The sequence below is a fragment of the Tachyglossus aculeatus genome, unplaced genomic scaffold, assembly GCF_015852505.1.
Source record: "Tachyglossus aculeatus isolate mTacAcu1 unplaced genomic scaffold, mTacAcu1.pri scaffold_87_arrow_ctg1, whole genome shotgun sequence".
NCBI classification, from domain to species: Eukaryota; Metazoa; Chordata; class Mammalia; order Monotremata; family Tachyglossidae; genus Tachyglossus; species Tachyglossus aculeatus.
The window spans coordinates 2,845,023-2,917,111 of record NW_024045095.1 but is presented as its reverse complement, the minus strand read 5'-3'; the positions used below and the strand labels follow the sequence as shown (position 1 = coordinate 2,917,111).

At 42.5% G+C, this 72,089-nt stretch overlaps 1 protein-coding gene and 1 pseudogene across 1 annotated transcript; one reads left to right on the top strand and one right to left on the bottom strand.

Annotated features, from left to right (window-relative positions):
* The first annotated feature begins 16,934 nt into the window (after positions 1-16,934).
* LOC119924201 (olfactory receptor 10A2-like) lies at positions 16,935-39,016 on the top strand. Its single transcript, XM_038743179.1, has 6 exons — positions 16,935-17,831; positions 33,246-33,277; positions 33,575-33,654; positions 33,839-33,993; positions 38,287-38,368; positions 38,673-39,016. The coding sequence occupies exons 1-6, from the start codon at positions 16,935-16,937 to the stop codon at positions 39,014-39,016; spliced, it is 1,590 nt and encodes a 529-aa protein (XP_038599107.1).
* Positions 39,017-41,232: 2,216 nt separating this feature from the next.
* Positions 41,233-49,239, bottom strand: LOC119924200 (annotated as a pseudogene).
* Positions 49,240-72,089: the final 22,850 nt, after the last annotated feature.

The following is a 72,089-nucleotide window of genomic DNA, read 5'->3' as shown; positions in this document are numbered from 1 at the left end:
ATACTGTTATGGTGGCACAGTGAAAGCGTCGCTGTGGTGGGAAAAATTGATGGAGACAGGGAAAATGATTTAATTTGTCAGTGCTGATTGGTTCTCTGCTGGAAATGATTAAGTGGCGTGCCCTAGGTATAAGGTATGTTAGCGCCATCTGGTGGCCTCTTAGACACTACAGTACACTGTCTAATACCTAGAAGGACAACTTAGCAATGGGGATTTATATTAAGAAAAAAACAAGTAACAAGAAACCTCCTACTCTTCTCTACCTTTTGCCAGATTGAGGTTTAATGGCAAGGGATGGAAATCAGTACCTTACCAATCAGTGGTATTTACTGAGTGCTTCTGTGTGCAGAGCACTGTACTAAGTGCTTGGGAGAGTGCAATTCCTTCCATAGAAAATATAATGGTTGAGGAAAAATAATATAAGGTGGAAATCTCTTGGTATTTATGGAACTGCTATTTTATTTACATTTCCCTTATTACAGTGCATTTGCAATATTGATGGTTTAATAGGTCAGTTGATCACAGCTGTCCAAGTCGGGGACCTTTGAAAAGCTCGATATTTTTAGAGTAAACAGGACTGACATTTTGTCTTGATTGTCTACAATTAAGGTAAACCTCTGTCAAATATATTTTTATGGTATTTGGTAAGCTCTCAGTATGACCCGGGCACTGGACTAAGCCCTGGGTTTGATACAAGTTAATCAAGTTGAACATCGTCCCAGTCCCACATGAGGCTCACAGCCTTAATCCCCATTTTACAGATGAGGTAACTGAGCTCTGGAGAATCAATCAATCAATCAATCAATCAATCGTATTTATTGAGTGCTTACTGTGTGCAGAGCACTGTACTAAGCGCTTGGGAAGTACAAGCTGGCAACATATAGAGACAGTCCCTACCCAACAGTGGGCTCACAGTCTAAAAGGGGGAGATGGAGAACAAAACCAAACATACTAACAAAATAAAATAAATAGAATAGATATGTACAAGTAAAATAAATAAATAAACAAATAGAGTAATAAATATGTACAAACATATATACATATATACAGGTGCTGTGGGGAAGGGAAGGAGGTAAGATGGGGGGATGGAGAGGGGGGCGAGGGGGAGAGGAAGGAAGGGGCTCAGTTTGGGAAGGCCTCCTGGAGGAGGTGAGCTCTCAGTAGGACCTTGAAGGGAGGAAGAGAGCTAGCTTGGCGGATGGGCAGAGGGAGGGCATTCCAGGCCCGGGGGATGACGTGGGCTGGGGGTCGATGGCGGGACAGGTGAGCATGAGGCACAATGAGGAGATTAGCGGCAGAGGAGCGGAGGGTGTGGGGTGGGCTGTAGAAGGAGAGAAGGGAGGTGAGGTAGGAGGGGGCGAGGTGATGGAGAGCCTTGAAGCCCAGGGTGAGGAGTTTCTGCCTGATGCGCAGATTGATTGGTAGCCACTGGAGATTTTTGAGGAGGGGAGTAACATGCCCAGAGCATTTCTGGACAAAGACAATCCGGGCAGCAGCATGAAGTATGGATTGAAGTGGGGAGAGACACAAGGATGGGAGATCAGATGGAGAAGTTAAATGACTTGCCCCAGGACACACAGCAGACAAGTAGTGGAGTCAGGATTAGAACCCAGATCCTTCTGACTTCCAGGCCTGTGCTCTTTCCACTAGGCAACCCTGCTTCTTTGTAATCTTTTTATATAATTTTTATATAATTAGAGACACGGACTAGATTGAGATGCTGTGGTAGATAAATGGATTCCCATTATTAGTGTTACACTGAAGCAGGGAGAGAAACGCCCAAAGGCCAGATTTAAGGATAGATTTGTCAGGCTAAGTGGTGGGGCTGAGACCAATGAATCCAGAGGGATTTTTATGGTCTTTTTCTCTAGTGATGTTAAAGGGATTCTGTGGATAATTTTCTAGGGTAGCAATTCAGCACCAGGAGGTAGTTGGTGGGGTTTTTTGAAACAATAAATTCTTTGTTCCTCAAATGGTTAAGAAACAATGCAATGCCAGTGTGGACAGTTAAGCAGATTTTATGCATAGCCTTCTTGAATGGGCAGTCCTAATTGTACAGTTGTAGTATCATGTTAGCTTATTGTGGGCAGGGAACACGTTTACCGACTCTGTTTGCATTGTACTCTCCCAAGTGCTTAGTAATGTAAGCCCTCAGTAAATACTATTGATTGTTATGAGAACTAATGCAGATTCCAATGTTGACTCTAAAAGGGATCAAAAACTCCTCACTCTCGGCTTCAAGGCTCTCCATCACCTCGCCCCCTCCTACCTCACCTCCCTTCTATCCTTCTACAGCCCAGCCTGCACCCTCCACTCCTTGGCCTCTAACCTCCTCACTGTGCCTCGTTCTGGCCTGTCCTGCCGACCACCCCCAGCCCACGTCCTCCCCCTGGCCTGGAATGCCCTCCCTCTGCACATCCACCAAGCTAGCTCTCTTCCTCCCTTCACAGCCCTACTGAGGAGGAGGAGCTCACCTCCTCCAAGAGGCCTTCCTGAACTGAGCCTCTTCCTTCCTCTCCACCTCCATGCCCTCCCCATCCCCCCACCTTACCTCCTTCCCCTCCCCATAGCACCTGTATATATGTATATATGTTTGTACATATTTATTACCCTATTGATTTATTTATTTTACTTGTACATATTTACTATTCTATTAATTTTTTTTGTTAATATGTTTTGTTTTGTTGTCTGTCTCCCCCTTCTGGACTGTGAGCCCGCTGCTGGGTAGGGACTGTCTCTATATGTTGCCAACTTGTACTTCCCAAGCGCTTAGTACAGTGCTCTGCACACAGTAAGCACTCAATAAATACGATTGAATGAATGAATGATATAAGGATGGTATTCACACACCCCTTATTTTCAAAATGATTTTAGTATTTAAGCACTTTAACTTTAATAAAATTTCTTCATTTGTGTGTTTGTGTCCCATTGATTTTATTGCTGAAGTAGCCATGAGCAAAAGATGAACTAGAACTCATTTAAAAGTTTCAATATTTTCTTGCTTCTGTTTAGATGCATGTGCTTGTTGATACTACTGCTATCTAACTTTCAAAAGTCAGACAGACTGAAGAGGTAATAGCAAATCAGTCAATCAATCAGTGCTTACTATGTGCAGAACATTTTACTAAGTATTTGAGAAAGTACAACACAACTGAGTTGGTAGACACATTCCCTGCCCACAGGAGCTGCAAGTGAATACTAAACCAACATAAACAGTGGAAATTAAGGCACAAATTATGTTTATAAGTCCAATATAACCCATTTAAATGAAACAATTAATTGTGAAATTCGTGATTTCAAATTACTAAAACATTATTATCACTCTGTCATTTGGCAGTTTGGAAGATTTAGTAACATAGTCTTATTTAAGTGAAGAGGATTTGAAAAATGAGATGTCAAGAGCTTGGAAGAAGTGGGTGAGACCTGTATATGGAATGAACAGAAATGGAGGAATCCTCAAATATTTCCTAAGGAAAAAATGATTTTCCTTAGTAACAAAGGCAAGGCAGTCTTTCCATTGAGCTAGTAGGAGAAGCCATTTTCAGTACTAAAAGCAACTCATCTCCTTAATCAGTTGGCAAACTGAAATCATGTGTAATGGGTCTTAGTTGCTCCTGAATGTAGCTGTTAGTTTCATTGCAATCAGTTGCAAATTCATTTTGGGTGAGGGAACGTGTATAAAACGTTTGGAAAAATGCCTATAAGCAACATCATACATTGTATAATGAACCTTGGCATTATTTAGAATTAATTATTCTTGGAAGGTTGCCTAAGATTCATTCTCAGTCTCCTTTTTGGGCTCCTCCTCCCCCTCCCATCCCCTTACTGTAGGGTTTCCTCAAGGGTCAGTTCTTGGGCCCCTTCTGTTCTCTATCTACGGTCACTCACTTCCTTGGTGAATTCATTCGCTCCCAGGGCTTCAACTATCATCTCTACGCTGATAACACCCAAATCTACATCTCTGCCCCTGCTCTCTCTCCTTCCCTTCAGGCTCGGGTCTACTCCTGCCTTCAGGACATCTCCATTTGGATGTCTGCCTGCCATCTAAAACTCAGTATGTCCAAGACTGAACTCCTTATCTTCCCTCCCAAACCCTGTCCTCTCCTCGACTTTCCCGTCACTGTAAATGGCACTACCATCCTTTCCGTCTCACAAGCCCGCAACCTTGGTGTCATCCTTGACTCCGCTCTCTCATTCACCCCTCACATCCAATCTGTCAAGAAAACCTGCCAGCCTCTCCTCCGCAATATCACCAAGATGTTTCCTCTCCATCCCAACTGCTAGCTTGCTGGTTCAATCTCTCATCCTATCCTGACTGGATTACTGTATCAGCCTCCTCTCTGATCTCCCATCCTCCTGTCTCTCCCCACTTCAGTCTATATTTCACGCTGCTGCCCGGATCATCTTTGTACAGAAACGCTCTGGGCATTCCGCTCTGGGCACTCCCCTCCTCAAAAATCTCCAGTGGCTGCTAGTCAACCTAGGCATCAAGCAAAAACTCCTCACTCTCGGCTTCAAGGCTTTCCATCACCTCGCCCCCTCCTACCTCACCTCTCTTCTCTCCTTCTACAGCCCAGCCTCCCTCTGCTCCTCTGCTGCTATCCTCCTCACCGTGCCTCGTTCTCGCCCGTCCCGCCATCGACCCCCAGCCCACGTCCTCCCCCTGGCACAGAATGCCCTCCCTCCGCACGTCCACCAAGCTAGCTCTCTTCCTCCCTTCAAAGCCCTACTGAGAGCTCACCTCCACCAGGGGACCCAAACTGAGCGTGCTCTTTCCTCTCCTCCTCCCCATCCCCTCCGTCCTACCTCCTTCCCCTCCCCACAGCACCTGTATATATGTTTGTACAGATTTATTACTCTATTCATTTACTTGTACATATTTACTATTCTATTTATTTTGTTAATGATGTGCATCTAGGTTTATTTCTATTTATTCTGATGACTTGACATCTGTCTGCACGTTTTGTTTTGTTGTCTGTCTCCCCCTTCTAGACTGTGAGCCCGTTGTTGGGTAGGGACCCTCTCTATATGTTGCCAACTTGTACTTCCCAAGCGGTTAGTTCAGTGCTCTGCACACAGTAAGGACTCAATACATACAATTGATTGAATGAATAAGATCATATATAAGTGACAGGTCAGAAAATTGAAGGGCTCTTGCAGAAATATTTTCTAAATCAAAATTCAAAATGAACCTGTCAAGTCATCACAACTAAACTGGCAAACTAATTTTGTAGAGTCAAAAGTAAGACACTTCTAAGATATGTGCTATTTCAAATATGTCCAGTTGCATTTAAAAAAACAACAACAAAAACTACTGGAAGACAGAGAACCTCTCAAAGGCAGGAGCCACGCCTTGAATGCCTTAGTACAGTGCTATGCGCTTAGTACCATGCTAAGCTCTGAGTACAGTGCTCTGCACACAGTAATCGCTCAATAAATACGATTGATTGATTGATTGATTGATTTTGGAATACCACTCTGAATACCTTTAAACCCCTATACCCATTTGTTGTGCAACAGATGCTATTGACAAACTGTAATTGAATCAGTTCCTTAACAGAAACTTTCCAGACATAAAAAAGTGCTATCGGCATGTGGGGCCAAACAAAAGTAGAAAAGCCATAATGAGACTTAAGGCTAATGTTCTGTAATAAATCTGCCACCCCTCTTTCGTGAAAAACAGCTGGATCTTCTTCCATGTTTTTAGGTATTTGTTAAGAGATTACTATATGCCAGCACTGTACTAAGCACTGGGGTAGATACATGTTATCAGATTGGACACAGTCCAGGTCCCAAAATGGGACTCATAATCTTATTCCCCATTTTACAGATAAGGTAAATGAGGCACAGATAAATTAAATTTCTTGCTCAAGGTCACACAGCAGACAGGTGGAGGAGCTGGAATTAGAACCCAGCTCCTTCTGACTCCTGGCACATGCTCCTTCCACTAGGCAACACTGCTTCCTTGGAGGAGAAAGGCAAATGAGCATTGATTTAAAAACCAAATAGCCTTAAGGCTACCTGAATTTCCAAATTTGATCAGAATTGGTAATAGAAATGGAGAAATTATCATGGATCAATGTCAAGAAAAACATAGTGTATAAATTTCTACATTTATACCTCTTTATGTACTTGTTAAGTACTCAGCATGTGTCAAGCACTGTTCTAGGCTCTGGGGTAGATAAAAGCTAATCAGGTCAGACACAGTCCCTGTCCCACATGGAACATTCAGTCTAAGCATTGAATCACCATTTTCCAGTTGAGGAAACAGGGGCACAGAGAAGTTAAGTGACTCACGTAAGGTTGCACAGCAGACAGTGGAAGAGATCGTATTAGAACCCAGTTCCTTTGCTCCTAGGCCTGTGTTCTTTCCACTAATAATAATAATAATAATAATTGCATTTATTAAGTGCTTACTATGTGCAAAGCACTGTTCTAAGGGCTGGAGAGGTTACAAGGTGATCAGGTTGTCCCATAGGGAGCTCACAGTCTTACTCCCCATTTTATAGATGAGGTAAATGAGGCACAGAGAAGTTATGTGACTTACCCAAAGTCACACAGCTGACAAGTGGTGGAGCGGGATTTGAACCCATAACCTCTGACTCCAAACTCCGGGCTCTTTCCACTGAGCCACGCTGCTTCTCTATTTTGCAGTAAAAAGCTAATTTCTAGGGGCTTGCTTGTTTCTGGAAGAAGCAGGGACAGAGACACTAAAATGTAAGCTTGTTATGGGCAAGGAAAGTAACTACCAACTCTTTTGTATTGTACTCTCCCAAGTGCTCAATAGCAAATGCTCAATAATTATTGAATCACTGAATTAGACATGTTATCTTATTATCATTGTTTTATTTATGGAATTTGTTAAGCTCTCACTATGTGCCAGGCACTGCACTAAGCGCTGGAGTAGATACAAACTAATCAGATTGGACATAATCCATGCCCAACATGGGGCTCACAGCCTTAATCCCCATTTTACAGATGAGGTAACTGAGGCAGAGAAGTTAAGTGACTTGCCCAAGGTCACAGAGTAGTCACATTGCAGAGTCAGAATTAGAACCCAGGTCCTCTGTGTGTACTACCCATCCGAATAATTAAACGAGGTTTTGTCATTTATTTTACTTTTTCCTCCTTTCTCACCTTTATAGAATCTCAATTTCTACTAAAATTAATCAATCATTGGTATTTAATGAGACCTTACTGTGAGCAGGCACTGTACTAGGCACTTGGGAGAGTACAACATAACAATAAATACGTTTCCTTTGAGTGGCAAGCTTTTGCTATGTGACCTTGGACAAGTCACTTAACTTCTCTGTGCCCCTGTTTACCTCATCTGTAAAATGGGGATTAAAACTGTGAGCCCCACGTGGGAAAACTTGATTACCCTGTATCTACCCCAGAGCTCAGAACAGTGTTTGGCACATAGTAAGCGCTTAACAAATACTATAATTATTATTATTACCTTTAGTTTTGTTCCAACAGATCGCAGCTTCTGAATGGCTGAGAACAATCCCATAGTTGTGAGGGAATTCATTCTTAAGGGATTCACCGAGTCGTGAGGTTGAGGAAAATGCTTTTCGTGCTATTTTTCAGCATCTACCTCATCACACTAGTGGGCAATCTGTCGATGACAGGGTTAGTCAGGGTAGAACAACCAACTCCACACCCCACTGCACCTCTTCCTCGGTAACTTATCATTTGTGGATGCCTGCTATTCCTCGACCATCTCCCCCAAGATGCTGGTGAACTTCTTAGTGGAAAAGAAAATCATTTCATTCAGTGGATGTGCTACCCATCTGTGCTTCATCATCGTTTTCACCAGCTCCTGGCTGTCATGGCTTATGACCGTTACGTCGCCATCTGCAACCCTCTGCTTTAACCAGCGATGGTGTCGAGAAAGACATGGTTCCGACTGGTGGCAGGTTCCTTTTTATTAAGAGGGAGCATGAGTTCTTTGATCCACACCAGCTTTACCTTCTGGCTATCCTTCTGCCACTCCAACATCATTCGCCATTACTTCTGTGATATCCTTCCTCTGTTAGCCCTTTCCTGCTCTGACACCCATGTCAATAAAATCATGATTTTTGCTCTAGGGAGTTTGGAAGTGGCAGTCTCACTTTCGACCATCTTCTTCTCTTACTTGTTCATTCTCGTAACCATCGTGAGGATCCGCTTGGCCGAGGGCAGATGCAAAGCCTTCTCCACCTGCACCTCCCACCTGACAGCCAACATTCTATTATATGGGGTGCTGATCTTCATGTACTTGTGCCGCAGCTCCAGGTCTGTACTGGATCAGGAGCCGATGGTGTATATGTTCTACATGACAATGACCCCCATGTTGAAACCTCTGATCTATAGCCTTAGGAATCGGGAGGTAAAAAATGCCCTGAGAAGGGTCCTGGAGTGAAAACTGGTGCTGATCTGACTCATCTGTCATGTCCAGATGATGAGTATAGGGAATGTCTTCAAGACATTTTTCATTCTGTAACCTGAGACTTCCTCTCTAAAAGACCCATAAATACAACTAGAAGCACCCTGTTAATGGCAACGGTTTGGGAAAACAGGATGCTTTGCAGAATAGCTGATTGCCTTGTTTATTGATTCAATGTTACTGATGGTATTAGTGTTCTCTGAGACCCTGATCACAAGTAGGTATGAGAAAGAAACACCTCAAGCATTGCAGAATGCCTAATTGTTCCTCTAAACTCACTTTCTTGCATTTGCAAGAGCATTAGAAATATTGCCTTTACTTCTCTGGCTCATGGTACCATTGATTTAATAGGCAAAAGCCTAGTTTTTTTGTGATGCTGTGTTAGCACATAGAGTGGGCAGGAGTGAGCAGATGGCTTTGATGAGGCAGTTTCAAAGGAGACAGCTACGGTGTGCCAACTCTGCTGCCTATAACTGGAAAAATATCATTGTGAAAGGTCTGAACTGGCCAAGGTAATAATGGACTATGTCATCACACAGCAGAATCAATTTGGAGAGTTGGCCCAGTACTGTGGACTGATAATTAGCCTGACGAAAACCAAGGATATGCATCACTGTACACACAGAAAACTTTCTTATGGTCAGTAAAATGAACTATTCCTCTTTTTGTGGTGAAAAACCTGGACTCCGTCATTGTTAGGGACATGAGCACCCAGCCTATGTGAATGTGCGTATGTGTTTGAATGCAGGTGGGTTTATGTATGTGATGTAGATGGGTGTATGTGTGTGCGGTGTGAGGTGGGGAGTTGAGGAGATTTCTATGTGGGAGTTATGCACATAGTCATATGTACTTTGTTTCCTACAAACAGGCAGTGATTAATTCAATTAAATTTAATTATTTCATTAATGAGGGTGATAGGATGTAGTGTGGTGGGAAAAATGTGGGTTCAATAATGATTAACATTAGTAGCAAGTGTTGATAAAATGAAACACTTTCTGATCATTTCTTTGCAGAATTTTCATTACTGGCTAACTTCACCACTTCCCCAGTTTCCTGAACTTGTTTCTAGCCAAAGAGAACCTAGACACCATATATTCCAAAATCACCACCTTGATCAAGGACCAAACTATCCAATTTTATGCTGAGAATTGTTTGGAGGGAAGACTCTGAAAGTGTTGCTACTGGTTTTTTTTCCTGAAGAGAGAAGACACATTTTGGGCCCAGATATTTCTGTACTTACATTGATTACTATTTGAAAGACATGCAAATGAGGGAAGGCAATCAGTCACTTGTAACTGAATTCCTTCTCTTGGATTTTTCCAATTTCCCTGAATTTCAGGTCATTCTTTTTATGACTTTCTGTGAGATATACCTAAAAGCCTTCTTCTTAGTGCTGGTCTCCATGGTGTACTGTGCCCTTCAAACCCCTGTGTACTTTTTCCTCAGGAGTCTGTCCTTTATGGATAATGGTTACACCACTGTTGTCATCTCTAAAATGCTCACCAATTTCTGTCCAAGAATCAAAGTATTTTCTTTGGTGGCTGTGCAGCCCAGATGTATTTTTCCTGTTTTTGGGGGCCCTGGGAGTGTTGAATTCTAACAGTGCTTTACAAAAGACAGGCCATCATCTGTGACCCACTCCACTCTACACTAATTTTGAACCAGAGGCTTTGTCTGCAACTGGCCCTGGCTTTCTGGTTATCAGGCATTCCCGTGGCAACAGTATAGACTACAGTGATATTTATATTGCCCCTCTGAGGGACTAATGTAATTAACCATTTCTTCTTTGATGGTCCTCTTCTTTTAGAGCTGGTGTGCACAGACATCTTCATGATTGAGGTTTACAGTGTAACTGCAACTGTGATCGTCCTGATGCTCCCCTTTGGAGTGATCATTTCATCTTAGCTCCACATCCTCATCACTATCCTGAAGATGTCCTCCGCCGAGGGCCATCACAAAACCTTCTCCATCTGCTTGTCCCACCTCATTGTGATCTCGCTGTTCTTTGGGGCTGTGGGTTCGATCTATTTCCGAGTCAAATCCTCCTTCTCTCCTGAGATCAAGAAGCTGCTTTATCTCCTCTATTCAGTCTTCACTCCCATGCTAAATGTCCCGATCTAAAGTCTGAGGAATCAAGAGGTGAAATGTGACCTGAAGAGAATTCTAGGTTGAAAAGTATTTTATCAGAATCTGGGAGGCTCTGATTTGGGAAGGTGACTTTTTTTGTTGAGGTGTCAAGAAATCAGTGGCTTTTCTTAGACACTGTTGCTAAGTGCAATCCCATCTTTATTATTGGCTGAGGGCTCACTGTGTACAGGGAATATTTTGCACTGTTGAAAAGACTTGTTCTCAGAATTAAAATGGCCAACACCAGTTCCAACTTAGAAGGTAGAAGGCTAGTAAGAGATGAGTCACTGAGACCTGGAAACCCTTAAAATTCGACATTTTCTTAATCAAATAAATGGTATTTATTAAGGGTTTCAGTTGTGCAGAGCATTAGGTCAAAATTCTGACCATTTAAAAATTAATGATATGTGTTAATGTTAAAAATTAATAATATGGATTCATTTAGAAAGTATGGATAAGGGATCAGAAAAATTATGCTGCTAGAGTTCCTGTGAGTTGAAGGTTAGGTTGATTATTCATCCATCAGATAAGTTCTTATGCTCTTGATCCACTCCTCTTACCCATACCACTTGGATCTTCTTTTGGGGAACAGTCCCTCATTTGCATTTAAACAGATGCTGACATGTCTTAAATACCAAGTATCAGGCCTGATTTGTAAAGCAAAACCATAAGTGAAGTGCCATCTAATAATTGTCAGAGCTCAACATACCCCAAAGCATGTACTTGTCTTGTTCCAAAAGAAAAAATAATCTATCCCTTTGAAAAGTAACACCTAGAAATCAAGTGTTTATTCAGTTCCTTTTACCAGAATTTTTAAAAATAGTATTTTTTAAATGTTTACTATGAGCTGGGCATGGTACTAAGCACTGGAATACACACAGGCTAATCGAAGTGCACACAGTCTATGTTCCACATGTGGCTAACAGTCTTAATCGTAATTTCAAAGATGAGGAAACTGAGGCACAGAGAATTGAAGTGACTTGCCCAAGGTATCACAGCAATTGGCAGTATTGGGATTAGAACCCATATACCTCTGACTCCCAGGCTGATGGGCTATCTAGCTTACATTGTTTCTCAATTCAGTTTATTAGATCAAGTTGTTCCTATCATGTTTTGAGTGTGATTATCATATGGTAAATTGAAATGTGGCTGTTCAGTGGAGAGATCCTCAGGCAGGTCTGTTTCCTGGGAGATGGATGATGATCCTCACAGGTTTGTGGCCACTGGGCAGAGAGATTTCAGTATTCCAGCCAAATCTCTGTTCCGGGTGATGGTCGAGGTTCCACACTGGTCTGTGGTCCCATTGCAGAGAAACCTCAGTATCTTCGGGCAGGTATCAGTCTCGGGTGATGTTCAATGGTCTGCATTGGTTTGTGGCAACCCATTGGAGAGATCCCATCACTACTGGGCTGGTCTCTGTCCTGGGAGATGTTAGGTGATCCAAGCTGTTTTGAGATTTCTCTAAGGAAGACCTACTAAGGATTTACTAAGAAAATCCATCAGTTACAAGGTAGACCTAAAGCCTGGTATTCCAGGTTAAAAATATTTTAATTGATATTTAACATCCATTCAAATTAAAACTAATTACTAAAAAAGTGAAACATTCAAAAGCAATTTATGTGTAATGGAACCTAAAACTGACAATTGGTCAGTTAGCAAAATATTAAAAATTAGGCTTGAAGAGAAGGGCACCAAAGTGAGACTAGAGACCAAAGATTCAGGGAAATCATAAATTTAAGAAAGAAGCCACAAGCTAGTTTAGCTGGTCACCAGGTAAAACAATTGTTGGGAAAATGAGTGACATTGATAGGAAATCAATCTTGGACTGTGTTGAACCTATCTTATATTTTCTCCAGCACTTAGTACAGTACCTTGCACACAGGAAGTTCTTAACTGATACCACGAAAGAAATCAGAAAATATCTTTATAACCAAATAATTTAAATAGGGGACAAAATATCCAGTGAATAGTCAATGTTCCAAGGTGGATTGGGTGTAGCAGGTTTTCAAGTCAACTGCAACATGTACATTCCTTTCAACTTTAATCCTATGTTGCAACCTGAGAAATCTGAAGCAGTAACTCCCCATTCTCCATTACTGGGCTGCCTCTCTTCAGTTTCGTATTGTCAATTATTTTGAAGTACCTGTGCTACTACTCAGTCTAAAGTACACCAATCTTTACTTCTTTAATGAAACCTGAAAGTATTATGGGAGAAGCACTATCTGTGTTTGAGTCTGTTCAATTTTGGTAGACACCAGTAATTGACATTGGCATTAAGAAATGTAACTAGTTAATGTAAGCATGATCACAGTATTCATACCTAGATATACTAACGTCTTCATCTCTCAGAATTCAATCTGATGGGAGGGATTTGTGAGACCCTCTGCTGTGAAATAGAATACGTTAGGAGTTACTTTCCCTGACCTAGAGGGAAGAGTTTTCTTTGGTTCAGGTGATCAAAAACCACTGATTTCAGGGCTGGTGTGGAGCATTGTTTAACTTTTGTCTCTTGATAGGAATAATTTTTCGTGCCTAGAGAACCAACACTGTCCATTAGGAAAGCACATTGAAATTTTTGTGATGTTACATGTTTAGCTATAGAGCTCACTCCTCCAGGCATTGTAATCCGAATATTACTGTTGATTTCTATTATTTTTCTGTAAAAATTTGAAGGCCCAAATCACTCAGTGGTTTCTGCTGAGCATGTATTGTGTGCAGAGCACTGTACTAAACATTTGGGAAAGTGCAATTCAGTAGAATTGGGAGACATGTTCCTTTCCTACAAGGATCTTAAAATCTACAGGAAAGTCATTCTGTTCTCAATCAACTAAAGAAAAATTCAGTACTGAACAAACAGCTAATATTAAATATAATAATCAGAAATAAATATTCCACCATCCCAAACAAATTCTCAACATGTTTTTTTTTCACCCAAGCATCTAATGTTTGAAGATAGAGATGAATATAAAGTTTTAAAAACTCCTACCAAGGATTCAGATTTATAATCTATATGGTATTTCTAACGTGAATGCAATGAAGAATTCCAATTGTTTTATACCTGGCTTGAATTCATGCAAAAAATTTAGTTGGAGGAGGGGGTTCGGTTCCCACTCCTGACACCCGCTGATGACACCCAAATCTACATCTCTGCCCCTGCTCTCTCTCCCTCCCTTAAGGCTTGTGTCTCCTCCTGCCTTCAGGACATCTCCAACTGGATGTCGGCCCACCATCAAAAACTCAGTATGTCCAAGACTGAACTCCTTATCTTCCCTCCCAAACCCTGCCCACTCCCTGACTTTTCCATCACTGTAGAAGGCACTAGCATCCTTCCTGTCTCACAAGCCCACAACTTTGGTGTCATCCTCGACTCTGCTCTAACTTGTTCATCTCTCACATCCAACCCGTCACAAATACCGGCCGGTCTCACCTCCACAACATCACTAAGATCCACCCGTTCCTCTCCATCCAAACCGCTACCCTGCTGGTTCAGTCTCTTATCCTATCCCGACTAGATTACTGTATCAGCCTTCTCTATGATCTCCCATCCTCTTGTCTCTCCCCAATTCAGTCTATACTTCATGCTGCTGCCCGGATCATCTTTGTGCAGAAACGCTACGGGTATGTTACTCCCCTCCTCAAAAATCTCCAGTGCCTACCAATCAACCTACACAGTGGGCAAAAATTCCACATTCTTGGCTTTAAGGCTCTCCATCACCTTGCCCCCTCCTACCTCACCTCCCTTCTCTCCTTCTCCAGCCCACCCTGCATCCTCCACTCCACTGCTGCTAACCTCCTCACTGTGCCTCATTCTTGCCAGACCCACCATAGACCCCTGGCCCACGTCCTCCCCCTGGCCTGGAATGCCCTCCCTCTGCACATCCGCCAAACTAGCTCTCTTCCTCCCTTCAAAGTCCTACTGAGAGCTTACCTTCTCCAGGAGGCCTTCCCAGACTGAGCCCCCTCTTTCCTCTCCCCTTCCCCGTCCCCTCCACCCTACCTCCTTCCCCTCCCCACAGCACCTGTATATATGTTTGTACAGATTTATTACTATATTTTCCTTGTACATATTTACTATTCTATTTATTTTGTTAATGATGTGCATCTAGCTTTACTTCTATTTATTCTGATGACTTGACACCCGTCCACTTGTTTTGATTTGTTGTCTGTCTCCCCCTCCTAGACTGTGAGCCCGTTGTTGGGTAGGGACTGTCTCTATATGTTGCCAACTTGTACTTTCCAAGCGCTTAGCACAGTGCTCTGCACACAGTAAGCACTCAATAAACACTATTAAATGAGTGAATGAATGAATGAAATTTTCCTTTTAGATAAGCACACTTTAGAGGCAAGGCTTTTGAAAATCAAAATCCCTAAAAGTGCAGGCAAACACAGTTTACACTTTATCCCCAGTGTGCATCATTAAAAATTCAATGATTTCACAATACTTTTTAAGTGTCAAACAAAGAAGCACCTCATGGGCATGACTTATCCTGAAGGAGCTTTCCATATTATCCCACTGCTTCCTTTGTTGTAAGCAATGGCTTGGGGACTATCTCTCAGGGGTAGCCACAATACTTCATAGAGGCCATATAATCTAGAACATGAGCCTATCTGATCAACCAGGAAAGAACAATTCTCCTTCAAGAAGCAGGTAAATTTCTCAATAAAGTGTTCACCACGTGTTAGTACATAGTGCAGAAGGGACAACCATCTAGGAAATGGCAGATTTGGCTTATAATCCTAGATCTATCATTTTCCCTTTTTCCCCTCTCCCATTTAAAAGAGGAACATACTTCTACTTAAGCTCTTTTGAATCTCACAGTGATGTTGGGAGGATGGATGGGACAATACTAATAAGCGCCTCTAGACTGTAAGCACCTTGTGTGCAGGTGACATCCTACCAAATATGTTATATTGTACTCCCCCAAGTGCTTTGTGCAATATGATTGATTGATTAGCAGCAGTGCTTGGTGAATACCATCTTTGTTCAATGCACTGTTGTAGGCACCGTATGTGGAATAATGAGAGGAGGATAAAATGTGGCTCTTGCCTTCCAGGAGCTTTCAAACTAGTGAGGAAGATAGGTACAGAACAAAAGCATGAACATCTTATAATGCTAGATAAGGTGAGCCAGGTGTTCAAAATAACACTTTAAACTAATACAGCCAAATAAGTAGGTAGTCGAGTGAACAGTGTGGGAAGGGGTAATGTGGGAAGAGCTCATGCAGGAATTGGAATCTGTAGAGCTTGAAGAAGTGGCAGAAATCTGGTCTGGGGGAAAAATGTTGCTCATGGGCAAATGAAGTGGAAAGCCTTGGGACAGTGAACTGGTTTTCTTGAGTTGAGTGGAGAGAATGACTTGGAAGGAAGGCAGTTGGCAGAGAGCTGTGAAGTCCACACTCAAAAGATTTCATCTGATATTAATGGTAATAAGTTTTCCTGCAGACTTCCAAGAAATGGAGTGCCATCTTCCAATGTGTTGAAGATAAATGTCTTGCTGCTCTTAAAATGTATCATTGGATTGGGGAGAGAGAGACATAGGGAACCAGGAGTAAAGTTATTAAAAAGATATAGTCACCGGGTGATAAGGGCTCTTTCTGGGGCAAAGGAATTATGAGAAATGATGAGAGACTTCTGTGTAAGTATGTCTTCCAAATCGATTTTATGGTCTGTAAATCTACTTTATGGTCTACTGTATGGTCACAGGAAGGCTGGAGGAAGATCAGGGGCCAGGGAACAGGGAACCAATTTGGGAATCTTCTATGTTACTAAGAAGCCCATTGTTTTATTTTGTTTGATTTTCTTCTGAAATGTTCACCTTGTCATTATTAGGTACATGAGTACCCAGCCGGTGTGCCTGTGTATAAGTGTGTTTGTATATAAGTGGGTTTATGTGTGCTGTTGTGTGATGGGGATTTGAAGATATTATTATGTATGAATCATGTACTGAGGTGCTTTGTTCCCTGCAGGCACGCTGTGATTATTTAATCCCCTAGTGGGCTTTGCCCTGTCGTATGAAGTTGATAGGACAAAGTGTGGTGGGGAAAATGAGAGTTAAATAATGATAAAAATTATTAGCAAGTGATGATAAAAATGAAACACTTTCTCATCATTCCTTTGCCGAACTTACATTATTGGCTAACTTCAGCACTTTCCCACTCTCCTGAACTTGCTTCTGTCCAAGGAGAACTTAGGCACCATACATTCCACAGTCACCTCTTTGATCCAGGACTAAACAAGTTACCAAATATCGTGCTGACAAATGCTTGTAGGCAAGACCTGGACACTGAAAACATTGCTACTGATTTATTTCCTGAAAGAGAAGACGAATTTTGGCCCCAGATATTTCTGTACTTGTACTGTTAAAAGAAAACCCACACTAATGAAGGAAGGCAATCAGTCACACGTGACTGAATTCATTCTTTTGAGTTTCTCCAATCTTCATGAATTTCAGGTCTACCTGTTTATGATTTCACTTGTGATATACCTAATAGCCTTGATGGGAAACTCCCTCTTAGTGCTGGTCTCCTCGGTTGATCCTGCCCTTCAAACTCCCATGTACTATTTCCTCAGGAGTCTGTCCCTAATGGATATAGGCCGCACTACTGCCATCATCCCCAAAATGCTCACCAATTTCCTGTCCAAGAATCAAAATATTTCCTTTGGTGGCTGTGCAGCCCAGATGTATTTCTCCTGCTTTTTCGGAGCCTCGGAATGTTGGATCCTGACAACGATGGCTTATGATAGACATGCAGCCATCTGTGACCCATTCCGTTATTATCTCATTATTAACCGGGAGCTCTGTCTACAGCTGGCCCTGGCTTCCTGGCTATCAGGGATTCCCGTGGCAACAGTACAGACTACAATGATGTTTACATTGCCCTTCTGTGGGCCTAATGCAATTAACCACTTCTTCTGTGATAGCCCTCCTCTCTTAGAGCTGGTGTGCATAGACACCTTCGCGTTTGAGGTGTATGATGCAATTGAAACTGTTATCATTCTGATGCTCCCCTTTGGATTGATCACTGTAACTTGCATTCTCATCCTCGTCACCATCCTGAAGATGTACTCTGCCAAGTGCCGTTGCAAAGCCTTCTCCACCTGCTTAGCCCACCTCACTGTGGTCTCACTGTTCTTTGAGGCTGCAAGTTTGACCTATTTCCGTGTCAAATCCTCCTGCACTCCTGAGAGCAAGAAGCAGCTTTCTCTCTCCTATACACTCTTCACTCCCATGCTAAATCCCCTGATCAACAGTCTGAAAAATCAAGAGGTGAAAGGTGCCCTGAAGAGAATTCTGTTAAAAAAAGATATTTTCCCAGGATCTGGGAAGCTCTGATTTTGGAAGATGACTTTTTTGCTAATATATCAAAAAGTCAGTGGCTTTGCTTATTCACCGTGCTCTAGTGTATTACCATCTTTATTATTTTCCAAGTGCTTGAAAGACCATGGACGAGTAAATCAGTTCTCAGAGTTAAGATGGCCAACACCTGTACAAGCTCAGAAGGTTAGCAAGAGATGAAATGCTGAGACCAGGACACCTGTAAAATTGGGCATTTTCTAGATCAATTAATGGCATTTATTGAGGGCTTAAGATACAGAACATGTGGCCAAAATTTTGTAGCATTTAAAAAGTAATGAAATATCTCAATACTCTATTGATTCATTTAAAAAAGTATGGAGAAAGGATCAGAAAAGTATGCTTTAGGAGTTCCTGGGATCTGAAGATTGGGTTGACTATTCATCCATCAGACAAGTTCCTCTGCTCTTGATCCACTGCTGCTACTAGCACCCCTAACCTCATTTACATTTAAACAGATGATAGTATGTCTTAAAATCCAATTACCAGGCCTGAGCTTTGAAGCAAAGCCACAAGTGAAGTGACATCTAATAATTTTCAGCACTCAACAAAGCTCACAGCAGGTACTTGTCTCGTTCCAAAAGGGAAAAAAGAACTCAATCCCTTTGAATAGAACCTACTAGACAGCAACTGTTTATTCAGTTCCTTCTATCAGTCATTTTTTCAATGACATTTGTTAGAGTTTATTATGAGCTTGGCACTGTACTAAGCACTGAGGCACATACAAGCTATTCAAATTGGCCACATTCCATGCTCCACGTGAGGATAAAAGTCTTCAAATTCATTTCACAGATGTGGTAACTGAAGCACAGAGAAGTGAAAGTGACTTGCCCAAGGTCACACTGCAAACAATTGGCAGAGCTGGGATTAGAACCCAGATCCTTCTGACTTCCAGGCCTGTTGGCTATCAACTAGGTCACACAGCTTTTCAAATCACTTTATTAGACCAGATTGTGTCTATCATCTTTTGGTTTAGGTTATCAAATTGTATATTGAAATGTGGCTGCTTGGCAGACAGATCTCAGCTTCCTCAGGCAGGTCTCTGTCCTGGGCAATGGTTGATGGCCCGTACCCATTTGTAGCCTCTCAGTGGAGAGAAATCGGTAGCACTGGGCTGTTCTCTGTCCTGAAAGATATCAGGTGATCTGTGCCAGTTAGAGGCTTCTCAGAAGAGCATTACTAAGGATTAACTAAAAATAATCCATGAGTTACAAAGTAGCTCTGAAGCCTGGTGTTCCAGGCTGACTGGATTTTAATTGATATTACTATCCACTATAATCAAAACTAATTACTAAAAAAGTAAAGCAAGGAAAAGCCACTTATGTATAAAGGAACCTAATCCTGACATATGGTCAATTAATAAAATATTAAAAAGTAGGCCTATAAAGGGAAAGCACCAAAGAGACCCTAGAGAAAGCATGAATGTAGGAAAGAAGCCACAAGTTAGTTGTTCAGACTTCGCTGGGGACCAGGTACAAAATTATTTGGAAAATGAATGACATTGCCTGGAAATCAAGCTTAGACTTTGTCCAACCTGATTGTTTTGAATCTTCCCCAGCACTTAGTACAGTACTTGGCAAACAGAAAGTGCTTAACAAATATTTTTTTTAAAATAAAAAAAGAACCCTTTTAACCAAATAATCTTAATAGGGGACAAAATATCTCGTGAATGACCAATTATTCAAGGTGGATCATCAACTGACACCTATACATTCCTGTCAACTTTAGCCCCTTGTTGCAACCTGAGAAATCTGAAGCAATAACTCCCCATACTCCATTGCTGGGCTGCCTAACCTCAGTTTGGTATTGTCAATTATTTTGAACTACCTGTTCCACTGCTCAATCTAGAGTAGACTAATTTTCACTTCTTTGATTAAACCTGAAAGTATTTTAGGAAAAGCACTATCCACATTTGAATCTGTTCCATTTTGGTTGCCATTATTGAATGATGATGACATTAAGGATTATGACTAGTCAATGTAATCATTCATTCGTTCATATTAATTGAGCACTTACTGTGTGCAGAGCACTGTACAAAGCGCTTGGAAAGTACAATTCAGCAATAGAGACAATCCCTGCCCACAGTGGGTTTACAGTCGAGAAGAGGGGAGACAGACATCAAAACAAGTAAACAGGCATCAATGTAATTTAATAGAATTATAGATCTATACACATCAAAACAAGTCCTGATTGCAGTATTCCATGGTTATATATACAAGCATCGTCATTTCTAAGAATTCAATCTGATGGGTGGGATTCATAAGACCCTAAAAGAGAATAAAGAAGGAATTACCTTCACTGGCTTAGAGGGGAGAATTTTCTTTGATTCAGGTGAACAGAAAACACCGATTTCAGGGTTGGGTGTGGGACATTGTTTAACTTTTATCCCTTCATAGATAAAATTTATTATTATTAACAATAGTAATAGTACTTGTTAAGCTTTTACTATGTGCCAAGCACTGTTCTAAGGGCTTGGGTAGATACAAGGTGGGACACAGTTCCTGTCCCATATTGTACTCACACTCTTAATCCCAACTTTTTACAGATGAAGTAACAGAGGCCAAAAGAAGTTAAGTAACTTGGCCATAAGTGACTTGCCCAAGGTCACACAACAGACACGTGGTGAGGTCAGATTAGAACTCATGACATTCTGACTTCCAGGCCCATGCTCTATCCACTACACCATGCTGCTTCTCATGCTTGGTTACTGTTTTGACGTGAGAACCAAACCTGTTCATTAGAAGGGCACAATGAAACCTTTGTGATTATAAATATTTAGCTACAGAGCTCACATTGTAATTTGAGTACTACTGTTGATTTCTATATTTTTTTCCTGTAAAAATTTGAATACCAAAATCAATCAGTGGGTTTTTTTTTTAGCAAGTCCTGTGTGCAGAGCAGTGTTTTAAACATTTTGGGAAAGTACAATTAAATAGAATTGGTAGATAATCTCTGCCCACAAGTATGTTACAATGTACATAAAGTTCAGTACTTAATGAACAGCTAATATTAAATATAATAATCAGAAATAAATCTTCCACTATCTCAATAAAATTTTCAGCAGTTTGTTTCACCCAGTCACCAAATATTTGAAGAGAAGGATGAAAATAAGAACCCCCACCAAGGATTCTATTTTGTAATCTATATGTTGTATCTAATGTGAATACAATGAAGAATTCCAACACTTATCAACCTAGCTTAAATTCAGGCAAAATTTAGATGACATTTTCCTTTTAAATAAGCAGAGTTTGGAGGCAAGGCTTTTGAAAAATCAAAATCCCTACAAGCTCAGGCAAACACATTTTACACCTTATCCCCAGTGTGCACAATTAAAAAATCAATTATTTCACAATATCTTTAAAGTGTAAAATATAGAAGCATCGCATGGGCATGAGTTTTCCTACTGAAGCTTTCCATATTTCTATAAAGAAAGATAAAATAATGATGAGCTATCCCATTGCTTCCTTTGTTGCAAGCAATGGCCTGGGGACCACCTCTCAGATAGAGGTCACCCCAGAACGTCAAAGAGACATTATCATCCAGACCCTGAGCCTTTCAAATCACCCAGGAAAGTGACTGAGCTTCCTTCTAGAGGCCGGTAAATATCTCAATAAAGCATTCACCATTTATTATTAAATAATGTAGAAAGGACAACCAGCTAGGTAATGGCAGATTTGGCTTCTAATCCTGGATCTCTCACTTCCTATTTTTCCCCTTTGCCATCTGTAAAAGGAGCATAACTGCTTCTTTTGCTCTTTTGAATCTCACAGGGATGTTGGGAGGATGGATGAGACAATATTAGTACACTCTTCTAGATTTTAAGCACTTTGTGGGCAGGGGAAAAGACTGCCAAATCTATTCTACCGTGCCATTCCAAGTGCATAGTATAGTTCTCTGCACACAGTAAGCACTCAATAAATACGATTGATTGAGTAGCAGCAGTGTTTGTTGAACACCATCTTTGCCCAATGCACTGCTTTATTCATTCATTCATTCAATTCATTCAATCGTATTTATTGAGTGCTTACTGTGTGCAGAACTCTGTACTAAGCTCTAGGAAAGTACAGTTCATAAATACAAGAAAATACAATTGTTGTATGCACTGTATGTGGAATTATCTAGAAAGGATAAAATGTGGTTCTTGCTTTCCAGGAGCTTTCAAATTGAGGGAGATAGGTCCAATAGAAAAGCACGAACCTCTTGTAAACACTAGATAAGAGGAGACGGGTATTTTAAATAACCAAATACAACCTACAGAAATACACGAGAGTATAACCAAATCTAAAGGTAGTTGAGTGGACAGTGTAGGAAGGTGTATTGTCACCCGCCTTCTATCTCTCCTTGATGCTGCCAACCTGCTGCTCCACCCCACCTCTTCCACTCACCAACTTGGTCACACCCTTGACCTCATCATCTCCTAACACTGCACCATCTCCAGCCTCACTAACTCTGAAATCCCGCTCTCTGATCATAACCTTCTGACCTGCCACCTCACTTGCACTCCTGCCCCCTGTAAATCTATATTACTACCCCACAGAGAACCCCTCGACCACATCCATCTTTCTCAGCGCATCATGCCCCACCTCGCCTCCCTATCCTCTCTACCCAATCTTGATGACCAGATTACTGCTCTCAACTCCACCCTCTCTACTCAACTCAACTGGCTTGCTCCCCTTTCTCTTTGCCTCTCTCGTACCACTAACCCACAGCCTTAGATCACTGCCACTGTCTGCTTCCTTCGCTCTTATGCTCGAGTTGCTGAAGGCTGCTGGCTAAAGTCTAAACGCCAAGCTAACCTTGTTCACTTCAAGTTTATCCTTTCCTGCCTTAACTCTGCCATCTCCTCTGCCAGGCAAAACTATTTTACCTCCCATATTGACACCCATGCCCGTCATCCCCGTCAGCTGTTCCGTACATTTAACTCCCTTCTCAGGCCCCCTGTTCCTCCCCCTCCTCCATCCCTAACCACCAGCGATCTGGCCTCCTAGCTCATTAGTAAAATTAACTCCATCAAGTCTGAGCTTCCCAATGTCACCCCTCCCCTTTCTTCATCCCTCTGCTCTCAACCCTCTCTACTACTCTCCCATCCTTCCCAGCAGTATCTTCAGATGAGATCTCCTCCCTTTTCTCAAGTGCTACTCCATCCACCTGTGCTTCAGACCCCATTCCCTCTCATCTTATGAAAACTCTCGCCCCTTCCGTCCTTCCCTCCTTAACTTCCAACTTCAACCGCTCACTCTCCACTGGTTCCTTCCTCTCTGCCTTCAAACATGCCCATGTTTCCCCATCCTAAAAAAACCCTCTCTTCACCCCACCTCCCCTTCTAGTTATCACCCTATCTCCTGCCTACCGTTCCTTTCCAAACTCCTAGAACGAGTCATGTACACTTGCTGCCTCGAATTCCTCAATTCCAACTCTCTTCTTGACCCCCTCCAATCTGGCTTCCGTCCCCTACACGCCACCAAAACTGCCCTCTCAAAGGTCACCAATGACCTCCTTCTTCACATATCCAATGGCTCCTAATCTATCCTAACCCTCCTCGACCTCTCAGCTGCCTTCGACACTGTGGATCACCCCCTTCATCTCAACACACTATCCAACCTTGGCTTCACAGACTCTGTCCTCTCCTGGTTCTCCTCTTATCTTTCTGGCCATTCATTCTCAGTCTCCATTGCGGCTCCTTCTCTCCCTCCCATCCTCTTACTGTCGGGGTTCCTCCAGGGTAAGTTCTTGGTCCCTTTCTATTTTCTAGCTACATTCACTCCCTTGGTGAACTCATTCGCTTCCACGGCTTCTACTATCATCTCTATGCTGATGATACCCAAATCTACATCTCCACCCCTGCTCTCTCTCCCTCCCTTCAGGCTCGTGTCTCCTCCTACCTTCAGGACATCTCCATCTGGATGTCTTCCCACCAACTAAAATTCAATATATCCAAGACTGATCTCCTTATCTTCCCTCCTAAACCCTGTCCTCTCCCTGACTTTCCTGTCACTGTAGATGGCACTACCATCCTTCCCATCTCACAAGCCCACAACCTGGGTGTCATCCTCAACTCTGCTCTCTCCTTCACCCCACATATCCAATCTGACACCAAAACCTGCTTGTCTCACCTCCACAGCATCGCCAAGATCCACCCGTTCCTCTCCATCAAAACCACTACCTTGTTGGTTCAATCTCTTATCCTATCCCGACTGGCTTACTACATCAGCCACCTCTCTGATCTCCCATCCTCCTGTCTCTCCCCAGTTCAGTCTATACTTCATTCTGCTGCCTGGATTATCTTTGTACAGAAACGCTGGGGGCATGTCACTCCCCTCCTCAAAAATTCCCAGTGTTTTGCAAGTCAACCTGCAAATCACGCAAAAATTCCTCACCCTTGGCTTCAAGGCTCTCCATCACCTCACCCCCTCCTAACTGACCTCCCTTTTCTCCTTCTACAACCTCGCCCGCACCCTTTCCTCCTCTTCCCCTAAAATCTTCACTGTGCCTCGTTCTCGCCTGTCCCTCTGTCGACCCCTGGCCCACGACCTTCCCCTGGCCTAAAATGTCCTCCCTCCACATATCCACTAAGTTAGCTCTCTTCCTCCCTTCAAAAGACTCCTCAGAGCTCACCTCCTCCAGGACGCCTTCCCAGACTGAGTCCCCTTTTTCCTCTCCTCCTTCCCAATCCCCCACCCTAGGTCCTTCCCCTCCCCACAGCACTTGCATGTATTTGTACAGATTTATTACTCTATTCATTTTACTTGTACATATTTGCTACTCTATTTATTTTGTTAATGATGTGCATATCGCTATAATCTATTTGTCCTGACGATTTTGACGTCTGTCTACATGTTTTGTTTTGTTGTCTGTCTCCACCTTCTAGACTGTGAGCCCGTTGTTGGGTAGAGATGGTGTCTATATGTTGCCAACTTGTACTTCCCAAGTGGTTAGTTCAGTGTTCTGCATACAGTAAGCACTCAATAAATACGATCGAATGAATGAATATTTTGGGAAGAGCACAAGCAGTGGTTGGATTTGGAGAGCTGGAAGAAGTGGAAGAAGTCTGAGTAGAGAGGGTGGAGTTGAGAGCAGAAATCTAGTCATCAAGAGTGGGTAGGGAGGATAGGGAGGTGACGTGGGGTGTGATGTGCTGAGAGAGATGGGGTCGAGAGAGCTGAGGTCTCTGTGGGGTAACAATATAGACTTATAGGGGTAGGAGTGTGAGTGAAGAGGCAGGTGAGAAGGCTATGATCAGAAAGAGGGATTTCAGGGTTGGGGAGGGTGCAGATAGTGCAGCGGTAGGAGATGATGAGGTAGAGGGTTTGATCAAGTTGGTCAGTAGGTGAGGTGGGGTGGGGCAGGAATTTGGCATCAAGAAGAGATAGAAGGTGGGTGGCAGAGGAGTCAGCAGGGACAGCCATGTGGATATTCAAGTCTCCGAGGATCAGAGTGGGCATGGAAAAGGAGAAAAGAAGGTGAGAAAGTGGTCTAAATCGTTAAAAAAATTGGAGGTAGTGCCAGGGGGGCGGTGGATGATGTCTACAAGAATCTGGAGGGGATGGTAGAGGCGAATAATATGGGCTTCAAAGAAGGGGAAGGAAAGGGAAAGGGGAGGGGGATAGTGCAAAAGTGACATTGTGGTCTGCGAAGAAAGCCGACACCTCCTCCTTTTCTGGTGAGTCTGTGGGAGTGGGAGAAGAAGAGGCCTCCTCTAGAGAGAGCAGTAGAAGAGACCGTGTCATCCTGGTTGAGCCAAGTTTCGGTAAGGGCGAGGAGGAGGAGATAGCTGGAAAGGAACTGTATAAGGATGAAAGAGAGCTTACCTATAATGGAGAGGGTGTTCCAAAGGCCACACCTGGCAGCAGCTGTGGAGGGAGGGGAGGGGGGGGAAGGGTGCGTGGGGGGGAGGGTTTGGATGGGAGTGAATTGACGGGGGCCTGGGCTTGGAGAGGGGGAAGAGGGGTGGTGATGAGAAAGGATAACTGGGATGGGGCGGGGGCGAGGAGGCGGGGAGGGAGGGTGTTGGAATGGAGGGGTTGAGGGTTGGCACTGGTACAGAGGGATACTGTGGATAGAGTGGGGTGAAGGGGTGGGGGTGGGGGAAAGGGAGGGAAAGAGCTGGGTGGGAGAGGGGAAGGGAAAGGCAAGGACTGGGAAGGGCAGATGGGAGTAGGGGAGTTTATAGTTCGTGGTGAGGTCAGCCAGGTAAATGACAGCACAGCAAGCAGTTAACAATTAATATGCAATAGCAATAATAAAATAAGCAGATGATAACATCATAGAGAGCAATTGACAGTTAACATGCAGAAGCAACAATAAAATAGGTAGATGATGCCCTAAGTAGAAGGATGAATTGTCCATGGGTCAGTCAAATCAAAAGGTCTAATGGCAAGGAGAGTTCAGGGGCTCTCTGTTCCTCTACTCTTGATCTGCTCCTCTTACCAGGGCCACTCCACTGTTCTTTCAGGGGATACTCCCTCATTTGCATTTAAACAGGTACTCACATGTCTTAAAATCCAATTACTGGGTCTGAGTTTTGAAGCAAAATCATAACTGAAGGGACACCTTATAATTATTGGCATTCAACAAATCCCAAAGTAAATACCTTGTTCCAAAAGGAAAAAAAGTCCATCCCTTTGAATAATAACACCTAGAAATCAACTGTTTATTCAGTTCCTTTTCTGATCATTTTTAATTGTATTTGTTAAGTGTTTACTATGAGTGAGGCACCTTACTAAGCAATGGATTACATACAAGCTAATCAAGTTGGACACAGTCCATATTCCACAAGGGGCTAACAGTCTTAAACCCCATTTCACAGACGAGGTAACTGAGGCACAGAGAACTGAAATGCCTTGCCCAACGTCATACTGCAGACTGTTGGCAGACGTGGGATTAGAACCCAGATACTTCTGACTCCCAGACTTCTGGCTATCCAATAGGTCACACTGCTTCTCAATTCAGTTTATTAGACCAGATTTTTCTTATCATGTTTTGAGTTGGATTATCAAATGATAGAGTGAAATGGTAGAGTGATTTCTCAGTGAAGAGATCTCAACATCCTCAGCCAGGTCTCTTTCCTGGGCGATGGATGATGGTCTTCACAGGTTTGTGGCCACTGGACAGAGTGATCTTAGAATTCTTGGGCCAGATCTCTGTCCCAGGCGATGGTTGATGGTCCACACTGGTTTGTAGTCTCCTAGCAGAGAAATTTCAGTATCTTCAGGCAGGTCTCAGTCCCAGGGAATGTTCAGTGGTCCACACTGGTTTGTGGCTTCTCGTCATCATTGGGTTGGTCTTTGTCCTGGGAGAAGTTAGGTGATCCATGATGTTTTGAGGTTTCTTGGAGGAGGAGTTACTAAGGATTTACTAAGAAAATCCATGAGTTCCAAGGTTGCCCTGAAGCCTGGTATTACAGGCTGAAAACATTTTAATTGATCTTTAAAATCCACTCAAATTAAAACTAATTACTAAAGAAATAGTGGAACCTAACATTGACAATTGGTCAGTTAGCAAAATATTAAAAAGTAGGCCTAAAGGGAATGGCACCAAAGTGAGACTAGAGACCAAAGATTCAGAGAGAATATGAATTTAAGAAAGAAGCCACCAGGAGACCGAAAACCAACTGATGGAGACCGTGTAACAGGTTGACTGGAAAATGAGTGACATTAATAGGCAATTAAGTTTAGACTTTTTCCTTCATGAATATTTTGTATCTTCCCCAGAACTTAGTGCAATGCCTGGCACATAGGTAGTGCTTAGTGTGCTTAGTATATATCACAAACATAATTTCAGATAGTATATTTATAACCAAATAATTTCAATAGAGGACAGAATATTTAGTGGCTGCTTAAGTATTCAAGGTGGATTGTAGCAAGGTTTCAAATTATCATCAACTGCAGCATGTACATTCCCTTCATCTTTAACCCCATGTCGCAATCTCACAAATCTGAAACAGTAAATCCCTATTCACCATTGCTGGGTTGCCTCCCCTCATTTTTGCATTGTCAGCTATGTTGAACTACCTGTGTGATACTGCTCAATCTAAAGTAGACTAATCTTTACTTCTTTAATGAAACCTGAAAGTATTATGGACAAAGCAACATCCTTGTTTGAGTCTGTTCAATTTTAGTTTACATCACTGATTGACATTGGCATTAAGGATTATGACTAGTTAATGTAATAGTGATTGCAGTATTCCGTATTTAGATATACTAACATCTTCATCTGTAAGAACTCAATCTGATGAGAGGGATTTGTGAGACTCTAAAACAAAATAAGTTAGGAATTACTTGCTTGGCCTAGTGAGGAAAGCTTCATTTGTTTCGGGTGAACAAAAGGCATCGATTTCAGGGTTGGGTGTCTGGCACTGTTAAACTTTTGTCCCTTGATAGGTATAATGTTTCATTCCTGGAGAACCAACACCATTCATTAGGGGAGCACACTGAAACTTTTATCATGATAAATGTTTAGCAACAGAGTTCACTCCTGCAGCCATTGTAATCTGAGTATTACTGTTGATTTCTATATCTGTTTTTCTGTGAAAATTTGACTACCAAAATCAATCAGTGGTTTCTTTGAGCAGGTACTGAACATTTGGAAAAGTACAATTCAATAGAATTGGGAGACACAATCCCTTCCCACATGGATCTTACAATCTACAGGAAAGTCAGTCTGTCCTTAATCAACTAAAGAAAAATTCAGTACTGAATAAGCAGCTAATATTAAATATAATAATCAGAAATAATTCTTCCACCATCACAAGCAAATTCTCAGCACTTTTTTTTACCCAGTCACCAAATATTTGAAGATAGAGATGAATATAGTTTTAAAAAATCCCACCAAGGATTCAGATTTATAGTCTATATGGCATTTATAATGTGAATGCAATGAAGAATTCCAACAGTTATATACCTGGCTTAAATTCAGGCAAAAATTTAGATAAAGTTTTCCTTTTAGATAAGCACACTTTGGAGGCAAGGCTTTTGAAAATCAAAATCCCTAAAAGTTCAAGCAAACACAGTTTACACTTTATCCCCAATGTGCACAGTTAAAAATTTAATGATCTCAAAATACCTTTTAAGTGTAAAAAATACAAGTATCTCATGGGCATGACATCTTAATGGAGCTTCCCATATTACCCCATTGCTTCCTTTGTTGTAAGCAATGGCCTGGGGGCCATCCATCAGGGGTCACCACAATACTTCATAGAGGCCTTATCATCCAGAACATGAGCTTATCTTATCAACCAGGGAATAACAATCTTTCTTCAAGAGACAGGTAAATTTCTCAATAAACGTGTTAGTACATAGTGCAGAAGGGACAACCATCAAGGAAATGGCAGATTTGGCTTCTAATCCTAGATCTCTCATTTCCCCTTTTTCCTCTCTCCCATTTAAAAGAGGAACATACTTCTACTTAAGCTCTTTTAGATCTCACAGTGATGTTGGGAGGATGGATGGGACAATACTAGTGAGCTCCTCTAGACCATAAGCACCTTGTGTGCAAGTGACACACCTACCAAATCTGTTGTACTGTACTCCCCCAAACGCTTAGTACAGTGCTCTGCAAACAGTAAGCATTCAATAAATGATTGATTGATTGAATGAATGAAGTTCTTAGTGCAATACGATTGATTGATTATGAAAAGTGTTTGGTGAATGCCATTCTTGTGCAATGCACTGTTCTAGGCACTGTTGAAATTTAGACTTTCAAACTGTTGGGGAGGATAGGTCCAGTATAAAAGCATGACCATCTTATAATGCTAGATAAATGAGCCAGGTGTTTAAAATAACATACACAACTAACAATTGCACAAGAGGACTACAACCAAGTTCGAATGTCCCAAGTAAACAGCTTGGGAAGGGATATTGTGGGAAGAGATCATGAAGGAGTTGGAATTTGTAGGGCTAAAAGAAGTGGCAGAAGTCTGGTTTGGTGAAAAAAAATTGGCTCGGGCAAATAAAGTGGAAAGTGTTGCGTTGGTGAACAGGTTTCCTTGAGTTGAGTAGAGAGAATGACTTAGAAGGAAGGCAGTTGTCAGAGAGCTGTGAAGTTCACACACAAAAGACTTCATTTGGTATTAATGGTAATAAGTGTCCTTAAAGACTTCCAGGAAATGGAGTGCTACCATCTGATGTGTTGAAGAAAAGTGTCATTCATTCATTCAATCGAATTTATTGAGTGCTTACTGTATGCAGAGCACTGTGCTAAGCACTTGGGAAGTACAAGTTGGCAACGTATAGAGACGGCCCCTACCCAACAATGGGCTCGCAGTCTAGAAGGGGGAGACAGACAACAAAACAAAGCGTTTTAACAAAATAAAATAAATAGAATAGTAAATATGTACAAGTAAAATAAATAGAGTAATAAATACGTACAAACATATATACAGGTGCTGTGGGGAGGGGAAAGATGAAAGGCGGGGGGATGGGGAAGAGGGGAAGAGGAAGGAGGTGGCTCAGAGTGGGAAGGCCTCCTGGAGGAGGTGAACTCTCAGTAGGGCTTTGAAGGGAGGAAGAGAGCTAGCTTGGCCGATGTGCAGAGTGAGGGCATTCCAAGCCAGGGGGAGGACGTGGGCTGGGGGTCGACGGCGGGACAGGCGAGAACGAGGCACAGTGAGGAGGTTAGCAACAGAGGAGCAGAGGGTGCGGGCTGGGCTGTAGAAGGAAAGAAGGGAGGTGAGGTAGGAGGGAGCGAGGTGATGGAGAGCCTTGAAGCCGAGAGTGAGGAGTTTTTGCCTGATGCGTAGGATGATTGATAGCCACTAGAGATTTTTCAAGAGGGGAGTTACATGCCCAGAGCATTTCTGCACAAAGATGATCCGGGCAGCAGCGTAAAGTATAGATTGAAGTGGGGAGAGGCAGGAGGATGGGAGATTAGAGATGAGGCTGATGCAGTAATCCAGTCGGGATAGGATGAGAGATTGAACCAGCAGGGTAGCAGTTTGGATGGAGAGGAAAGGGCAGATCTTGGCGATGTTGTGGAGGTGAGACCGGCAGGTTTTGGTGACGGATTGGATGTGAGGGGTGAATGAGAGAGCAGAGTCGAGGATGGCTCCAAGTTTGCGGGCCTGTGAGACGGGAAGGACGGGTAGTGCCGTCAACAGTGATGGAAAAGTCAGGGAGAGGGCATGGTTTGGGAGGGAAGATAAGGAGTTTAGTCTTGGACATATTGAGTTTTAGATGGCGGGCAGACATCCAGATGGAGATGTCTTGAAGGCAGGAGGGGACACGAGCCTGAAGGGAGGGAGAGAAAGCAGGGGCAGAGATGTAGATTTTGGTGTCATCAGCGTAGAGATGATACTTGAAGCCGTGGGAGCGAATGAGTTCACCAAGGGAGTGAGTGTAGATGGAGAACAGAAGAGGACAAAGAACTGACCCTTGAGGAACCCCTACAACAAGGGTATGGGAGGGGGAGGAGGAGCCCACAAAAGAGATTGAGAATGAACGGCTGGAGAGATAAGAGGAGAACCAGGAGAGGACAGAGTCTGTGAAGCCAAGGTTGGATAGCGTGTTGAGGAGAAGGAGGTGGTCCACAGTGTCGAAGGCAGCTGAGCGGTCGAGGAGGATTAGGATAGAGTAGGATAGAGCAAGAGCAGTGCCTTGTTGTTATGTGTAATGTATCACTGGACTAGGTACTGAGAGACAATAGGGAATGAAGAATAAAGTTGTTAAAATGATCCAGTTTCTGAGTGATAAAGGGTTCTTTCTGGGGCAAAGGAATGATGCAAAAGGGGTAAATATGTGGAAATGTTATTCCCAAATCTATTTTATGGACAGTAAAAGAAATCACTCCTCGTGCTCAGTGAACAGAAAGCATTATAATACTTTTGGAATCCTTCCATTATAGGAGGGGTCAGATAAAACTTCGCAGGTTTTTTAGTTACCCAGACTACCATCCAATTGGCCATTTGACTAGCTCAAATTGTTGTAGTATTTCAAAAATATAAAATCAGGTCAACTGTTCCTAGTAAACAGAACTGGTCCTCAAACGCTATATAGTTATCATGGTGTAGAATCTCGAGATAGATTTGGGGTTTTGTTTTCGTCTTCCCTTTCCTTTCACTTAAGCTATTCAAAAATGAAATCCTCCATTAAGAATAAAAACAAAACATCAGAGACAATAAAACTTTGTCAGGAAAAGAAAAGAAAAACACTCTAGGGAATTTAGAAGGTTTTCCTGGTTCTCTGGTTCTCAAACTATCCCTCTTCTCCCACCCTTGTGATCCTCTTTCATTCATTTATTCATTCATTCATTCAATCGTATTTATTGAGCACTTACTGTTTGCAGAGCACTGTACTAAGCGCTTTGGAAGTACAAGTTGGCAACCTATAGAGAGACGGTCCCTACCCAACAGCTGGCTCACAGCCTAGAAGGGGGGGGACAGATAACAAAACATATTAACAAAATAAAATAAATAGAATAAATATGTACAAGTAAAATAAATAGAGTAATAAATATGTACAAACATATATACATATAAACAGATGCTGTGGGGAGGGGAAGGAGGTAAGGCGGAGGGGGATGGGAGGGATAGGAGGGGGAGACGAAGGAGGGGGCTCAGTCTGGGCTCAGTTTCAATCTGTTATCCTCTTGATAACATCTGTGCTTCTTGTCACTTCCAAATGAAGAAAGGAAGAGTAGCGAAGGATTTCCAGGTTTCTGAGTAAGGGAAGACCAATATTTATTTCTTTTTGGAACCCATTTCCCAAAGTTAAAATCATAGCTCTTCTTCCCTAAGGATGGGACTTGAAATAAAACAGGTGATAAGGAAGAGGGGCTGGATTTGTAACAAATGGTCACAGGAAGGCTGGGGGAAGAGGATGAGCAGGGAAACAGGGGACCAATTTGTGGATCTTCCATGTTTCTAAGAAGCACATGTTTTGTTTAGGTTGTTTTTTTTTTTCTGAAAAACCTTCACCCTTTCATTGTTAGATGCATGAGCACCCTTGCTGTGTGCATGTGTGTAAGTATGTTTGTGTATAGGTGGGTTTATATGTGTGCTGTTTTGTGATGGGGAGTTGAAGAGATTTCTATGCATGACTCGTATATTGTGGTGCTTTGTTTCCTGCAGACAAGCTGTGATTATTTAATCCCCCTTGCAGACTTTGTCCAGTCCTATGAAGGTGACAGGATGTAGTGTGGTGGGAAAAATGAGCACTTAATAATGATAACCACTAGAAGCAAGTGAGGATAAAATGAAACACTTTCTTATCATTCCTTTGCAGAATTTGTATTATTGGCTAACTTCACCACTTTTCTATTTTCCTGAACTTTCTTCTGCCATAGAAAACCTAGATACCATATATTTCACATTGTGATCACCTCCTTCATCCTTGACCAAACAAGCTAGCCAAGTTCATGCTGACGAATGTTAGGAGGTAAGACCTGGACCCTGAAAGCATCGTGATTTTTTTCCTGAACAGAGAAGACACATTTTAAGCCCAGATATTTCTGTAATTACATTACTAAAATAAAGCAATACCAATGAAGGAAAGCATACAGTCACATGTGACTGAATTCATTCTTTTGGGTTTCTCAAATATCCAAGAATTTCAGATCATCCTGTTTATGATTTTCCTTGTGATATACCTAATAGCCTTGATAGGAAACAGTCTCTTAGTGTTGGTCTCTATTGTGGACCCCATCCTTCAAACCCCCATGTACATTTTCCTCAGAAACCTCTCCCTTATGAATATCGGCTGCGCCACTGTCGTCATCTACAAAATGCTCACTAATTTTCTATCCGAGAATCAAAGTATTTCCTTCGGTGTCTGTGCAGCCTAGATGCTTTTCTTACTTCTTTTTCGGACCCTCAGAATACTGGATCCTGACATCGATGGCTTATGACACACAGGCCACCATGTGTGACCTGCTCTGCCATTTGCTCATTATGAACTAAGGGTGCTGTCTTAAGCTGACCCTGGCTTCCTGGCTGTCAGGAATTCCCATGGTGACAGTACAGACTACAATGATGCTTACACTGTCCTTCTGTGGGCCTAATGCAATTAACCATTTCTTCTGCAATGGCCCTACTCTCTTAGAGCTGGTGTGCAAAGACACCTTCGTGTTTGAGGTGTATGGTGTCATAGGGATTGTGACTTTACTGTGGCTCCCCTTTAGAGTAATCACTGTATCTTATGTCCACATCCTCGTTACCATACTGAAGGTGTCCTCTGCAGAGGGCCGACGCAAAGCCTTCTCCACTTGCTTGTCCCACCTCATTGTGGTCTCACTGTTCTTCAGGGCTGTGAGTTTGACCTATTTCCGAGACAAATCCTCCTACTCTCCTGAGAGCAAGAATCTGCTTTCTCTCTCCTATACCATCTTCACTCCCATGCTAAATCCCCTGATGTACAATCTGAGGAACCAAGAGGTTAAAGGTGCCCCGAAGGGAATTCTGGATAAAAACGATATTTTGTCATGATCTAGGAGTTTCTGATTTATGAAGGTGAGTATTTTTAAGAAAAAGTGAGTGGCTTTGCTTAGTCACCATTACCTAGCATATTCCGATCTTTATAATTTGCTGAGGGCTCACCGTGTGCAGGGAATATTCTAGGCTCTTTGAAAGGACCATAGTAGAATACATCTGTTCTCAAAGTTAAAATGGCCAACACCAGTACAAACTCATAACATAGAAGACTAGCAAGAGATGAGAGGTTGAGAACAGGACACTCAAAAATTGGATATTTTCTCTATCAATTAATGGTATTTATTGGGGCTTAAGTTGTGCCAAAGTTTTATATCATTAAAGAGTTAATGATATGTCTTAATATTATATGGATTTATTTTGAAAGTATGGAGAAAGGATCAGAAAAGTATGCTTTAGGAGTTTCTGGGAGTTGAAGGTTGGGTTGATTATTCATCCATCGGAAAAGTTCCTCTGGTGTTGATCCACTCCTGCTATTAGGATAACTACACCACTCTTTTGGGGAATACTCCCTCGTTTGCATTTAAACACATGCTGGCATGTCTTAAAATCCAATTACTGGGCCTGATTTTTGAAGCTAAACCATAAGTGAAATGACATCTAATCATTTTCAGCACTCAGCAAAGCTCAAAGCAAGTACTTGTTTCATTCCAAAAGAAAAAAAAATCAATCCCTTTGAATAGTAACACCTAGAGATTAACTGATTATTCAGTTCCTTTTATCAGTCCTTTTTTAAGTGGTATTTGGTAAGTATTTATCATATGCTAGGCACCATAATTAGCACTGAGGTACATACAAACTTTTCAAATTGGCCACAGTTCATGTTCCAAATGGGGCTAGCACTCTTAAATGTTATTTTTCAGATGTGGTAGCTGAGGCACAGAGAAGTGAAAGTGACTTGCCTAAGGCCACACTGCAAAAAATTTGAACTGGTTTTAGAACCCAGATCCTTCTGACTTCCAGGCCCATGGGCTATCAACTAGGCCACGTTGCTTTTCAGATCAGTTTATTAGACCCGGTTGTGCCTATCATGCTTTGGGTGAGGTTATGAAATAGTAGATTGAAATGTGGCTGCTCGGTGGAAAGATTTCAGTGTCCTCAAGTTGGTCTCTGTCCTTGATGATGGTTGTTGGACTGCACCAGGTTTTGGCTTCTCATTGGAGAGAACTAATCATCATTGGATGGTCTCTGTCCTGGGAGATATTAGGTGATCATGCCGGTTTGAGGCTTCTCGGAGGTGGAATTACTAAGGATTTACTAAAAAAAATCCATGAGTCACAAGGTAGCCCTTAAACCTGGTATTCCAGGCTGAAAAGATTTTAATTGATATTTAACATCCACTCAAATTAAAACTATTTACTAAAAAAGTGAAATATCCAAAAGCAAGTTATGCATAATGGAACCTAACACTGACAATTGGTCAGTTAGCAAAATATTAAAAAGTAGTCCTAAAGGGAAGGGCACCAAAGTGAGAATAGAGACCAAAGATTCAGAGAGATTATGAATTTAAGAAAGAAGACACAAGCTACTTGTTCTGGAGACTGAAAAGAGATTTTGCTGGTGACCAGGTAAATAACTGTGTGGAAAATGAGTGACATTGCCAGGGCATCAAGCTTAGATTTCGTCCAACCTGACTGTGTTGTTTTTCCCCAGCACTTAGTACAGTACCTGGCAAACAGGAAGTGCTTAATAAATGCCATTTTAAAAATCAGAAAGTAACTCTATAACCAAATAATTTTAATAGAGGGCACAATATCAAGTGAATGCTCAATTATTCCAGATGGATTGGGTGTTGCAGGTTTTTAAATTATCATCAACTGCAACATGTACATTCCCTTCAACTTCAACCCCATGTTGTAACCTCACAAATCTGAAGCAGTAAACTCCCCATTCTCTATTTCTGGGTGGAGTCCCCTCAGTTTTGTATTGTCAATTACTTTGAATTACCTATGCCACTAATCAACTTAGAGTAGAAAATATTTCATTTCTTTGATTAAACCTGAAAATATTATGGGAGAAGCGCCTTCTGTGTTTGAGTTGATTCAATTTTGATTGACGCAACTGATTGATGTTGACATTAAAGATTACAAATAGCATAATTGTGATCACAGCAATCCATTTTTAGATATAAAAACATCTTCATTTCTCAGAATTCAATCTTATGGTTGGGATTTGTGAGACTCTAAAAGAGAATAAAGAAGGAATTATTTTCCCTGGTCTAAGCGGGGTGAATTTTCTTTGGTTCGGGTTGAACAAAAACCACCGATTTCAGGGCTGGTTGTGGGGCATTGTTTAACTTTTTTCCACTGTAGGTATAATACACTAATAATAATAACAATAATCATAATGGTAATGATGATAATGGTACTTGTTAAGCACTTACTACGTGCCAAGCACTGTTCTAAGCATTGGGGTAGATGCAAGTTTGGGCACAGTCCCTGTTCCACATTGGGCTCACACTCTTAATTCCAATTTTTTACAGATGAGGTACCTAAGGCCCAGAGAAGTGAAATGACTTGCCCAAGGTCACTCAGCAGACAAGTGGTGGAGTCAGAATTGGAACCCATGACCTTCTGACTCCCAGGCCGATTCTCTATCCACTACACCATACTGCTTCTCATGCTTGCTTGCTGTTTTGCCTTGAGAACCAACACTGTTTATTAGGAGAGCACACTGAAACCTTTGTGATGATCAATGTTTAGGTACAGAGCTCACTCCTGCAGCCATTGTAATCTGATTTCTGTAGATTTCTGTTACTGTTGATTTCTGTATCTGCTTTTCTTTGAAAGACTGAATATCAAAATCAATCAGTTGTTTTAACTGATCAAGTACTGTGTGCAGAGCACTGTACTAAACACAAAAGTACAACTCAACAAAACTGGAAGACAAAATCCTGCCAACAAGGATTGTACAATCTACAGGAAATTATATGTCCTTAATCAACTGAAAAAACTTTCAGTACTGAATGAATAGCTAATATAATGATCAGAAATCAATCTTCCTTGGTGCATACAAATTCTGAGCAGTTTTTTTTTACCCAGTCTCCAAACCTCTGAAGACAGAGATGAATATAATATATATATATATATATAATATATATAATATAATATGAAAAACCCATCAAGGATTCAGTTTCATAATCTATTGGATATTTCCAATGTGAACACAATGAAGAATTCCAAGAATTCTACCTAGCCTAAATTGAGACAAAATTGAGATGATATTTTCCTTTTACATAAGCAGAATTTGAAGGCAAGGCTTTGGAAATATCAAAATCCCGACAAACTCAGGTAAACACATTTTAAACCTTATCCCCAATGTGCACAGTTTAAAATTAAATGATTTCACAGTATCTTTTAAGTGTAAAAAATACAAGCATCTCATGGACATGACATCCTTCAAAGCTTTCCATATTTCTATAAAGAAAGATTAAGCAAAAGGATAATGAGCTATTCCATGCTTCCTTTGCTCTAAGCAATGACCTAGGGACAACCTCTCAAGGGTCACCCCCAAACTTCAAAGAGGCCCTATCAACCAAAACATCAGCCTTTCAAATCAACCAGAAAAGAACAGTCCTCCTTCAAGAGGCAGGTAAATTTCTCAATAAAGCATTCACCATCTTATCAAATAGTGTAGAAAGGAAACCCGGCTAGCAAATGGCAGATATGGCTTCTACTCCTGGATTTCTCCCTTCCCTTTATATACCTCTCCTTCTCCCTTGTCCTTATAAACCACTTATAAAAGGAGATTACCACTATTTTTTTTTACTTCGATAAAAGAAGGCAATCAGTTACATTCTTAATTCATTCTTTTGGGTTTCTCCAGTCTCCATGAATTTCAGGTCATCCTGTTTATGATTTTCCTTGCGATATACCTGATAGCCGTGACTGGAAACTCCCTCTTAGTGCTGGTCTCCACTGTGGACCCTGCCCTTCAAACCCCCTTGTGCTTTTTCCTTAGGAGTCTGTTCCTGTTAAAGATATTGGCTATACCACTGTTGTCATCCCCAAAATGCTCACCAATTTCCTGTCCAAGTATAACAGTATTTCCTTTGGTGGCTGTGCAGCCCAGATGTATTTCCTTTTCTTTTTCGGGCCTTCGGAGTGTTGGATCCTGACAACAATGGCATATGACAGACAGGTCGCCATCTGTCATCTGCTCCACTATTTACTCACTATGAACCAGAGGTTCTGTCTGCAGCTGGCCCTGGCTTCCTGGCTAACCGGGATTCCTGTGGCAACAGTACAGATTACAATGATGTTTACATTGCACTTCTGTGGGCATAATATAATTAACCATTTCTTCTGTGATGGCCCTCCTCTCTTAGAGCTGGTGTGTACGTACAGACACCTTTGCGTTTGAGTTATATGGTGTAACCGCAACTGTTATCGTCCTGATGCTCCCCTTTGTAGTGATAACTGCATCTTACATCTGCATCCTCATCAACTTCCTGAAGATGTCCTCCACTGAGGGTTTTCACCAAGCCTTCTCCACCTACTCATCCAACCTCATTGTAGTCTCACTGTTCTTCGGGGCTACGAGTTCAACCTATTTCCGAGTCAAATCTTCCTACATTCCCAAGACCAATAAGCTGCTTTCTCTCTCCTATTCAGTCTTCGCTCCCGTGCTAAATCCTCTGACCTATAGTCTGAGGAATCAAGAGGTGAAATGTGCCCTGAAGAGATTCTAGGTAAAACAATAGTTTCCCAGGATCTCAAAGGCTCTGATTTGTGAATGTGACTCTTTTATTGAACTATAAAGTCAAAGCTTAGTCACCTTTACCTGGCACATTCTCATCTTTATTATTTGCTGAGGGCTCACTGTGTGCATAGGATATCCTGGGCTCTTGGAAAGACCATGCTAGAGTGTTACAAGCCCATTGCTCATTTTGAGAATTAAAATGGACAACAGCAGCCCAAACTCAGAAGGTAGAAGGCTAAGATATGAGATGCCAAGGCATCAGTACATAAAATTTGGCATTTTCTCAATCAATTAATGGTATTCATTGAGGGCTTATTGTGTGTATAACTTGAGACCAAAGTTTTGAGGCATCACAGAATCATAGCAGCATGGCTCAGTGGAAAGAGCAGGGGCTTTGGAGTCAGAGGTCATGGGTTCAAATCCCGGTTCTGCCAATTGTCAGCTGTGTGACTTTGGGCAAGTCATTTAATTTCTCTGTGCCTCAGGTACCTCATCTGTAAAATGGGGATTAAGACTGTGAGCCCCCCATGGGACAACCTGAAAACCTTGTAACCTCTCCAGCTCTTAGAATAGTGCTTTGCATGTAGCAAGCACTTAATAAATGCCATTATTATTATTATTGTTATTATTACTGTTCTATTTTTAAAAAAAAATTAGGAAGAGGGGATCATAAGGGAATGCTAGAGGCATTCCTGGGAGTTGAAGGTTGGGTTGCTTTTTCATCCTACAGACAAATTCCTCTGCTCCAAATTGGCTTCTGCTTCTAGGACCACTACTCTGGTTTTGTGAGGAATACTCCCTCATTTTTATTTAAACAGATGTTGGACATGTCTTAAAATCCAATCAGTCAATCACATTTATTGAGCACTTAACGAGTGCAGACCACTGCAATAAACACTTGGGAGAATACAGTATATCAATAAACAGACATATTTCCTGGCAATAGCAAGCTTACTGTCTAGAGGGGGAGACAGACATTAATATAAATAAATGAATTACAGATATGTACATAAGTTCTGTGGGACTGAATTGATGGGTGAATAAAGGGAGCAAATTAGAGTGATGCAGAAGGGAGTGGGAGAAGGGGAAAGGAGGGCTTAGTCAGGGAAGGCCTCTTGGAGTAGACATGCCTTCAATAAGGCCTTGGAAGTGGGGAGAGAAAGTGTCTGTTGGATATGAGGAGGGAAGGCATTCCAGGCCAAAGACATGGTTGAGTGGTCGAAAGCAAGATAGATGAAATCGAGGAACAGTATGAAGGTTAGCATTAGAGGGATGAGGTTTGAGGGCTGGGTTTTATATATATATATATATATATATATATATATATGTATATATATATGTATATACACACACACGCACACACACATACAAAGGGACTAATTTTCGAAACAGTGCCCTAAATGGTGACATAAAATAATCGTGTGCACCCAACATAGCTCAAATTACTCTCGTTCCAAAAGAAAAAAAATGAAGCTCCTTGAACAGTAACACCAAGAGATCTACTGCTTATTCAATTCCTTTCATCAGACATTTTTCTTTTTCAGTGGTATTTGTCAAGCACTAATTATGAGCTGGACACTGTACTAAGCAGTGGGGAGATACAAGCTAATCAGGTTGGACCCAATCCATTTCCCACATGGAGCTCAGAGTCTTCATCCCCACTTTACAGGTGAGATAACTGGGACACAGAGAAGTGAAGTGACTTTCTCAAGGTCACACAGCAGACAAGTGGTGGAGCTGTAATTAGAACCCAGGTCCTTCTGACGCCCAATGCCATTGTCTATCCACTAAGCACGCTGCTTCTCAATTAAATTTGTTGGTCCTGGTTGTACCTATCTTCTTTTGGGTGGGGTTATCATTTGATAGATTAAAATATAATTGAAGTTAAACTTGACACTTTAGAAAGTTTTCCATGAAAAAGAGAATGAAATTCAAGAGGGATTTGGGGAAAGTAACACATGTAAGGACAGAGCCTGGACAGCTAATCAAGTCTCACATGATTTCTTAAGTGCTGTGGTCACCTCCTGTATTTTCAGGCTGGGTTTCAGTGGGTTGAACATAAGAGTAGAGGGACAGAAGTTTGTCCACATCTCCTGAGTTGTTTGACTTGGCCAGAGAATACATGAGGATAGCAGATCCAAAGAACAAGGTGATGGCAATGAGGTGGGAAGAGCAGATAGAGCAGGCTTTGTGCTTTCCCATAGCCTAAGGACAGTTTCTGGAAAAGGAGATGATTTTGATGGAGAACATGAGTATCAACAGGAAAGGAACCGTTACGATCAGCATGGTCACATTGTATGTCAGAAGCTTATTGAGGAAGGTTTCTAAAGGAGTAGTTTGGCTTAGAGATAAGAACATGGGCTCGGGAGTCAGATGTTGTTAGTTTGTAAACCGGGCTCTATCACCTATCAGCAGTGTGACTTTGGGCAAGTCACTTAACTTATCTGTGCCTCAGTTACCTCACCTGTAAAATGAGGATTAAGACTGTGAGCCCCACGTGGGACGACCTGATTACCTTGTAGCTACCCCAGTGCTTGACACATAGTAAGTGCTTAACAATTACCATTATTATTATTATCATTATTATTAAGCCCAGCTCCACCACTTGCCTGCTGTGTGAACTTGGGCAAGTTACTTAACTTCTCTAGGCCTCAGTTACCTCATCTGTAAATTGGCAATTGAGATTGTGAGCCTCACGTGGGACAGGGACTGTGTCCAACCCCATAGATTTGCATCCATCTCAGTGCTTCATACAGTGCCTGGCACATAGTAGCACTTACCAAATACCAATACCAGTTTCTGAACCGGATGCAAGTCAAAGAAAAAATGGTTAATTTTATTCAAATCAGAAAGGGTGGTGTGAAGACTCAATATATTTGTCCTATATAAACTGGAAGGTAACTTCCACATAACAGCTACGAGCTGGACACACAGTTTGTAGCTCATGATAAGGGGATAACTCAATGGGTTACGTATGGCCACATAACATTCATTCATTCATTCAATCGAATTTATTGAGCGCTTACTGTGTGCAGAGCACTGTACTAAGCGCTTGGGAAGTACAAGTTGGCAACATATCAAGATGGTCCCTACCCAACAGTGGGCGCACAGTCTAGAAGGGGGAGACAGAGAACAAAACCAAACATATTAACAAAATAAAATAAATAGAATAAATATGTACAAATAAAATAGAGTAATAAATATGTACAAACATATGTACATCATCATCATCATCATCAATCGTATTAATTGAGTGCTTACTGTGTGAAGAGCACTGTACTAAGCGCTTGGGAAGTACAAGTTGGCAACATATAGAGACAGTCCCTACCCAGCAGTGAGCTCACAGTCTAAAAGGGGGAGACAGAGAACAAAACCAAACATACCAACAAAATAAAATAAATAGAATAGACATGTACAAGTAAAATAGATAAATAAATAGAGTAATAAATATGTACAAACGTATATACATATATACAGGTGCTGTGGGGAAGGGAAGGAGGTAAGGGGGGGATGGAGAGGGGGAGCAGCTCCATGGCCAAGAGGACAGAGTGTAGACTTGGGAGTATGAAGGACCTGGGTTCTAATCCCAGCTCTGCCATTTGTGTGCTGTGTGACCTAGGGCAGGTCACTTCATTTCTCTGTGCTTCAGTTTCCTCATCTGTAAAATGGAGGTTAAGACTGATAGCCCTGTTTTGGACTTGGATTGTGTCTAACCTGATTTTGTGTCTACACTGATTCACTCGTATCTACCATTAAGCTTAGTAGAGTGCCTGAAACATAGTAGGTGCTTAACAAACACCATAAAAAATCATATAACATCATTCCCAGGAGGACATATTCTGTAACATCAAGAAAAATAAACGTAAACAGCAGAGTAGCTCAAACAGGGAAAGAAATTGTTCTGTCCTCTGTCTAGAGGTTCAGCAGCATTCTGGGAAGAGTAACTGTCGATAACAGATTTCCAGAAAGGACAGATTCCCATGGAAAAAGGAGTTGGGTATGGGGAGGGAGTGTTTCATCGGATTTAGTTATTATAACTGCAAAGGCATTTCCCATAGTAATAATCATGTAAATGACCAGGAATAACCCAATGAGAAGCCCCTGAAGTTTTCACATGCTGGAAAATCCCATGATAATTAATCCCATCGCTTTGGAATGCTATTTCCCATCAAGATATCTTCAGAGTATTTTGTCTGTAAAAACAAGCACTCCATAGCTGGTACTCAGGATAAAAATAATTGAATGGAGGGTCAATGAAAACAAATGTATTCTTAACACTTTATTATTACCCCTTACTTTATTTAATATACTTCTAATTGTGAGTGAAGATTTCTGTTGTCATTAAGTTCATTAATAAATGTCATGTAACTTACATATTCTGTAAAACATCTTCGTTCATTGGAACTGTTTCCATACCCCTGGACCACTCATTCACTCCATATTCCCCAGGATTTATGCAAGCCACTCTGGAATATTTGATATTTATACACAAAATCTATATCAGTATTCACCTGCGTATACCCAGGAACATGGACAGGGAACTTGTCCGCTAATTCTGTTTTATTGTTTCCCCCCAAGCACTTATCACAGTGCTCTGTACACAGTAGGTTCCCAATAAATACCATTGATTGGTGTTAAATGTGACTCAGTAGATACCAAGTCTGGTATTAGTGTATGATTCATGTAAATGTCTAGCTTTAGAGAAGCAGTGTGGCTCAGTTTAAAGAGCCCTGGTTTGGGAGTCAGAGGTCATGGGTTCTAATCCCAGCATCACCACTTGGCTACTTTGTGACTTTGTGCCAGTCACTTAACTTCTCTGTGCCTCAGTTACCTCATCTGTAAAATGGGGGTGAAGACTATGAGCCCCACGTGGGACAACCTAATTACCTTGTGTCTACCCCAGGACTTAAAACAGTGGTTTTAAGTACTTAACAAATACCAAAAGTATTATTATTGTCTCTCCCTCTAGCCTGTATTTATTCATTCAGTCATATTTATTGAGCACTTAAAGTGTGCAGAGCACAGCATTAAGCACTTGGAAAGTACAATACAACAATAAAGACAGACAATCCCTGACCACAACGGGCTCACAGTCTAGATGGAGGGAGACAGACATCGACAGACTGTAAGCTCTTTGTGGGCAGGCAATGCCTCTATCAACTCTGTAGTATTGTACTTTCCTATTTGTTTATTACAGTGCTCTGCACATAGTCAGTGTTCAATAATTGCCATTGATGATTATTATAATGACAATGATAATTTGGTCTGCCTTAAGTGCTGGCTTATGCTTTGCTGTATAGTAAATAAATCCCATAGTTAGTATCCTCAGAGGTTGCCTGATACAATTCCCTTATATCTTCCCTAGTGAAGCCATACCTAAATCAGTGTAGTTGTTTTAAGTGTTGATGATGAGGATGATGATGATGATCTTAAATGACAGTATTTACTGGGAGCAGCATGGTGAAGTGGATAGAGTACGGGCCTGGGAGTCAGAATTTCATGGGTTCTAATCCTGGCTCCACCACTTGTCTACTGTGCGACTTTGGGCAAATTGATTCATTTATCTGGGCCTCAGTTATCTCATCTGTAAAATCATGATTAAGACTGAGAGCCCCATGTGGGACAGGGACTGTGTCTAACCTGATTTGCTTGTATTCACCCTAACACATAGTACAGTGGCTAGCACATAGTGCTTAACCAATACCACTATTATTATTACATTGGCTAAATCATTTAGACCTTAAGTTCCTTATGGGCAGGGAGCATGTCTACAAATGCTGTTATATTTACTCTCTCAAGTACTTAGTTCATGCTCTGCACACAATAAGCACTCATTATATACCACTGTATGATTTGTAGGTTAACATTAGACTTGGGCAGATATTTCTACTATTGGACCAGATTGATGGCTCTTCAAAACTGAATTTGAGAATGTGGAGGTTTCCTTGCCTCTCTAACTATGCTTCTGATTACACCCTTTGCCTTAAACTAATTCTCTAAGGATACTTAAATTACTATTTTACCCAGAAGTACCCCTTTTCTGGGGCAACACAGTGGAAGGATATGTGATTTCTTTTTTTTTTCCAACCATCATGGAGACACAGATCACTTACCCTGCTTTCCCGTACCTGAATCCGAGTCTTGTTTACTTAGAAAACACTAAGAAAAACACTAAGCTCTGAGTGAAGTTAGTGCTTTCTGATCAGAGATTTCAAACAGAGTCTTCAATAGTCATTCAAAACCATTTCAATTATCTCCTTCTCTCTGACTCTGATTCCCTTTCTTACTTTTCTCTCTCCATTCCCTAACTTTGGATCACTAGCCTGAGATAAGGGACTGCAACTCTCATGGCAGATATACACTACTGTTACAGGACTATAAAAGTATTAGTTCTACCTGTAAAGTTCAAGTCCTGCAATTAGTCACTTGATTCTTAAAGTATGTGTGGATTCGATCCCAGATGGTTTTCTTCTGAAAAAAAAAAATCCTTTAATAAATTCTGTCTGCCTAAACAGACTTGTCAATAAAATAATTCTATTTGGATCATTGGATAAAAATCAAGAATATAAAAGGAAATTTATGCAAAATACACTGAGGAGTCAGTTTGAGTCAGGCTCAATGTAGCTTATTACCTATTTACTCTTTCTCTCCTTAGTAAATGAATGAGTATTTAACTGCTGAGCAAATAGAAGTTAAAGAAGGTCCCATACTGGATATCTGACCTCCTTTACATGTGAAATGGTCTGCAGACACTGCAAAGATTCCATTTTTTGACATAGGTTTACCCTGGGCACTGGAGAGTGAGTATTGAGGCATATCTATACAGACATGGGGTGATTGAGGTAGCCTGGAATAAGAGTTTCTTGGTATCAATACATGATGACCTGTTAGGAAAACAGCTTCCTTAGTTCATTTGATTACCTACCTAATGAATCTTTGTAATAGAAATTTTTTCAGGGCAACAATTACCTTCCTGTTTCTCAGACTGTGTATCATGGGGTTAAATACTGGTGTTACAATGGTGTAGAACAAAGACTGAAATTTGCCCATATCCGCGGAGTGGCTTGATTTGGGCCGTAGATATATGATGATACCAGATCCAAAGAACGAGGTGAGAACAATGAGGTGAGAACAACAGGTGGAGAAGCCTTTGCACCTCCCCGTGGCTGAGGGTAACTTCAGGATGGTGGAGATGATTTTGACGTAGGACACGAGTATCAAGAGAAATGGGGCTGTTACAAAGAGCAGGGCCACAACAAAGACTGAGAGTTGATTCATAGATGTGTCCCCACAGACCAGCTTGAGTACTGGTGGGTTATCACAGAAAAAATGGTTCAGTTTGTTGGAATCACTGAAGGGCAGGGAGAATATCTGACCCATCTGCCCCATCTGGACCAGAATGCCACTGATCCAGGAACCAGCTGCCAGCAGGACACACACCTTTTGGCTCATGATAATTGGATACCACAGCGGGTTACATATGGCCATGTAACGATCATATGCCATCACAGCCAAGAGAAAGCACCCTGTGACTCTAAGAATTAGGAGGAAACACATCTGTGCAGCACACAAAAGGATAGAAAAGTTCCATCCTGTGTCTGGAGACTCATCAGCATTCTGGGCAGAGTTACAGCTGTATAACAGATTTCCAAGAAGTTGAGGTTCCTAAGGAAAAAATACATGGTTGTGTGGAGAGTTTGATCCGTAGTGGTTATTATAATTATGAGTCCATTTCCTGACAGGATGATCATGTAGCTGAATAAGAAAATCCCAAAGAGGAATTCTCTCAGTTTGGGAAGATCCAGAAATCCCAGGAGAACAAATTCTTCTACAGTCAGATTTCCCTGGTCCATTTCTTCTAAATTACTGCGCTGTTAAAAGGGCAAAATCAGAAAGTTTGAATAAAAGCATGTAGCCAAAGCACACAGAGCATCCCGTACTCTCAAAGCCCAGAAAAAAATCAGTTAATTTTGTTCAAATAGATATCACTATTATTTACAATGTGCATTCCTATATATTTTATCTCTTCTGAACAACCTCCAGCTCATGGTTGCCCCTAAATAATATTTGTAGTGACAACTAATGTGAATGAGGGGGCAGCTGAGTAGCAGTGGTCAGACCGATTGAAAACCTCAGGGTGCAGGTGGCTGCCAGTCCCTGTTATTCTCTCAAGCAAACTATCGAATGATACTCTGCACCCTTAGTCGTACTCTAAGCACAAAGGTGTCACATAACGTTTTGGGGCTTTACAGTGTGGGAGAAGGTAACACCTCTGCCCCTCCACCTCCTACACAATTCATAACAGAAAACCCACTCTACCACACAGATGAAGCCACCCCGTTCCCCTCGCATGTGCAGAAAATCACTGGGCTCCAAACTCATAAACAGCGGAACCTTGGGAAACATTCATAGATTTTAGAATATACCATTTCATCTTTTGTTATCTTAACAAAAGGAAAGAAGACTCCCATGGCAAAACGAGGAAATTCAGTTTGGCTGAGAAGATTTTGTGGAGCAGAAGCGAAGGGAAGCTGCTCAGGCAGCAGCAGCAGCAGCAGGTGCAAACAGACGAAACTTCCGTTCAGCAGAGGCTGTCCCTGCTTAAAGTGTTGAGTTCGAGTTGAAAGATTCCAGACAGAAGCTTAAGAACTTGGAGGAGTAGGTGACTCTCTTGACCTACACCCCAAAATAATCCAGCTGGGAGGCGTTCTGGCAGGATGGCTTCAGGGATGACCTCCTTCAGGGACCTGCCCTCTCCCTGACTTTCCCATCACTGTTGACGGCACTACCATACTTCCCGTCTCACAAGCCCATAACCTTGGTGCCATCCTCGACTCCGCTCTCTCGTTCACCCCTCGCATCCAAGCCGTCACCAAAACCTGCCGGTCTCAGCTCTGCAACACTGCCAAGATCCGCCCCTTTCCTCTCCATCCAAACCGCTACCCTGCTCGTTCAAGCTCTCATCCTATCCCGTCTGGACTACTGTAGCAGCCTCCTCTACGATCTCCCATCCTCGTGTCTCTCCCCACTTCAATCCATACTTTATGCTGCTGTCCGTATTGTCTTTGTCCAGAAACGCTCTGGGAATGTTACTCCCCTCCTCAAAAATTTCCAGTGGCTACCAATCAATCTGCGCATTAGGCAGAAACTCCTCACCCTCGGCTTCAAGGCTGTCCATCACCTCGCCCCCTCCTACCTCACCTCCCTTCCCTCCTTCTACAGGCCAGCCTGCACCCTCCACTCCTCTGCCGCTAATGTCCTCACCGTGCCTTGTTCTCGCCTGTCCTGCCATCGACCCCCCTCCCACGTCATTCCCCTGGCCTGGAATGCCCTCCCTCCCAACATCCACCAAGCTAGCTCTCTTCCTCCCTTCAAGGCCCTACTGAGAGCTCACCTCTTCTAGGAGGCCTTCCCAGACTGATTCCCCCTCCTTCCTCTCTCCCTCGTCCCCCTCTCCGTCCCCCATCTTACCTCCTTCCCTTCCCCACAGCACCTGTATATATATATATATATATGTTTGTACATATTTATTACTCTATTTATTTATTTATTTTACTTGTACATATCTATTCTATTTATTTTATTCTGTTAATATGTTTGGTTTTGTTCTTTTTCTCCCCCTTCTAGACTTTGAGCCCACTGTTGGGTAGGGACCGTCTCTGTATGTTGCCAACTTGTATTTCCCAAGCGCTTAGTACAGTGCTCTGCACACAGTAAGCCCTCAATAAATACGATTGATTGATTGATTGATTGATTGATTGATTGATTGATTAAGACTGTCTGATTACGGATGAGACCAACAGGGGATTTAATAATTGTGGTATTTGCTAAGTGCTTACTATGTACCAGGCACTGTACTCAGTGCTGGAGTAGATGCAAGGTAATCGGGTTGGGCACAGTCCCTGTCCTATATAGGACTTGCAGTCTTAATCCACATTTTATAGATGAGGTAACTGAGGCCCAGAAGAATGAAGTGACTTGCCCAAGGACACACCACAGACAAGTGGCAGAACCGGTATTAGAACCCAGGTCTTTATGACTCCCAGATCCATGCTCTAAGCAGGAGGTAAAGATTTTTAATACTACAGGCTTGAGTTTTTCCATTTTGCCTTGACCCCTTACTACTAGTAATGGGTGACAGTGGAAGATGAAGATTTGGGGTGGTGGGGATTGGGACAATCTACCCTTAAGTCCTCTAACCTGTAAGCTCATTATGGGCAGGGAACACATTTGCTAATTCAATTGTACATGGTAGGTGCTCAATACATACCATTGATTGACTGCTTGGTGATATGACATGGACAACAGTGAATGATGTCTGTGACAAATCTGCATATTCTAAGTGATGTCTGCAGTTTGGGGCAGACCCAGCGCAGGACAGGGGAAGACTCTGAATTATGATAATTATTAGGGAACAAAGAAAGGCAGTGGTGCTACAGTGGTACTAAATCCACATTAATTTTAAAATGTTCCCTAGATAAAATCTGGATAATTAATAAAGAAAAAGCATGCAATGTGCCCCTTGATATTCAGAACGTCTAATAATCAGCTATATTTATATCATGGGTGGCCCTAATTGTGTTTGTTCTTAGTTTTTGCTTTATTTATTTCAAAGAAAGAGTAAAAATGTCAATCCCCTCATGGTGTTTATGGGTGGGAAGGAGGCAGGAGGGGGTAGGAGGGAAAGGGGGGAGTCAAAGTACACAGTCCAACATTCTTTCTTCCTGGCCCTTATGTAAAGGAAAACAGTCTAGCCACCTTTATGATTTGATTTTAATGACATCTAGAAGGATTGCAAGTGATTTTCATTAAAAATGTACTTAACAGGTAGAGAATGTAAGCATAAACATCCTAGAAAAAAATGAAGAAAAATAAATGTTAAAGCAAATGTAAACCCAGTTATATAAATTACCATAGGACCTGGTTAACTTACCCACACAGGCAAATAGGATGCTTTTTGATTTTTGAGCACTAAATAGTCATAGTGCAGATTAGAATTCTATGATTTTATACCGATTCGTTAGTTGCAACAATTACCTTTCTTAATGTATATTGAAGTCCCATCTTCAGAAGGCATCATTTTCATTTTTAAAATGATATAATTTGTATTTGTTTCTTACTTTAATATTGCTTCCCATTAATTTACTTCATTTCTTCCAATGGTGAAACTCCACTTACATAATATGGGTCTCTGATGGCGATTGTAGTTTTTGCGTCTTTGATATAACCGAGATGCATTTGGACTCCAAAGAGGTTCACTGGCCTTAAAATAGAAAAGGACCTTTCTTTTCTGCTCTGTGGGGACTGCTATTCTCGCTTGTTATTTGTTTAATGAACTCCCTCAAAAAGGCAATCTAGACTACATGGCCAAATCCCTTCTTTCTTCTCTTACACACAGCAGTATGGCTCAGTGGAAACAGCACAGGCTTGGGAGTCAGAGGACATGGGTTCTAATTCTGCCTCTGCCACTTGTGTGCTGGGTGACCTTGGGCAGGCTACTTAACTTCCCCATGCCTCAATTACCTCATCTGTAAAATGGGGATTAAAACGTGTGAGTTCCACATGGGACAACATAATTACCTTATATTTACTCCAGCGCTTAGAATAGTGCTTGACACATAATAAATGCTTAACAAATGCTTTTTTCCCTCTGGAGCCTTTTTATCCATGGACTGTACTGTATCATTTCCAAAGTTTCCCTCCTCCAGGAACTCGGAGGGGTGATTTCTCTTAGGTTAAGTGTGCTTATCCATAGTGATTCCATGACTTCTTCCACCCATCAAGCACACCTGGAATAGTCTTCCACTACTCAAGAAATGCTCACGAGGCAGAGACACTCACTAAAGGAAACAGGCTAAGAAATACAAAAGTCAAAGCGGGATAGCAGTGGTAAAAAGCAGCCTCATTTCTGCACCTTCTGGCCCCTGAAGATGAAGCTTACCACCATGGTAAAGACTGGGCTAAGTCAGGGCCACCGTGTCTAGGCGTGAAGCCAAGCCTGGCCAGATGATCCAAAACCACTCCCATTTTCCCTCTAGTGATCCAAATTTCAAGACTCCTATACCCTCCCTTCAACCCAGCTCCCCTCCCAAGACACCAAAGGGTTTCTCTTTAAAACATAAGGCAGGAAAGGGATGTTGGGAATACAGTCCCCATAGCTTCCTTCCTTCTTCAACCCAACCAGCACAGTCTCCCACTCTTTTGACCCTCACTCATCCGAACCCAGAGTTTGCTCCTTACTGTTCCCTTGGTGACTTCAGACTTTATCAGTTCCAATCACAGTGCAAAGACAACCTCAGAATGGAATGGGAATTTCCCCACCCTCACAGCCTCAAGTTATAAGTGTGGGCTGCAGTATAGTGGAAAAAAGCAGACAGGTCAAGAGAGAGATTTGGAGAGTTTTATATACATTTGATATGATACTTGTGAAGCACTTACTATGAGCCAGGCACTCACTCCTTAGGTTGGACACAGTCCATGTCCCATATAGGGTTCATTTTACAGATGAGGTAATGGGGGAACAGAGAACTTAAGTGACCTACCCAAGGTCACACAAGAGACAAGTAGTGAAACTAAGATTAGAACTCAGGTCCTTCAGACTCTCAAGCATTAGGGCACACTGCTTATATCAAATAGTTTGAAGAGAAACGGGTGACCATTAGAGATTTTGAGGAGTCCAGTAGTGCGTTCTGAATGGCATTTTAGGAAGGTGGTCTGATCCCCCTCAAGATATAGAATAGACTAAGGATGAGAGAAGTCAAAGCAAGGAGACCATTAAGGAGACTGATGAAGTACACCAGCCAGGAGGCGACCAGGGTTTGTATTAGAGGATGACCGTAAAGTCAGAGATGAAGAAATGGATCCTGGACATACTGTGGATTAAAAACCACTAGGATTTTGAGGCAGGCTGAAGTTGAAAGGTGAAAGAGATGAGTCAAAAATTGATAGTGATATTTATTAAGTACTTCATGTCAGGCACCATACTAAATGTTGAGTTGTGAATAAAATTAACAGTTCCAGGTACAAGTGCCATCCCACATTGATTTTCAATCTAAGTGGGGAATGACAGACATATAGAAGGCAATAATAAGTTATAAACAGTTGGATCATTAAAAAAAATGAAAACTGACACAATATAAGCATTACATAACTTAGTGTTTGGAGTGGGCAGTGTTTGGTTATCTTACTGCTTCTGGTGAAAATCCTGGATTATGAATGGTTTGGCTTCTCCAATATTCTGGACATTCTAAAGGCAGTTTCTGGACAGGCCGTGCTCCAGCTATCAATCATACTTATTGAGTACCTACCAAATGCAGATCATTGTAGGGCTTAGGAGTGTACAATACAACAGAGTTGGTAGATGCATTCCCAGCCCACAGTGAGCACACAATCCAGGGGAGTGGGGGAGGCAAATTTATACTTATTAATGTGAATAAATAAATTACAGATATTTAAATAACCATCTCGCTGTCCCTCAATCTCATCTATCTCACTCCCAACCTCTCACCCACAACTTACCTCTGGCCTGGAACGTCCTTCCTCCTCATATCAGACAGATTCATTCATTCATTCATTTAATCGTATTTATTGAGCACTTACTGTGTGCAGAGCACTGTACCAAGTGTTTGGGAAAGTACAAAACTGCAATAAAGAGTGACAATCCCTGCCCACAACGAACTCATAGTTTGGGGGGGGGGGGGAGACACTCATCAATACAAATAGACATCTATATAAATAAATAAAATTAGAGATATATACATAAGTGCTGTGGGGCTGGGAGAGGGAGAGAGCAAAGGGAGCAAATCAGGGCGATGCAGAAGGGAGTCAGAGATGAGAAATAGTGGGGCTTAGTCTGGGAAGGCCTCTGTGAAGAAAGATAATTGCTCTCCCCCACTTCAAAGCCTTATTTAAAGCACATCTCTTCCAAGAAGCCTTCCCTGATGAAGTCTTCCTCTCCTCTCCTCCCACTCCCTTCTGCATCACCCTGACTTGCTCCCTTGATTCATCCTCCCTCTCATCCCCACAGCATATATGTATAAATCTGCAATTTGTATATTTATGTATTTATATTACTGTCCATCTCCCCCTCTAATAATGATGATATTTATTACATGCTTACTTTGTGCCAGCCACTGTACTAAGTGGTGGGGTGGATGCAAGCAAATTGAGTTGGACACAGTCCCTATCCCACGTGGGGATTACAGTCTCAATCCCAATTTTACAGATGAGGTTAACTAAGGCCCAGATAATTGAGGTGATTTGCCCAAGGTCACACAGCAGACAGGTGGTGGAACTGGGATTAGAACCACTAAACCACTACACCATTCTGGTTCCCCAATTGCCAATCTATTTACTCTACCTAGACTGTGGGCTCATTGTGGGCAGGAAATTTGTATGATTGTTGTTTCTGTAATGCACTTTCCCAAGCGCTTAGTACAGTGCTTTGCACACAGTAAGCGTTCAATAAATATAATTGAATGAATGAATGAATACATAAATGCTATGGGGCTACGGAAGGGCTGAATAAAGGGAGCAAACCAGGTAACACAGAAGGGAGTGAGAAAAGAAGAAATGAGGGTTTAGTATGGGAATGTCTCTTGAAGGCGATGTGCCTTCAATAGAGCTTTGAATGTAGAAAGACTAATTGTCTGTCATTGAAGAGAGAGGATGTTCCAGGCCAGAGGCAGGATGAGGGTGAGAGGTCAGCAGTGAGATAGACAAAATAAAGGTACAGCGAGTATTAGAGGAGTGACATTAGAGGAACCAAATATATGGCCTAGTTGCAGTAGGAGAGCAGCAATGTGAGATAGGAGGGGGCAAGGTGATTGAATGCTTTTAAAGAGTTTCTTATTGATGAGGAGATGATTGAGCTGAAATATTTTGTAGAAAATGATCCGGGCAGCATAGAGAAGTTTGGAGGGAGGTCAGCAAGCAGGCTGATACAGTAAACAAGGTGGGATAAGATAAGTGCTTGTATTAACATGGTAACATTGAATGGAGAGGTGGATTTTAGCGATGTTGTGAATCTTGAACAAACAGGATTTAGTGATATAGATTGATTATGTGGGTTGCATGAGCAAGATGATTGTCGTCTTGTCATCTCAAGGATATCCTGCAGGGATAAGAAGGGTGGGCTTCTACTGGGGTGCGAGAGAGGATGAGGAGTCTGATTGACATTGGGTGGGCTGCCCCATGGACCTGGAGTAATAGGGTCAACAAGATCACCAGCTTTTGGGATAGAAAGGGTGGTGGTGGTGTTTTATAGTACAATCAGAAAGTCATGAAGGGGAGAAATAGATCCAAGGATGGATGCCTAGAAGCTCACTTTCAGCATGACTGAGTTTCAACTGCTGGTAGATTGTCCTTGAGAAGAGGTGGAAGCAGCTGGAAATGAGGGATTGTATAGCCGATGGAATATAGGGCTGGTGAATAGGATGAGCGGATTGGATCATCATCAACATCAATGGCATTTATCGAGTGCTTACTGTTTGCAGAGTACTGTATTAGGTCATTTGGAGATTAATGTTAATGATAATAATAGTGATGATGATATTTGTTAAGCACTTACTATGTGCTAAACACTGTTCTAAGCGCTGGGGTAGATACAAGGTAATGAGAATGTCCCACGTGTATCTCACAGTCTATTTTACAGATGAGAAAACCGAGGCCCAGATAAGTTAAGTGCCTTGCCCAATGTCACATAGCTGACAAGCAGTGGAGCCAGGATTAGGACCCACGACCTCTGACTCCCAAGTCCGTGTTCTTTCCACTAAGCCATGCATTATAATAGAGTTGGCAGACTCATTACCTATCCACAGCGAACCTACAGTCTAGCAGGGAAGACAGATGACCTTTTTGTAATGATATTTGTTAAGCGCTTATGTGCCAGGACTGTACTAAATGCTGGGATAGATGCACACTAATCAGACTAGACAGAGTCCATGACACATAGTCTTAATCCCCATTTTACAGATGAGATAACTGAAGCACAGAGAAGTGAAGTGACTTGTCCAACATAGCACAGCAGAGAAGTTGCAGAGCCAGAATTAAAACCCAGGAACTCTGATTCCCAAGAACTTGCATTTTCCATTAGGCACTGCTTCTCTCACTGCTTCTGTTGCACTCTAAATTTCTCAGGTTGCATAATCAGATTTGGGAGTGTGAGACCAGTGTGATTCCACCAAAGGAGGAGTCCACTGTGGAACTCTCTTACCTGCCAATGACAGTTCAGTAAATGAATTTCACATGCCAAAATTCAGAGTATGAAGACAGGATCTTGGCAGTGGTTGGGGTTAAATGATTTTTCATTAATGTGGGAGAGGTTGCAGCAGACGAATCTTTCTCCATTCAGCCGGCTAATCAATCAATTAATGTGTATTGAGTGCTTACTGCATGCCAAGCACATTGTTAACCACATGATAACCTATTCCAGTGCCTACAACAATGCTTGTCACATAGTAATAATTACGGTATTTCATAAGCCCTTACTATGTGCCAAACACTGTTCTAAGCACTGGGGTAAAGACAAGGTAATCAGGTTAGACACAGTCCCTTTCCCTCATGGGGCTCACAATCTTTATTCCCATTTTACAGATGAGGTGACTGAGGCACAGAGAAGTGAAGTGACTTACCCAAGGTCACACAGTGGGCAAACCTTATAGCCGGGATTAACAACCCATGATCTTCTGACTCCCATGCCCATGTTCTATCTACTATGCCATACTGCTTCTCACCGTAGTAAGCACTTAACAAATGCCATCATTATTTTAAACTTTTAGGATAGTTTTTGCAATAAGTCCTATGGGACATACAAACATGTGAAACTGTGTTATTTCTTTACAGGGAACGTAGTTTAATGAGCTATGGTGCCTAGCATACTGTTAGAAAACATCTTGGAAACCTGGTACCAGAAGTCAATCATCCTAAATATAATTCTGCCTCGTCACCTCGTGGACCCCAGAACGAGATGAATGAGCAGAGGGAGGTGCACTGCTCTGCCTTCTTTGTCTTATAGTAAGTCAGATGACGGAATAAATAGAGTTAGAAAAACAGGATATTTAACTTCCTTGTTTTAAATGCAGCAGAAATCAGAGAAAGGACCCAAACATTTCCCTTTACCAAATGATGCCAGAAAGGCAGAGGTGTTGACGGCTCACTGTTTTTGGCTTTGAGTCTTGATGGTGACTGCAAACGGAAGGGAGGATGGAGCATAACGTGGGAGAAGGGAAGTTCAGGGCAAGTCATCTACCTGCTTTGGTGTCTGGAAACCCAACTTCCTAACATCATTGCCAAAATGATTTCGAGTAACTGATTATCAACTTGGAGAGTGGGGAGGCCAGGGCAGTTGGTTAAGATAGAAAAAAGGATCTAAGGTAACAGTGCTCAGCACATAGTAAGCGCTTAACAAATGCCACAAATACATATGAAACTGGAAAAAATGATGAACTGAAAATAAAGGAAAACACCTCCATTTTTCAAATAGGCTTACCTGCTGTAGGAGGGATTTAGGTAAGATTGAAAGGAGTTTCCTGAGATCAGGAGCAAGGAAAAGATTGTTGAGGGTGGGGGTGGAGGGACCTTCAGTATGTCAACAAACAGGACAAATCACCATTTTCTCAAATGGTTTTAGTCTGATCCTGTCTGAAGGTAGTGAAAGCAAAGCAATGATTACTCAATATCAATCAATCAATCAATCGTATTTATTGAGCGCTCCCTCGGAGTAGCAGGAGTTCACGCTGAAATGAGTTTTTCCCACTGCTTATGCCCCACTTTGGGAAGCCGTTAGGGTTTAACACTGAATCTCTCTTGTATTTCAACAATTTCTATTGCAAGACATTATGAATTCCAAATGGCTCTCTCATTTATACTTGGATTTGAATGCTTTGTTCACCCTTCCCTCTGCCCCATAGTACTTTTGTATATAACTGAAATTTATTTATTTATATTATTTTCTAACTACCCCCCACACACTATAAATTCACTGTGGGCAGGGAATGTGTCTACCAACTCTGTTGTATGTACTCTGCTAAGTGTTTAGTACAGTGCTGTGCAAACAGGAAGTGTTCAAAACGTAGATATGATTGATTGATTGTTGATTGTGCTAGTGTTTAACTGTCTGGGATCCTGAAATATGTTTTCAGTTTAAAAGAATTGCATCCTTCATCCTTCTAAAGAGAATGTCCCTATAAAATTGAAATTAGATTTTATTACTATTACTTTGCTTATCCAAATGAAATCAGTGTATTTCAGTCATAGAATATCAGTGCTGATTATGCCTTTTGAATCCGAGTTCTAGGAAAGCCCTATTTTTGTAGAAATTTATCTGTATGAATACATTCCCTACAAGAACAGGACTGTTTGTATGCGACACCAATTGAGATCAATGGGTGCCTGATCCCCCAGGCAGTAAGATAATGATATGCTTGCTTGGTATTATTTTAAATTTTAGGAAAATATTAATCCCTCAAAGTGCTTGAAATTGGAAATAACCATCCATAATTATTTCATTTCTTCATTGATATAGCAGATATGGTTTTGTTCTTGAAGATGACAGAATTATAGTGGATTTCTGATAAAAATAAATTCCATTGTGTTGTTCAGAATTCAGGTAATCATATATTTTTATATTATAAGTACATTGTTGAGCCCTGTGCGGGACAGGGACTAGGCCTGATGTGATTACTTGTATCTACTCTAGCACTTAGAACAGTGCTTGACAATAATAAGTGCAAAATAAATACCATACTCACCAAATACCACTAACGTCATTGTTCAGGAATATGACCATAGATTTTGTATGATCTCTTTTCAGGATGATACTACGATATTCACTCGAGTTTCTCTATTATTCCAGTGTGCATTCACTTGAGCTACAGAAATAAAAGCCCCACTGTTTACCCATTCTATCTATTTCTATCTATTCTGGATTTCCTGTCAGGATAAACCAGGTGCTATATATTTACCCCACCCCGTAGTACAGACATTCTGAGAGTAGCCAGATCTTTAAAAAAAAGGAAAAAGAAATGGATATTCCCAAAATGCTTTGCTCAGAGAATGGTCAACACCACAAGATAAATTGGCTCGTGAATTTTTTTGTCATAAAATGTAACAGGAGTCCAGAGTAAGTTGGGAATCTGATATAGAGCATCAGGACAGTTTTAACAAATAGGTTAACTGAGCATTTCCCAAGGTCCTATCACCAGGAGCTCTTTATGCCACTGAGGGAATACCCTTAAATCCAATTTGCAATAGTCCTCAGATATATTCCCCACCTCTGCCAACACCACATTCTATCTCCTTCCGCAGCTGCTGCTGTGCTGGTGTTCATAGAGCTACAGGAGCAAATAATCCTGGCAAAATGGAAAGAGGACAGGAACCACTCTATGGGATTCTCAGAATCCAATAGAGATTTAAACTGGATCTAATATAGATATAGTTGTTCTTTTCAAGCCTGTATTGTTATATTTTTTCTTCATTCACTAAATATTTATATTTTATGCATTCACATATCCTAGGTCTGATATACAGCACGTCCACTAGTCAAATGATAAAGACAAAGGAGAAAATTAGACCAAAAATGGATGCCATCAAGGGAATTTAAAGAACCTAAATTATGTTTAAAAGTGGTGATTTCTTGATCTTACACTGAAAGAAAAAAAAATTATCAGCACGTATGCCACAGAAATAACAAGTAGAAATCAGAACTCAGTGACTGAGTTCTTTCTGTTGGGATTTTCCATTACCTAGCTATCTGTAATCCTCTGTGCTATCCAGTACTAATGAACCTAAGAGTGTTAATCTGACTGATAGGAAGTTCATGCCTTCTGGGGCTGCTTCTGGCAATTGTTCAAACCTTGTGGATATTTAGTTTACTCTTCTGTGGACCCAAGGGCATCGATAATTTCTTCTGTGACACACCTCCAGTGTTAGAGCTCATGTGTGCAGACACCTCTGTGCTTGAACTCTATACACTGATGGGCACCATTTTGCTGAATATTGTCCCATTCCTTCTCATTCTGCTCTCCTACATATACATCATCTCTACCATCATGAAGATGTCATCCACTGAGGGGAGAAAAAAGGCCTTTTCTGCCTGTCCCTGCCACCTTATTGTTGCCACTCCCTTCTGTGATGCAGCCATTCTGACCTACCTACGGCCCAAAGCTAGCTCCTTGGCAGAAAGCAGGAAACTACTGACCCTCTCGTACAATCTCTTGACTCCCTTATTGAACCCCCGATCTACAGCCTATACAACAGTGAGGTGAAAAGGACCTTGAGAAGAATACTGCAAGAAAATGTGTTCGTAAAGACTAAATATTGCTTTTGGTTATTCTCTGTCAATGCTAATTCTGAGTTTGAGAGGACGTAGTGCTTTAGATCCAATTGAATTGTTTGTACCTGTGGGACAAGGATTGTATCTGCCTGATTATCTTGTATCTTCCCCAGGCTTAGTATAATGCTTTGTACAAAGTAAGAAATTTACAAATGTTTATCATCATTATTATTATTGTTATTGGTACTATTTTAGAGTCAGTGGAGTAATTAATTTCATTCCCCTTCTTTAGGCCAGATCTACACAAAGTTTTGAGGGAAAATAAATTGCTGCCCAGGGGGTGAGTTTTCATTTCTTCATGTTCTGTTATAAACATAACATTCACCAAAAAGAAAGTTACAGGCTTGTGCGTTGACTCTTAAGAGGGACAATGACCTTGTGAATGTCTGTCAGTGGGACACACTTAGTACTGCCCCTGCCATACATTTGTCTGTCTGTGTCTGCCTGTGTGTCCATCTGTCTCTTTTTCCAACTATCCCTCTGTCTGTCTCTGTGTCCAACTATATCTCTATGACTCCGTGTCCATCTATCTCTGTTTCTGGGTCTGCTTCTCTCTCTGCATCAGTCTGTCTTTGTCCCTCTCTGTGTGAGGACAGTGGGGAGGAAGGGGAGAGGAGCTCCCCAGTGATGTGAGAGTAGGAATTGAGCTATAAGCTTTCCTAAAATGGTTCTCTGACAGGAACAATATTGGAGATGGGGAGAGAAGTTTCAGACATTAAGTCCCAGTTCCTGCTCTGAGAATCTTCTCCACATCCCACTTTCCTGCTCATCTGACACTGCCCTTGTGCAGTGGCCCAAATACATCTGTCAGCATTGTAAAGGAGAAGGCAGCTGATGGAGGAATGGAGGAATTAGTGCAGTTGCTCAAGCTTGGAGCTCAGGAAGTAGCTCCACTTGTGCCTGAAGATCTTCAGTGTAAACTCCTCATCTAGACGGCAATCTTCTTGTGGCCAGGGAACATACCTACCTGTCTACCAACTCTGTTTCATTGCACTATCCCAAGGACTTAATACATGTTCTGCACACATGAAGCACTTAATAAATATGATTGATTGTTAAGAAAGCATCAGTGAGAGGCATAGACCAGATATCTCCCTTTAACGGCAGTGCCCTTGGTGACAACTGGCAGAAGCTGGCATAGCCAAAGACCAGCTCACCTGAATAGAAGGACATGGCATGAGTGGGAAAGTACCTTACGGGAAATAGTATATCCTAGTTAGCATTTAGTTTATTTAATGTATTTAGTTTCTCCTCCCTTGCTACCCAAAGCAGGAGAAAGCACATTCCCATGGTTCAAACCAAACGTGAAAAAACACAAACCATATCTATTTAGAGAGACAGAAAGACTTAGAGGAAAGAGGCCAAGATTGGGAATCAGTAGACCCAGGCTTTAGTGACAGCTCTGCTACTTATCTACTGCATGACCTTGAGTAAGTCACTTAAATTGTTTGTGCCTCAGTTTACTTATCTGTAAAATGGAATTAAAATGCCTGTTCTTCCTCCTCCCTAGATTGTGAGCCCCATGAGACAGACTGTGTCTCACCTAGTTAGTTTGTATACCAGTGGTTGAAGCATATTAAGTGCTTCATAAATCTCAGTATTGTTATTACTATTATATAATAGAATAAACTCAATCAATCAATCAATCAATCGTATTTATTGAGCGCTTACTATGTGCAGAGCACTGTACTAAGCGCTTGGGAAGTACAAATTGGCATCACATAGAGACAGTCCCTACCCTACAGTGGGCTCACAGTCTAAAAGGGGGAGACAGAGAACAGAACCAAACATACCAACAAAATAAAATAAGTAGGATAGAAATGTACAAGTAAAATAAATAAATAAATAAATAAATAGAGTAATAAATATGTACAACCATATATCCATATATACAGGTGCTGTGGGGAAGGGAAGGAGGTAAGACGGGGGGATGGAGAGGGGGACGAGGGGGAGAGAAAAGAAGGGGCTCAGTCTGGGAAGGCCTCCTGGAGGAGGTGAGCTCTCAGCAGGGCCTTGAAGGGAGGAAGAGAGCTAGCTTGGCGGATGGGCAGAGGGAGGGCATTCCAGTCCCGGGGGATGACATGGGCCGGGGGTCGATGGCGGGACAGGTGAGAGCGAGGTACAGTGAGGAGATTAGCAGTGGAGGAGCGGAGGGTGCGGGCTGGGCAGTAGAAGGAGAGAAGGGAGGTGAGGTAGGAGGGGGCGAGGTGATGGACAGCCTTGAAGCCCAGGGTGAGGAGTTTCTGCTTGATGCGCAGATTGATCGGTAGCCATTGGAGGTTTTTGAGGAGGGGAGTAATATGTCCAGAGCGTTTCTGGACAAAGATAATCAGGGCAGCAGCATGAAGTATGGATTGAAGTGGAGAGAGACACGAGGATGGGAGATCAGAGAGAAGGCTGGTGCAGTAGTCCAGACGGGATAGGATGAGAGCTTGAATGAGCAGGGTAGCGGTTCGGATGGGGAGGAAAGGGCGGATCTTGGCAATGTTGCGGAGCTGAGACCGGCAGGTTTTGGTGACGGCTTGGATGTGAGGGGTGAATGAGAGAGCAGAGTCGAGGATGACACCAAGGTTGTGGGCTTGTGAGACGGGAAGGATGGTAGTGCCGTCAACAGAGATGGGAAAGTCAGGGAGAGGACAAGGTTTGGGAGGAAAGACAAGGAGCTCAGTCTTCGACATGTTGAGCTTTAGGTGGCGGGCGGACATCCAGATGGAGATGTCCTGAAGGCAGGAGGAGATGCGAGCCTGGAGGGAGGGGGAGAGAGCAGGGGCAGAGATGTAGATCTGGGTGTCATCAGCATAGAGATGATAGTTGAAGCCGTGGGAGCGAATGAGGTCACCAAGGGAGTGAGTGTAGATTGAGAACAGAAGGGGACCAAGCACTGAACCTTGGGGAACCCCCACAGTAAGAGGATGGGAGGGGGAGGAGGAGCCTGCAAAAGAGACTGAGAAAGAACGACCGGAGAGATAAGAGGAGAACCAGGAGAGGACGGAGTATGTGAAGCCAAGGTCAGATAGCGTGTTGAGGAGAAGGGGGTGGTCCACAGTGTCAAAGGCAGCTGAGAGGTCGAGGAGGATTAGGACCGAGTATGAGCCGTTGGATTTGGCAAGCAGGAGGTCATTGGTGACCTTTGAGAGCGCAGTTTCCGTGGAATGAAGGGGACGGAAGCCAGACTGGAGGGGGTCGAGGAGAGAGTTGTTGTTGAGGAATTCTAGGCAGCGCGTATAGACAACTCGTTCAAGGAGTTTGGAAAGGAATGGTAGGAGGGATATGGGACGATAACTAGAAGGTGAGGTGGGGTCAAGAGAGGGTTTTTTTAGGATGGGAGAGACATGGGCATGTTTGAAGGCAGAGGGGAAGGAACCAGTGGAGAGTGAGCGGTTGAAGATGGAAGTTAAGGAGGGGAGAAGGGATGGAGCGAGAGATTTCATAAGATGAGAGGGAATGGGGTCAGAAGCACAGGTGGCCGGAGTAGCACTTGAGAGGAGGGAGGAGAGTTCCTCTGAGGATACCGCTGGGAAGGATGGGAGAGTAGCAGAGAGTGTTGAGAGCCGGGGGGTTGGAGAAAGGGGGGAAGAGACTTTGGGGAGGTCGGACCTGATGGATTTAATTTTGTTGATGAAGTAGGAGGCCAGATCGTTGGGGGTGAGGGAAGGAGGAGGGGGAGGAACCGGGGGCCTGAGAAGGAAGTTGAACGTACGGAAGAGCTGGCGGGGGTGATGGGCATGGGTGTCAATAAGGGAGGAGAAATAGTTTTGTCTGGCAGAAGAGAGGGCTGAGTTAAGGCAGGAAAGGATAAACTTGAAGTGAACGAGGTTGGCATGGTGTTTAGACTTTCGCCAGCAGCGTTGGGCAGCTCGAGCATAAGAGCGAAGGAGGCGGACAGTGGCAGTGATCCAGGGCTGTGGGTTAGTGGTGCGAGAGCGGCGAAGGGAAAGGGGAGCGAGCGAGTCTAGCTGAGTAGAAAGGGTAGAGTTGAGAGCAGTAATCTGATCATCAAGACTGGGTAGAGAGGAGAGGGCGGCGAGGTGGGGTGTGAGGCGCTCCGAAAGATGGGTGGGGTCCAGAGAGCGGAGATCTCTGTGAGGGAGTAATACGGATTTACAGGGGAAAGGAGTGTGAGTGAGGAGGCAGGTGAGAAGATTATGATCAGAGAGGGGGATCACCGAGTTGGTGAGGGTGGACACAGTGCAGCGGTAGGAGATGATGAGGTCGAGGGTATGACCAAGTTGGTGAGTGGGTGAGGTGGGGTGGAGGAAGAGGTTGGCAGCGTCAAAGAGAGATAGAAGGCGGGCGGCAGAGGAGTCGTTAGGGATATCCATGTGGATATTGAAGTCTCCGAGGATCAGAGTGGGCATGGAGAAGGAGAGAAGGAAGGTGAGGAAGGGGTCAAAGTCGTTAAAGAAGTTGGAAGTGGGGCCCGGAGGGCGGTAGATGACGGCTACAAGAATCTGGAGGGGGTGGTAGAGGCGAATAATGTGGGCTTCAAAGGAAGGGAAGGAAAGGGAAGGGGGAGGAGGGATAGTGCGAAAGCGACATTGGGGGGCGAGAAGGAAACCGACACCTCCTCCTTTTCCGGTGAGTCTGGGGGAGTGGGAGAAGAAGAGGCCTGCACTGCAGAGAGCAGCAGAAGAGACCGTGTCGTCCGGCGACAGCCATGTTTCAGTTAGGGCGAGGAGGAGTAGAGAACTGGAAAGGAAAAGGTCCAGGATGAAAGGGATCTTACTTAAAACGGAGCGGGGGTTCCAGAGGCCACACTTGGCATCAGCTGTCGAGGGAGGGGGGGAGGGTGAAGGGTGCGAGGGGTGGGGAGGGTTTGGATTGGGATGAGTTGGCGGGGGCCTGGGCGGGGAGAGGGGGAAGGGGGGTGGCAATGGGAAAGGAGAACTGGGATGGGGTGGGGGCGGGGAGAAGGGGAGGGGGGGGGCCGGGAGGGAGAAGCGGAGGACCTGCTCTGGTACAGAGGAATCCTTGGTAGGGGTTGAGGGGGAGCGGTCTTGGTGGGTGAGAGGGAGGGAAACAGCTGGGTGGGAGAGGGGAAGGGGAAGGTGAGGAATGGGAATGGCAGTTGGGAGCAAGGGAACTGAAAGTTCATGGTGAGGTCAGCAGGGTGAGTGACAGTACCGCGGGGGGTTAACAATTGAGATGCAGAAGCAATAAAACAGTAGCAATGATAAAAGTAGGCGATGGCATCACAGGGTGTAGTTGAGCAATCAATATGCTATGGCAATAATAGAATTGGCAGACAATGATGCCACAGAGAGCAGATACAAACTATTAAGAGCTGGAGTAGGGTGGGCCAGTTAAGGGGGGGGGGGTCGGGGAGCAGAGATACCTGGGGAGGGGAGCGAACAGTCAACTAGCATGGGAGGGCTGAGGAGGTGTGAATGAGGTTGTCGTTAATGTAACATGTAACATGGTGCTGACAAGGTGCTAACAAGGTGCTAACAGGGCTTTTTACCTGGGGGCGGGCGGGGGAAGAGTCAGTCAGGACCGGACCGGGAAGGGGGGGGGGGGGGATGAGGGGCACTTTACGGAGGGCCTCCTAAGTGGGGGGGTGGAAGCAGGGGGGGCGTCCGTGGGGGCGCTGAGATGGCGGGTGGGTGGGCGGCCGGGCCTCTCGGGAACGGAGTCCCGGGCGTCAATGGCGGCGCTCTGAGGAGAGGAGCCTTCCGGGAGCGGCAAGGCCGCGCGGTGTGATGGCGGGCGGGCGGGCGGGCCTCTCGGGAACGGAGTCCCGGGCGTCTATGGCGGCGCGCTCTGAGGAGAGGAACCTTCCGGGAGCAGCAAGGCCGCGCGGTGTGATGGCGGGCGGGCCTCTCGGGAACGGAGTCCCGGGCGTCAATGGCGGCGCTCTGAGGAGAGGATCGCTCCGGGAGCAGCAAGGCCTCGCCGTGTGATGGCGGGCGGGCCTCTCGGGAACGGAGTCCCGGGCGTCTCGCGGTGTGATGGCGGGTCTCTCGGGAACGGAGTCCCGGGCGTCAATGGCGGCGCTCTGAGGAGAGGATCCTTCCGGGAGCGGCAAGGCCTCGCGGTGTGATGGCGGGCGGGCCTCTCGGGAACTCATTTGTAGTTATCAGAGTGTTTGGATAACTATTAGAGTTATATTGAAAGTCAGCTATCATTTGTTTTTCAGTTGACTGACTTTCAAGCATTTAGTTAGCAAAGCCAGCAGGAGCTATTCTGCTTTTTGTAAGAAGGTGGAAAAGATCCACTCTAGGCCTTTGCTAAATCACTCTGAATAGTATACTCAACAATAGTTCACTAAATGGGTTAGGGCACAGCGATGCCCAGGACTGCTTGAAGTTATGAAGCTATTCTGTTCTGTGAACACAGATGGTGTCAGTCCTCCCAGCAACTGGCTCATGGTATAATAATAATTATGGTATTTGTTAAGCACTTACTATGGGTCAGACTCTATACTAGGCACTGTACATTGTACGACGCTATGATATATGCTGTTGGGCCTAGAGTGGCACGGCAAAAAATCGTGGATGGGTCAATGCAAGCCATCACTACTTCTGCAAACCTAACTCAAGCACATAAAATGCTGGTATCAGGAAATACATTTCCATTCTTATTCATTCATTCAATCGTATTTATTGAGCCCTTACTGTATGCAGATCACTGTACTAAGTGCTTGGGAAAGTAGAATAAAGAGTGACAATCCTGCCCATAATGAGCTCACAATCTAGAAGGGTGGTGACATACATCAGCCATTGGTGCTTGAGTAAGGATCACCTAAATGACAAGGGGCCAGATATAGTGTACTATTTTCATTGCTGAATAGTGATAGCATGCAAAAGATTCTCTTTCAAAGACACTCATCATCATCAATCGTATTTATTGAGCGCTTACTATGTGCAGAGCACTGTACTAAGCGCTTGGGAAGTACAAGTTGGAGACAGTCCCTACCCAACAGTTGGCTCACAGTCTAAAAGAATGAATATGGTCTCCTTCTGCAAGACCAAAACTGTATTCTAAAACCAAGAACCAGATGCCTTATTATATACCTTGCCAAATCCTCTCCTCTGTTTAAGTTTCCCATAACAGTTAACACTGCTATGATCCCCCTTTCACTGGCAATCTTGACTTTATCCTTCTCTTCTCCCTCTTTTTCAACCACCATGCTCCGTTCATTACCAAATTTTGTCAGTTTTCCCACATAACGTCTTCAGAATCCATTCTTTCCTTTCCTTGGAAAGCAGCATGATCCAGTGGATAGAGCAAGGGCCTTAAATTCAGAGGTCCTGGGATCTAATCTCAGCTCTGCCACTTGCCTGCTGTGTGATCTTGGGCAAATCACTTACCTTCTCTGTACCTCAATAATCTCATCTGTAAAATGGGGATAAGGTACCTGTTCTCCCTTCTTCTTAGACTCTGAGTCCCATGTGGGATAGACAAAATTAAATTGTATTAAACTTAATGCTTAGCACAAAGCTTGGCACATAGTAATCACTCAACCCCACAAACAATATTATTATTATTTCCAGTCACACAACTACCATGCTCACCCATCCCCTGTCGTATCCTGGCTTGACTACTACAACAACCTCTTTGCTGATATCCCTCCTCCAGTTTCTTTGTTTTCCAGACTATATTTTACTCAGTTTCCCAGATTATCTTTCAAAATGGTGCGGTGACTGGGTCACACTCCCAAGAGCTTTACTATAGTGGTGTGCACACAGGAGATGTCCAGTAAACGCTAATGATTGATTGTCTGTTGCATCCCCAAATAGTTGGGTAGGATAAGTTGAACAGGCATGGATCAACTATTTATCCTTACGGTAGTGAGGCAATAATGAGATAATACATCTTCAGCTCTTAAAACACCATCCATTCCATCACTGAGCCATCTTAAAATTGACTTAGTAATTACTGAAACCCACTGTTCATTCATTCATTCAATCGTATTTATTGAGCAATTGCTTTGTGCAGAGCACTGTACTAAGCTCTTGGGAAGTACAAGTTGGCAACATATAGAGATGTTCCCTACCCAACAACGGCCTCACAGTCTAGATGTACTGATGTAAAATACTCTTTTGAAGTTACAGAAAATGGAACAGAATTCTTGGTGCTGCTCCCTGAACTCCTGAATTTGATGTGCTCTGAAAATCATGTCTGCTGGTCCAGGGATTCTCTGGCTTCACTCTTGCCACCAATTTACAGATAGTATATTTCACCTAAAACCCCACTTTTCCCTTTCCCTTCATTTTTTTCCTTCCTGCTTCAACATTTTTCTCTCCATTTCCCAATCTCTCTTTCCCAAACTTACCTCCCTGCCCATTTTCAGTTCCTCATACTCGCTTCTAGTTTTCCAGTTTTATTTCTTTTGCCATGTCGCAGTGTTCCTGCATCCTTGTGTTTCAGGAGGCTGTTGTCCTTTTAATGTTGACTTGCCCTGAATTTTGTTGCTAAGTAAACAGTATTCTCACTGTGCACTTGTTGCTAAGTAAATACTATTCTCACTGTGCACTCCATTTTTAATTTCATACTCTTTTTCTCTTTTTTATTATGAGTTCATAGGCAGGGGTGTGTATCTGGAAGTTTGCATAAGTATGGAGAGACACTGGGCGTTTTGAAAGTGGAGGTGAGTTTCTCACTGAGTATGTGGAGGAGGTCAGTTGTGTATTCACCCTGGAGCTCAGAGAAGGACATTTTCTTGTAGGACAAATGTCTAAGAGTTTGGCTGTATTGGAGACCAAATGATTCTTTAGACAATGCAGAAGGGAGGATTAAAGGGGAGAGGGCAGTCCTTCCCCTCTCGATCCAAGTAGGAACAATAATGGGAAATTGTTCAGATTCATATTTCCTGGAGGAAAGGAGAAATATCATTCCAGTAACCAGCAGAGTCTGTTTCTAGGTAAGGAAAAAAGTAGAGAATGAAACAGAATAAAGGAATCAAGGAGAAACCTGCACCACACTAATGAAGTCTTAAGGGGCTATGAAACTATTTGAAATCACTGAATGTTTTCTTTGCAGCTTAATGAGCTCATTAATATTAAAATCACTCCTAGAAACCTGGTCCCAGAAGTCTCTGAAGACCCTGCATTTAATCCTGTTGAACTATAGCATGGATCCTCTGAAAACGGGGACAGATTTGTATTGGGAAGGGAACTGGAGTGCTGAAAAAAAAAGGGACCTCTCGCACTACCAAGACGCTAGGCAGCGGGGGAAGAAAACGAAGAGTGGAGCTTCCTCTCTCTCAGTTCTGATTGATTCCCACAAGTGATAGCCAACCACTGGCCAGTTTAGAGTCATCGCAGCTTACCCTCTCTCCATAGGTCCTGGGTCAATACCCTAGTGAGACCTAGCACACATTTAGTGGTGAAAATCCCAGCATTCTAAGGTGGGTGTTTGGATTACGAGAGTCTTTATCATCTTAAAATGACAGTCAAGGCTGGAGGAATTAGTTCAGAGAAGTTAAGAATGAGATGCCCCTTTAAAGAATGTATCAGGAACCAGAGATGGGTAGGAAATGCTTGCCAAATTATAGACTTAGGTGAGACAGAATGAAGGATGTTCTGATGGTGGGGGTTTTAGTATGTTGAAATACATTAATAAGGGAGATGGTGGGATTTCCTCTTTACAGGGAAGACAAATCCTATTCTGTCTGGAAAGGTTTATTTTTTATTTTTGTCTCAAATCTAAGGGATCTTCTAGATAACACAGTAAGTCCTTTTAAGCACTAGGATCCTCCAACTGCCTAAGCTACATACTCGGAGTGGGCCATTAACAAGAAGTTGAAACTTTTTCAGTCATTCATTTCGTTTCTCTTGTCCTGTCACTCTGTTGATTTTCTGTTTGTCCTTAAATATGCAGAACCTGAAAATGCAAAAATAAAAAAAACCCAAAATACTGGAAAACGCTATTCTAGAAGCAGCGTTCCTCAGTGGAAAGAGCATGGGCTTGGAAATCAAAGGTCATGGGTTGTAATCCCGACTCCACCACTTGTCAGCTGTGTGACTTTGGGCAAGTCACTTAACTTCTCTGTGCCTCAGTTACCTCATCTGTGAAATGGGGATTAAGACTGTGAGCCCCATGTGGGACAACCTGAACAACTCCCCAGTGCTTAGAACACTGTTTCACATATAGTAAGTGCTTAACAAATACCATCATCATTATTATTATCATTACAAAATTATGTAGTAATACTAATGGTGGTATTTAAGTGCTTACTATATGCCAAGCACTTTTCTAAGTGTTGTGCACTGTTCTAGTATGTTCATGAATCCTGATTTCATTATTTGGGAATCAAACTGGTGCCTTGGTGTGGTTTCTACTTACTGAATAAGTTTAATTTTACTTAATGGCATTTCTCTGTCTCCTGTGGAGGTTCATCTGGACCCATAAGAAAGCTTTCCACAGTTATTACAACTAGTATTACAACTATCATTTAGTTAGTACAATCAGATTGTCCAATCAAAAGCAGCAGAGTGAATCTTATGGGGATTTTAAGATTATGGAATAATATTGGTAAATTGAGGCTGTTGATCAGGGACACGGTGCAACTTCTATTGCTAGCTCCTTCTAGGAGTTGCTGCAGCTAGTTCTCCTTTGGTAGTGGGGAGAATCTAAGATGGCTTTGCCATTTTGGTTAGTAAAATGAATAAGTTGAAGCTGGGATCAGGTAGGATTCTGAATGTACTTGTGTTCCTTTCAGGTGTTGTCCTTTCAGGTGTTGTATTGGTTTCCTTATATCTGAACCTAGGCTTGAAACTCAGGGAAATTGTTTCGGCAATTCTCATTGCTTAGAAGTAAATCTACAGTGTTGGGCCTTTCTATTACCTGACCCAACAGGTAATATGCGCTAATCAAATGGAAGGGGACACCACTCATCTTGGCATTTCAGAAGCTGCGAGGAGAAACAAAACTAGATATAAAGAAGATTAACTGAAAATATTTTGAAAGAAGACACCAAATTCCTCTTCCTGCTCTACCCACAGCCTGCTGCAGAAATGGGAAGAGGCAATCACTCCTCGGTGACTGAGTTTCTTCTCGTAGGATTTTCTAAACTTCCTGAACTGCAGTTTCTATTATATTATTCTTAATAATTTAAGTGATAATCCTAAAAGGAAATGTCCTTATTATTCTAGTCACCACAATGGATCGTGTTCTTCAAACACCAATGTATTTACTAAGGAATTTGTCCTTTCTAAAAATTTGCTTTAATGCTGTCATCGTCCCTAGAATCCTTGTTATTCTCTCCAGTGAGAATAAGAGTATTTCCTTTGCTGCTTGCTTTGCCCAATTGTTCTTTCTTGTCTTGGGACTAGTGAATGTTTTCTGTGGGTGCAATATCTTATGACCACTATCTAGCTATCTGTAACTCACAGTGCTACCCAATACTTATGAACCAACATGTGTTTAGCTACCTAGCTGGTGATTCCTGGAGCTTGGGACTGATGGTAGCAATAATACAAACTGTATGGATATTTGATTTTCCCTTCTGCAGACCTAATGGTATCGATCATGTCTTCTGTGACACCCCTCCGTTGTTAGGGCTGGTGTGTGCAGATATTTATCTGTTCGAGCTCTGTGAGCTGACGGGTACCATTTTCATCATTATGGTCCCATTCCTTCTCATTTTGCTCTCCTAGGTCCACATCATTTCCACCATCCTGAAGATGTCTTCTGCTGAAGGAAGGAACAAAGCCTTTTCTACTTGCTCCTCCCATCTCACTGTGGTCACTCCATTCTACGGTGCAGCTGTTCTAACATTTGTGGGCCCCAAACTGGCTATTCAGCAGAAAGCAAGAAACTGCTGATGCACTCGTATATTCTCCTGATTCCCCTGTTGACCCCCCTGATCTACAGCCTACAGAACAGTGAGGTGAAAGAGGTTTTGGGGAGAACAGTATGCCAGAAGACTTGTCTTAGAGACTAAATGTTGAATTTACTTCATCAATGGAAATTCTGAGGTTAGCAGCTTCATATTGATTGAACGCTAAGAATATACATGGCATTAAGATTCTTAAATTAAACTCCTTTTCATAAGCAATGAAGTAACCCAGCGCTGTGGCTCCGTGGAAAGAGCACGGGCTGGGGAGTCAGAGGTCATGGTTTCGAATCACTGCTCTGCCACTTAATGCTAATAATAATTATGGCATTTGTTTAGTGCTTACTATGTGCAAGGCACTGTTTTAAGCTCCGGGGGTGGATACAAGGTGATCAGGTTGTCCCACGTGGGGCTCATAGTCCTCATCCCCATTTTACAAATGAGGAAACTGAGGCTCAGAGAAGTTAAATGACTTGCCCAAGATCACGGATCAGACATGTGGTGGAGCTAGGATTCGAACCCATGACCTCTGACTCCAAAGCCCATGCTCTTTCCCTGAGCCACGCTGCTTCACTTGTCAGCTGTGTGACCTTGGGCAAGCCACTTGATTTCTCTGTGCCTCAGTTACCTCATCTGTAAAATAGGGATTGAAACTGTGAGCCCCACATGGGACAACTTGATCACCTTGTAGCCCCCAGTGCTTAGAACAGTGCTGTGAACATAGTAAGTGCTTAACAAATGCTATCATTATTATTCTTATTAAGTAACATTTTTTGTCTTCCCTTAGGTGTATTTATTTGTTAATATAATTGAAAATAGTCTTGCAGATAACATATTATTATATCCATGATCATACTGCCGTTGGTGATTCAACTTTGTTGAGAAATACAGTAATTTTCAAATATCATTTAACAATACAACTAATAGTAACAGTTACATTTGTTAAGCACT

Bases quoted from the DNA above. Each gene is read 5' to 3' on its own strand.
- LOC119924201 (XM_038743179.1), top strand. From the start codon at position 16,935: ATGAAGGAAGGCAATCAGTCACACGTGACTGAATTCATTCTTTTGAGT. The intron at 17,832-33,245 runs GCCCTGAAGAGA...TGACCAAACAAG, and splicing joins AAAATCAAGAGGTGAAAGGT to CTAGCCAAGTTCATGCTGAC. The intron at 38,369-38,672 runs GTATTTCCTTTG...GTGTACGTACAG, and splicing joins TTTCCTGTCCAAGTATAACA to ACACCTTTGCGTTTGAGTTA.